Source organism: Melopsittacus undulatus, chromosome 8, assembly GCF_012275295.1.
Source record: "Melopsittacus undulatus isolate bMelUnd1 chromosome 8, bMelUnd1.mat.Z, whole genome shotgun sequence".
NCBI classification, from domain to species: domain Eukaryota; kingdom Metazoa; phylum Chordata; class Aves; order Psittaciformes; family Psittaculidae; genus Melopsittacus; species Melopsittacus undulatus.
In genome coordinates, this window is record NC_047534.1 from 27,231,993 (window position 1) to 27,303,466 (window position 71,474).

The 71,474-nt window shown below is 42.1% G+C and overlaps 3 protein-coding genes across 4 annotated transcripts; 1 reads left to right on the forward strand and 2 right to left on the reverse strand.

Moving 5' to 3' along the window:
- The first annotated feature begins 11,346 nt into the window (after positions 1–11,346).
- Positions 11,347–28,165, forward strand: CCND1 (cyclin D1). The gene is made up of 5 exons (XM_005150558.4): positions 11,347–11,805; positions 13,397–13,612; positions 14,242–14,401; positions 19,283–19,431; positions 24,748–28,165. The coding sequence occupies exons 1-5, from the start codon at positions 11,608–11,610 to the stop codon at positions 24,901–24,903; spliced, it is 879 nt and encodes a 292-aa protein (XP_005150615.1). The 5' UTR covers positions 11,347–11,607; the 3' UTR covers positions 24,904–28,165.
- Positions 28,166–37,625: 9,460 nt separating this feature from the next.
- LTO1 (LTO1 maturation factor of ABCE1) lies at positions 37,626–43,423 on the reverse strand. 2 transcript variants are annotated; one of them, XM_031050313.2, is made up of 5 exons: positions 43,295–43,423; positions 41,815–41,920; positions 40,704–40,774; positions 39,635–39,752; positions 37,626–38,791 (listed from the first exon to the last, which is right to left on the reverse strand). In XM_031050313.2, exons 1-5 carry the CDS (start codon positions 43,351–43,353, stop codon positions 38,669–38,671), a joined length of 477 nt encoding a protein of 158 aa, XP_030906173.1. In that variant the 5' UTR covers positions 43,354–43,423; the 3' UTR covers positions 37,626–38,668. The 2 variants fall into 2 exon arrangements, with proteins under 2 accessions (XP_030906173.1, XP_005150614.1); XM_005150557.4 differs by having other exon boundaries at positions 37,626–39,278.
- A 6,060-nt stretch (positions 43,424–49,483) lies between these two features.
- Positions 49,484–53,345, reverse strand: FGF19 (fibroblast growth factor 19). Its single transcript, XM_034065674.1, has 3 exons — positions 53,123–53,345; positions 52,939–53,042; positions 49,484–49,816 (listed from the first exon to the last, which is right to left on the reverse strand). Exons 1-3 carry the CDS (start codon positions 53,343–53,345, stop codon positions 49,484–49,486), a joined length of 660 nt encoding a protein of 219 aa, XP_033921565.1.
- Between the last annotated feature and the right edge of the window lie 18,129 nt (positions 53,346–71,474).

Below are 71,474 nucleotides of genomic sequence, written 5' to 3' on the forward strand. Positions count from 1 at the left end.
TTGAGGATCTGGCTTTCCTAGTAAGAAGATGCACTGGAACATACGAGACCTGTGTCTGACTGGCTTTTCCAGCCAGCTTCACTGAACTGAGGACTGGAAGTGCAATGAGTGTGTGGATTCCTGAGACCTCCAGGAAAATTAATCCAACGTAGAGGATGGTAACTCTCTGATATAAAAACACATATTTTCACCTACATTTTTGCTTCCACTGAAATTGTTTCAACTACGGAAGCATCAGCAAGGAATTGTATGACCTTACTTCCCCTGAGGTTGGAACTGTAAGGGGAAATCAATGCAAGACCTTTTATAATGGTTGGAGTTGATAATCTTAAAGGTCTTTTCCAACCTAAATGATTCTATGATTCTATAAAATCACACCAGCAGAGCCATGGTCAGGAGATAACAAAGGAAAAACACATCAAAGTCCCTGTTCTTTGGCACTTACGAACTTAATTAAAGGGTAATGTAATCAAGCTGGTGATTAATCATAAACTTTTTATCAATGGAGAATTATAGATTTTCCTGCCAAAGCCTCCAGCTCACATTTTACTATCACTCGGGCTTCAGCAAGGACATGCACTCAATCCTTCCACATTTGCCCAACATGTGTCTGAAACAGCTTCGTGGGAGCCTGTGGAATTATACCAAGATAAAATCAGCCCCAGGACATAATCACAAGGTATGAGGATCCTTCCTTAAACTCCTGATACCTACAGAGAGTCAAATAAATGGATCTGAATGCATATTCCTATTGGGTGATAAGAAATTTTTATGGCACAAGTAGTGCGTTGCTTTGTAGATAAACTGCATGTTGCTTAAGGGTATTACATTTATAATCCCTCAGGCAAGGGTGTGCATTATCCTTGTTTCCAACAGTATAGGGTTGCAAGAAAGACATCAGGAGGAAAAGCCATACCTTATCCTGCTGGACAATGCTGTTACTAAAACAGGAGGGAAATGGAGGGGTACTAGTTTGCCACAGCTAGCAGGGATAAAAAAGCTAAGAGTTTACATACTCAGATTCCTCTGAAAGGAAAGTTACAGCCTAGGAACAGAATTCCTATAGGATTCCTCACACCACTGCAACAAACCCACCAGAAAGCTAAGACAGACTGCATGTGAACATAAACAAAGTCAGAACTTTGCAGAAAATAAAGCCTTGGGGGTAGGGAAATACCTCCAACTTCAAGTATATGCTGTTCTAAGAGGGTCTCTTTGTAATAAACTCCCATACTGTGGTGCTAAACCTTAATGGTCTGCAAAAGTTATTATGGGATGTTTTTAGCAGTCAATTTCATTCTGACAGGAGTTTATGATGTGTATTCAGGAGAATACTGTTAAGCTAATCATATTTATACCAAATCTTTGTAATATAATAGCTTCAAACATTGTGAGCAAGGCACAACTTGACTTTTCATGAAAGTCAGAAAGACAAAACTTTTAATGATGTTATTTTCCTATTGCTTCCCCGAGTCCATCTGTTAGAGCTGCTAAAGATCAAGGGCAATTATTTCTTTTTTCTACGTGCTGAACAGTGGAAAAGATACTTGGCTTCCCAGGTTCTAATTCTGCAATTTTTTTTTTTTATTTTCCAGGGACAGTCTCTTCAGGCAGTATCAATTTGTCATTTTCTTTTCAAGACATGCCTGGTGTAAGTCATGTCTGAAATAGAATTCCTTATTTGTGCTACTGGTGACAGCTTAAATTATAAAAAGGAATTTCATAGTTTAGGTTTCTCATGTTAACATTATTTTCCTTCCTGCATTTCATTCAGTTTTGGTAGCAGAAGGAGCCTTATTAGAGTCACTTTTTCCTTCTATTCATTAAAACTGATTCTACTCTGTTTGCCTTTGATGAGCAGTTAGAAGAAAAGGAAATAAAAATACAGGTGGTAAATTCTCTGAAACTCACAAACTGCATATACTTAAAGAAAAACTGAATGTGCATTGTAAAGTTGTCCAGAGTGGCCCTTTAAGCTGGAAAAAGGGGCAGATTTTTTTAAACTTTCCCAGAGAATAGCAGTGACCTTGGAGATCAGATAACCCATGGTATACAGGAGTTCAAATATGTCATCGAGACTTTATTTGATGTTCCTTAGCCTACTTGCTCTGAGCAGGCTAATTGCACCACTCCCCAAAAACCCTCTCAACAGGACTGTACAACCAGAACCAATGTCAGCAAAGCAGAGGTATACGGGAGGTAAAAGGATAAATGAGATACTGTTTAGAAGGCTGGATTTTTGCTGAGTGACTCAAATCTGATGGGTATGATATATTAAAACTAATGGAAACATTTGATTAAAAATACACTAGATCTTTGAACAGAGTCTTATTACAAAGACGTCACAGGAAGGAAGCCAAGTGCTTAGCTACAGCACAAATGACCATGATGGAAACCCACAGGCCCCAGTCGTTCTGCTTCCACGGAAAGCTTGAGAGAAGGATACCTGGGCTCCTCAAACTTATGCTGCCTCTAAATGTTTGCACTGAGAGACCAAAATCTGTTATTACCACCCTTAAAAATAGTCATCTTCTCTCCAAGCCCATGACTTCCTGGTGCATGTCCAAGAAGCCTTAACCTTCCCAAGGAATCACCTTCCTTTGTGTCAGGTTCTCTGAAAAGCCTTCAACCTGTATGGTTTTATTCCAGAAATGTATCAGTGAGTTTGCCAGTAGACAGTGTGGTCCTTCTGCTTGTAGCAAAAATTTGACAGATGGCCAAAGAGAAGTGGTGAAGCCCCAGTCTCTCTGTGGCTGGCTTCAGTGAGGCTGAGAGGTCATCAATCATACTGGTGTGCCTACAGGATCTTCTGCATCCCATCATAAGGGGTGAACAGCACCCTGCCTCTTCTCACTTGCTTTGTAGCCAGCTTGATTTTGGCGATGTATTTGCTTTGCTTTTCCCCTACCCTTAGTTATCACTGAAAGCCCATAAGCTCAAGAAGTGCATTCCAGTCAGCATGAGAACTGCTCCCTTCAATTCTTTCTCTAACAGGCTGTAGCTTGGGAAACCAAATTGGGATTGCATGTACAAAAACCCACTTCAGTGTATCTCCATTGATTTTTAGTATTAACTAAGGCTTTTACTTGCATTTTTATGACAGAGAAATACTTTTTAAAGTTTTTGAGGAACTAGCAGTTGGTGTCAACAGACTGCATTTGTTTTACTCCAGCATAAGCCACTTCAGGGAAGCAAACCAGGAGAATCATAGAATCACAGAATAGTTAGGGTTGGAAAGGACCTTATGATCATCCAGTTCCACCCCCCTGCCATGGGCAGGGACACCTCACACTAGACCACGTCACCCAAAACTCCATCCAACCTAGCCCTGAACACTTCCAGTAATGGAGCATTTATCACTTCTCTGGGCAACCTGTTCCAGTGCCTCACTACCCTCACAGGGAAGAACTTCCTTGTATCTATCCTGAACTTACCCTGTTTAAGAAGACTAACCACTTTCAGCAACATCTACTGTCTAGACTAGTTTAGCTTTAACTTTAAACTGTACCCTTAGGCTCCAGTTCAGCAATATATTTAAACATATTTAATTTTTAAGCATATGAGTAATTCAGTGTACTTATTTAAATTTTGGTACACTTAAGTCTTTTCCTGAATCAGCTTCTAAACTGTTCACAATCTGGCTTCATTTCCACCGATGCATATCATTGTGCTACATTATTTGATTACTCCAGAAGTAGGAAAAATATTCTTGGTATTCCTTGAGAAAGTTTTCCTGCCTTTATACTAGCATTTTGCTGGGATTCAGATTCTTTAACCAGCCTGAATTCAAAGCCAAAGCTGGGATTTTATGAAATACTTTGGTTGTGAACAAAATATGCTCAAACTATGCATAGGTTTTAAGAGGAGAGATAATATGGAGGCATAGGTTTATCATGCGTTTCAAGCAGAAACTGTGCTATTCCCCTTTTCCAGATCCTCCCTTTCCCAGCATGGTGTTCTGGGAAATACTTGTGCATTTCAAGACACACTCACACTATGATACCCAGGCATGTGACACCAGCTTGTGCCTGGTGGAGACTTCTGCGTGTATTTTGGGTTGGAAAGGAGCATTAAGATTTATCTTTTCTTCAGGTGAAGTGTTAGATCTGCATGCCACACCATTTTGGCAGTTCAGTTTGTCTGTCGGATGAGCTCATCTAACTTTACTGTGTTCATCCAGACATCGTGTTCCAAGTACGGAATCCCATGGCAGCATCCTCTGAAATTATAGCTGCATGAGAAAGACCTTCCTAGTTAAGCAAATGGAGGTTTTACACTTGTTGACTGAGCCTTACCATTTCCTGAATGACCGGGGATCCTACCAACAGGCAACAGCAGACTACACACTTGGGTAAAGCCACTTCAGTCCCAAGCTGGGAATCAAGAAGTGATAAAGGAAAAAGTGAATTTAGAATGGAATGACATCATATTTTCAATTTTGATTGTTCTTGTTCTTAACTTTAAAAGTGGACACTGATACTGCAACAAGCTGTAGGCTCTCTATAGGCCAAGCTAATGTTAAGACCACAGAAAAAGGGAAACAAAGCATCTCTGATGCAGCTGTTAATCAAAACTGACATTCATGTTTCATTTTGACTTTCTTACTTTAATTCCTCTGAAATGCAATACACATTCAGAAAGATGATTTCTCTTTTTAGTTTTTTGATTTCCCCAAGAAGCATCCAGTTCAAGCAGTTTAAGGTTGTAAATCTGACCAATTTAGAAAAAGACCTGAACACAAATGAAACTCAGCCAACAAAAGAAATTCAATTGAGTTAAATAGGAGGCTATTAGCATACCTTACATTTTCTTATTTCACTAGCTGTAGCTCCTGTGGAGAGTGAGTCAGGTAAGAATTAACCAGAGGGGACAAAACAGCTACTGCTGATGTTATGCACTATTCCAGACACAGCAAAAAGAATATAGAATAAATAGTATACAAAGGTGTAACTCTAGGATTATGCATTTCCCTAAGGAGATGCTATTCATTTTAAATCAAATTGAGATGCACTGCACCTAAGTAAAAACATACTATTTGCCACAAGCAGTTCAAATTAGGTATAAATATTTCTGAAGAGTTCATAAGACTATAACCTCATCTTTCAAGGTTTTTCGTTCTTCACTTCCTTTATTGATTTTTGGAAACAAGTAGATTAGATTCCCCAAAGCTTGTCACACTGCATCGGTATTTATATTTTTGCCCATCTGGTGTAACTGCTCCAGATTCAAAATGGTAGCACCCTGGATTCACTCATTTGGCACAAACATAAAAGTGCATATACACATAGGGCAAAAAGGAATAGAAAACCCAGACAATATAAGTTTATTTGATTGTAGTCATTAGTGCTATACATTACAGGTTCAATCCTGCTCCCTTTGATGTCGATGGTAATACTCCCATTGAATTCATGTGCTCTGAAAAATGCCTGAGTTTTGCAAATTTATCATTTTATCATCTATGCTTCAGGTAAAAATCATAATCCAGTGGTTTAGACTTGGTTTTGAGCCAAATGATTTCTATAAAAAGTTCAAGGAAAACATACTTGTCCTTCAGAGAAATGCCAATCCACTTGGCAACCAAGCAGTAAAACAGTGGCAGTTTTCAAAATTGTCTGAGGGATGCAAACATCTTACAGGTGACTACAGCAATCTCAGCTTCCAGGGTCTCACTGCAGCAAACAGCAAGGCCTCTTATTGGGGTCATGATGGTGCCCACCTGCTTAGGAAGAGTTGGGAAAGTCATTTGGAGAACACCAGAAGCAAAGGATTATTCATGCTCCTGAACAGCAGCTCTTTCAGTGAAGCATCCTAAATCCTAATCATTTACATTATCTAGTCCACCAGTTTTAAGTGAAGCAGGTTTCTTTCTCTCCTCCTCCTCACCTTCTCTCAGGCCCTTGTGGAGAAACTTGCATAGTGAGATATGTTAGGCAGTAAGAGGCAAATTATTCTGGTCATCATGATTGTTCAACTGAATGTATTCTCAACAGCAATGTTCAAGTTCTAAAACAAGGCAGATGAGCCTCCCAAAAATATGACTTCACGTTAAGTCAACAGGAAGAGAACACGGAAACAATTTAGGTGGGTATCAGATGTTGAGAGGACATTGATTTTGAAAGCCTCTCCCTCTGTCGCAAGTTAACATACCAAGAAATAGGACTCTGAAGGAAGCAAGGAGATCACAGGGTAGCCAAGCACCTGACTTACTGAAGGAATGACCCCTAGGACTGCCACTGGCTTAAACTAGACTTAAGAAGCACTGAGCACCCCCAAAAATCTGGCCCCAGAGGTTATTTGTACTGCTTGACCTTGGGAGCATGTTGCAAAGATGCAGTGAACAGATTTACCATTTTGAGACAGGTGGAGTGGAGAAGGCAGTGGACTAAAACCAGTGTGTGGCTGGATAAACTCGGACCTGGGTTTGGGCGAGCTGAAGAACAGGTGGTGGAAATGGTGATCAAAAATGTGCCCAATTCTTACTTGTATTTGGACCATAGAGTCCGAAAATATGCTTCTATCCTCACAGCTTTTTACTACAAAGAAAAGAACACAGGCACACATGTTGATCTCTGGAGCCAGTGTGTTTAGCCAGGAAATGAATCTGCCCCATGGGGCTACCCCACAAGCCCAGCCTAACTGATAGCCTAGATCATGACTAGTAATGCTAGTAGAGGGAGATAAATGAAATGGAAAAAGACAACACTCAAGACATTCCTGAAATAGCTTTTCTGCAATGTATGTCATACATACTGATTTACTGGTACAGGATTTATGCAAGGTACTCCACAAAATTTACTTAGGGCTTTGACACTAAGGAATAACTCACTGTAGGGATCCTTCCAGAAAACTCTCTATTCGCTGGCCCCAAGCACATCAGCGATCTGCGCCATCGACGGCTGCTGACTTCAGTGGGAGCAGAACTGAACCTCTAAGTCATCACAAAACATCTCCCTGTGTTGTCTGGTTTACAACACTGGTGAAGAGAGAGATTAAAAATACTAACACGGTGCTTCCAAAACTACTATCAATAGCTAATTCAGTGACAGACTTCTAACGGTATTTATAATGTGCCTTTAACTCGCCTTGCAATACTATGAAGAGGAAGTGTCAGTTTGGGAAACGGAAGAAATGTTTCTTTTCTACCTTGTAAATCGAGTTTAAATGCTCTATGTGGCTAAGATGTGCTTTTTCATAGGTCGCAAATCTGTATCAAATACTGGTGTCTACGCTGCTCATTTTCATGCTTTATGTATTACCAAACCATGCTGTCAACAAAGGCTTCTGGGTTAACAGTGCATAGCAAAACAGAAACTGTAGCTGCTGGTTATAAAATCAAAATATTTTCCACTGAAACATTTTCACTTTGAGAATTTTGATGTATAAAGACATTGACTATTCACCTTGATACTGTCTGTCAGGCTTCCTTTGGTTCCTCTCCTTCCACCTGCTTGTTTCTAGCACGGCTGAAGATGAGAACTCCCTTGATGAAGAAACAAAACCAGCCCTTGTTTCCTTCCATTTTCTTCCCCTGTCCTTAGCCTATTTGCCTCCCTTCTCCACTTTCTTACCTCCACTGTCAAGGCTCAACACGGTCTAATGTCCATCAGGTCAGGAAGGTGGCTGCAGTCTGTCCCTGCCTGTCCTGTCCCACAGTGATACCTTGTCAACTCAGGACACACCAGCCCTGGCTCTGCAACAGGCTTATCCCCCCTTCACATTCCCAGGCCCACACCTCTGCCCCTCTGTAGTTATGTTTCCCCCCTCCAATCTTTCCTGAGCTCTGCTCCTTCACCTCCCTCCCTGCACAGGCAAATGGCAGCTGCACACAGGCCCCACATGACAACCACCATTTTGACTGCTGTCATGGTCAGAACTGGCTGGAAACCAGGGCACTGCTCCACAGCCCTGACACTCCTCTACGCGGACCCACTTCTCCAGCAGCACTGTAGAGCTGTTCATCCATCATCAGTCATTCGCCCAAGGGAGGAAGCCAGGGGACCTCTCCAGACACATCCAGACGCAAGGGGAAAACATGATGGAGGCCACACCACCACAGTTGTTCTCCTCAGCTAGGCTCTCATCTCCTCACTACTTCTGCCCTGCCAGAGCACCTCACATCTAATGGACACTGCGCTCCTCTCATCCCCAGTCCTTCGTGCAAGATTGGTTGGAAAAGACCTTTAAGATAACCAAGTCCAACTGTACCCCAGCACTGCCAAGGACACCACTAAACCATGGCACTAAGGGCCTCATCTACACGGTTTGTGAACACTGAGGGACAGGGACTCCACAACCGCCCTGGGCAGCCTGTTCCAATGCCTGAACACCCTCTCGGGGAAGAAATCTTTCCTATTCTCCAGTCTAAACCTCCCCTGGCTCAGCTTGAGGCCGTTTCCTCGTGTTCTGTCCCTTGTTGCTAGGGAGCAGAGAGCAGCCACCTCCTGGCTCCATCCTCCTTTCAGGCAGTTGTAGAGAGTGATAAGGTACCACCTGAGCCTTCTCTTCTCCAGACTAAACCCCCCCAGGTCCCTCAGCTGTTCCGCATCACACTTGTGCTCCAGGCCCTGCACCAGCTCCGTTGCCCTTCTCTGGTGCAGCTCCAGCACCTCAATGCCTCTCTTGTAGTGAGGGGCCCAGAAATGAACACAGGATTCGAGATGCAGCCTCACCAGTGCCCTGTACAGGGGAACAATCACTGCCCTGGTCCCACTGGCCACACTGGAGCTAAGAGAGGCCAGGATGCCGTTGGCTTTCCCGGCTGCCTGGGCACAGGGAGGCTCCCGCTTGCCCCTGTTGCGCGGCTCTTCGTAGCATTACGGCTGCCGGGCGGAGGCGGCACGCGAGGAATGCGCGCTCCCGCGGCGAGTACCGCGCGCGCCCGGTGGTGCGGGGTGACGTCATGAGAAGAAGCCGGTCGCGGGCGCCGCGGGGAGCGGGGAGGAGGGCGAGCAGGAAGGAAGCGCTGTCGGAAGCCTCCGGGGCTGGAGCGGCGGTGGCGGCTGCAGCTCAGTCCCGGGAGCGCGGCCGGCAGCGGGGCAGGAGGCGGCACGCCGTTCAGCGATCACCCGTGGGGCGGGCGGAAAGGGAGCGGAGCATGCACCCCCGAGTGCTGAGCCGGTAATGGGCGGCTCAGGCAGGGGACCCAGCAGGTGCGGGGCCGCCATCGCGGCAAGGTCATGGCCGGCCCAAGGGCTGCGGCGGCTGTGGCCAGACCCCTTGTGTGTCAGTGGGATCGGGCGAGCCCTGCGCCGAGATCTGCCCCGTCCGCCTGGTAACAGCCGGGCTCCGCCATTGGCTCCTGCGAAAGGCCGCTTCCTGCAGCCGCGCCGCCCCTGCAGTCCGCCGGGGGCTTCCCGGGCCAGCGCCGCTCCCCGCCGCCGGCACCGCCCGCTGCAGCCGAGCGCGACGCCGGGGGTCTTTATGAATGAAACGCCAGCCTCCTGCTGGAGGGCACCCGCGGCCCAGCTGCCCCCCCAGCCGGGAGGGCAAGGATACTCTGTGGGTCTGCGAGAGGGGATTCAGAGCTCCTGGTCTGCCCGGGCAGCTCGGCAACGTGGCCGCGAGCACACGTTGGCAGACAAAACGCTGTCATGCAGTGGAGTGGGACTGGCACCCCCGAACCAGCTGCTCCCCAGAGAGGTGCTGGGGGTCAATTTGGGGAAGTTCATTAAACAAGATCCCTGGTCTGGCCAAATGCCAGGACTGCAGGGTTGTGGCGTGTTTCTTCATTAAAAATTAAAACCTTCCTGGCCAGCTGAAGTGGTGAGGACAGCAGTGTGTGTCCTTGTGTGTCAAGCAGAAGGACACAGGCAGCGGATCGAGAAACCATCCAGATTTGCATGAGGGCAACCAAGATCCTCCAGCCTGTGATGTCCTCCTGACAGAGGAAGACAAAATGGAGACAAATGGTCAAGCGAGCGGGTAAACTAGGAGAGATGAGCATGTGTGTCACACAAAGAAATTATGTACACAGCTGTGATCCCTTTGGCATTGCTTTTGCCACAGGTCATGCAGGAGAGATGCTGGAAGTGTTCAAGTCCAGGTTGGATGGGGCTTGGAGCAACCCGGTCTAGTGGAAGGTATCTCTGCCAGTGGCAGGGGGTTGGAACTGGATGAGCTTTAAGGTCCCTTCCAACCCAAACCATTCTGTGACTCTGTAATGACTCCATGGCATGTCCACTATGTCATGTCACAGCCTCCCTGTCCAGGAGACACTTCCAATTCTACTTTGAGTGCCCACATGATGCTGAAGCACGGAGGCCAAGGTGAAACCAAGTGCTTGGGTCTGGAGGGGCAGGCTGGCAGTGGATACCCCAGGCTGTGGCCTTCCACCTCAGTGTAGGGCAAATTGTTTCTCCCATGCCTTGGTGCATTGACTTCAGCTCCAGTATCCCCCCGCAGGCCCCTGTCAGACCCTTGGAAAGTGAAGAGTTCGGAAGAGACTCATTTCACTGGAAACAAGGCAAAGCAAAGTGTTTCCAGGTATGGGCAGCTCCAGTGGGGAACAGGAGTTATTTAAGGCTGGGTGCTGCTGCTGCAAGTCACGCGTGGACACGCTGTTGGATGAGGCTCCAGCAGGCTCCAGTAGCTGCTGGCAGCTCCCTCCCTCCTTCCCTCCCTGGCTCATCTCCCTTCAGGGGCTGGAGGAAGCTCTGGCCACCATTTTGGTGCTCTGCTGAGGCCTTTTCTCTGAGCAGTGGTAGGGGCTGGGTGCTGTGTGTGGCCTGGTGGGATCAGCAGGTGCCCCATCCCTTGCCACCTCTGTGTGTACCTCTTCTGCAGGATAAAACCTTTAAAGTGAAAGAAAAGACTTTAAAAAATAAGGAAGATAAGAAAAAGCACCATTTTGATGGGGAGGGGGAGACCCCAATCATTCATTTACAGTTCTGGCATGCAGCAAAACCATCCAGGCTGGGAAAAAATAGGGGCTGAGGAAATGCGAGCAAGCTTTTTTCCCTTGAGATCAACTGCTAAGGCTGGGAGTTAAGGTTAGGAGCGGGCAGGTACGTGTCAGTGACAATAATAAATATAACAATAATAGGCTATAAGGGAGAGGGTGTTGCCCGGCTCCCCCTGCCTGGTGCCCCCAGTAACATCCTAAGCGGGTCGCCTTGTATCCACATCCCTGCGTGCCTGTGTGTGGCCTGGCCCCATTCATCATCTGGCTCCCGCTGCAGAACCCGCTCCGGTTTTAAAGTTATGCATGATACACTGAAGAGACAATTTGGGTTTCCCCCACCTCTCCCTCGCCCTTGAAGCGAGGAAGCCCTCACCTCATTTGCATCGAACCCTGCTCGCTGTAAGCGAAGCAAAGGGGGAGGACTTGAAGCCCATGGGATGGCTTTAGGGCTCTGCCCCTTGCTTTTGGCTCTCTCTCTTTCTCATTCTCTCCCGTGCTTTGATCTCTGCTTAACAACAGTAACGTCACGGGGACTATACTGGAGAGTTTTGTTGGAAGTTAGAAAGTTTTGCAGCCTCCAGAGGGCTGTAGCGGCAGTAGCAGAAGCAGCATCCAAGGGAACTCCTGGAAGGGGAAGAGAAGAGCGAGCGAGGAGCGCCTGCCTCAGCCCTGCTGCAGAGAGCTGACTCGGGACGACGGAGGCGGCCATGGAACATCAGCTGCTGTGCTGCGAGGTGGAGACCATCCGACGAGCCTACCACGATGCCAACCTCCTCAATGACAGGGTGCTGCAGACGATGCTGAAGGCGGAGGAAACCTGCTCGCCCTCCGTCTCATACTTCAAGTGCGTGCAGAAAGAAATCTTGCCATATATGAGGAAAATAGTTGCCACTTGGATGTTGGAGGTTTGTATCTTGCGGGGATTTCCCCTTGCAAGCTTCGGCACCCAGATGAATTAAACCAGAGACCTGCTCCCCATCTCCTTACCTTCACCCCCATAACCATTAATTCTCCCCCCCCCCCCCCCCCCATTAGTTCCCTGGCTTCAGAGCCGCCGCTATTGCCTGTTCTTTATCCCTGCCGCGGAGGGGCGGCGGACGTCCCCCCCAACTCCACGGTACAGCTGGTCGGGAGTCGAGGGTGCCCCGGGACCTTTTCCAGCCGTCGGGGAGAGGCAGTCCCGGCGTGGGGAATCGCCGGGAGCGGCCGAGCCGGCGGCACCCCCGGCCTTGGTGCCCCCGGGGGAACTTTTGCCAGCTCCTTTTATTGGGGGGAGGGGGGGGATATATTTTATTTTAAATTAATATCCTTGTACACGTATGCAGGCGGCTGCCCGTGCCAGTATTATGCGCCATCTTTGTTCTTTTATTTGCAAAGCAAAAGTGTTTATTAATCGAACCCCCCCCCAACCCTCACCCCGAAGAAAGTCCCGGGGGAGACCGAGCCGAGGGTGGGAGCTGCGGGGGACAGCGGGTACAAGGGACCCCGCTGGGGCTGCGGTCAACGGGACCGGCCGGAGGGGTCCGGCGGTGCTTTGGGGGGAGCTGCAGGGTGAAAGTTTCTTTGTTCAGCACGAAGAGCTGCTGGGAAGCTGCAGTCACCCCTCAAAGACACGCTTGTGCCGCGGCGTCCAGGCTGCAGGGTCGCCGGGGAAAAGCGAGTTGGAAAGGACCCCGTCCTATGGTGCGAGGCCCCCGGGGGGTGTCCCTTCGGGAGCCCTAGGAGCTGGGCTACATTTTCGTGCCTTTTCGGAAGCTCTGCGAACCCGGGATCTATTTTTAATTAATTTTTGAAAGCGCAGCACCCTGCCTTTGAGCTGGGAAATGTAGCGCCCGACTGTGCTGCAGGGCGAGGGAGGGAGGCGGTGAGTTTCACTTCGGGGGGGCTTCGTGGAGCCCCCCAGCAGCACCCCTTCCCCGGGGCTCGGTAAAGGACCCCTGCCGCTTCATTTTCATCTTGTTTTGAGAGCTCGAATTATTTTTTAAATATTTTAAAATATTTTTTGAAAAGATGACGTCTGGGGAAATGAGGCTGGACGCCACCTTTGTGTCTCGACCGGAGAGGGGGGAAATCGGCAGCACAGCGGCAAAGCAGATGACAATAATAAAAGCGAAATAAGTAAATCCTGGGGAACAAGGCCCGGCTCTGCACCCCACTCCCAGGAGAGGAGGATCGCGTTTTCCTCCGCTTTTTCTTCCCGTTTTCAAACTGGGCTGGAAAGATGGGGACAGACCTTCCCCTCTTCGACACCCCCCTCCCTTTTTTAATACCACGAATCGCCTGCGAATTTCTAACACCGCATTTCTCCCTAGTTTGTGACTCGTGACCTTCATTTTCTTTGGTGCCTCTGTTTCCCTCTTTACCCGTTTTTCCCCAGCTGCATTTCCCCCCTAGCCTCCTTCTACCTTGCCCTGCAAAGCCTGGGGGGTGAGGGGAGGGGAAGCCTGTTTCGCCTCTAGTGAATTATTCGTAAACGATTTTTCTCTCTCCTTCCAGGTTTGTGAGGAGCAGAAGTGCGAAGAGGAAGTTTTCCCCTTGGCTATGAATTATTTGGACAGATTTTTGTCGTTTGAACCCCTCAAGAAAAGTCGGTTGCAATTGCTCGGAGCTACCTGCATGTTTGTGGCTTCAAAAATGAAGGAAACTATTCCTCTGACCGCGGAAAAACTGTGCATTTATACAGATAACTCCATCAGGCCTGACGAATTACTGGTAATTTCAAGTTTAATCATCTCAGGAAAGGAAAAAAAAAAAGGGAATAATAAACAAAAACACGTAAAAAACCCCAAATTGAACTCGCCGATTGAGAACCCCGTGCCCCCGGAAAGGGTGGTCTCCCTGCAACGGGGCTGACGCCGGCGGGCGGGAGCCGCTTCCCGCTCCCTCCGAAGCTGTAGCCCTGTAAAGGGCGCGGGGCCAGGCCCGGGATGTGGATGTGGATGAGGCCCGGGATCGGGATGGTGAGCGGACCGGGGATCGGGACCGTCCCGGCGCTCCCCGGCCGCGGCCCCCGGACGGCCGCGGCTGGGCGGAGCGCGGGCGCCCCCTGGCGACGCAGCGTTGGCGCAGTGGCAGGAGCGTCCCGGTGCCCTCACCAGCGCCTGCGCCCCCTGCCCGAACGGGGGCTCCCCACAATGGGCTCCCCTCAGTCCCGCCGTAGTTCGTCGTTCCCCCAACCATTCCGCTGTCTCCCAGCTGCCGGGGAAGCTGGCTCGGCCGAGAGCCGGGGCCCAGCCGCGAGTAGTGCTCGGCCGGGTGCATGTGAGCAGAGCTAACCACGTTTTCCCCTCTTCTCCTTCCTCTTATTCCCCCCCCCTCATCCCTCCTTCTTTTCTTTGCAGCAAATGGAGCTGCTTCTGGTGAATAAGCTGAAATGGAATCTGGCTGCAATGACCCCCCACGATTTCATTGAACATTTCCTTACTAAAATGCCTCTCGCAGAGGACACCAAGCAGATCATCCGTAAACATGCTCAGACTTTTGTGGCTCTGTGCGCTACAGGTATGAGCCCTGCAAGTTAAGCAAACCATGTTGCTTTCCCCAACATGCACCCTACCTTGTACAGCTTGTACAACTTCCCGTAGCTGTGACCTAAAGTGAGCTGTGGGGAGGTAGTTTAAGCCCCGATTATTGCTCTTTGCTTGTAGAAGGTGGATTACTTTGCAGAGGTAAGTTTGCTTTGGAGAAGATACTTCTGAGCACAGTGCATGTTGCTATTGAGGTGGGAGGAGTCGTGTCCCCCCTGCCCGCCTTTGTGGCTTAGCTGCGGAGTTGTGGCAAGATTTCTTTGCCTCTGTACGTGGGAGCTGCACAGGGAATTCTTCCCCACGTAGGTTTATTCTTAAGATGAAGTTTTAAAAACAGGGAGATTTTATGCTTGTGAATAGCTCTACATGGGGGGAGGGGGGGGTTAAAACTTCCTTCTTCAGGCTGCCTCTTAGCCCTCCCATCCTCCTCCTTGGTGGCTGGTGGGTTGGAGGAAGGCCATGAAGCACTAAGGCTTTGCTGGCACAGCACTGAGCCACTGCCATCTGCACCCCACTGACCAAGTGCTGCACTGAAGCCATGTGCAGGCCTCCAGAGATGCTGAGTAGGGAGGTATCCACACCTGATAACCTCGGAGGGATCTGTGTCATGGCATGGCTTAATGTCACGTAGTTTTATTTTCCAGAGGTGGATTTGGTATATAAAAAAAGATGGAAGAAAGATTGCAGGCACTCAGAAGAAAAGTTTTTATTGCACAGAATCGGCTCTACTGCAGCACCTAAAGATAGAACGATCGAGTTATAAAAGAGAAAACATAAATACTGGCATTGCTCTTCATCTTGGGGCTAACACCAGCCCAGTGTGCAGTCTGTAAGTTAAGATTGCTTGGAGTAATACTTGGTGTTGGGAGCACCACAGCCTTCAGAGAGCTTCACAATAACAGCAATGGCATTTTGGGAATATCAGACCTAACTCTGTGCCAGATCCCACCCAAAGCTTCCTCTGCTGTTAGCTAAAAAGAGCAGCTACCCGGACTCCCCTTTGGCTATGGGGATGTTTAACCTAGGTTGTTCTGTTGGCAATGACAGGGATGAAAACAAGAGTAGTTCAAAGGTTGGAGACTTGCTAAGAGTCCAGTACTTTGATCTACTGTCGGTGTTGTTACGTTTCTTTTAGGAAGCACATCCAGAGCCTTTATTTAACACTGCTACACACCACAGCTGGAGAATGGATCAGTAAATGAGAACCATGTTCTGGGAGTTTTATGTAGCTTCTTTAACAACCCCACTGTGCTGAGCTCACCAGAACTGGGGCCCTCTTCAGGTCCCTACGGAAGCTGGGATATTGCTTGGGGAAAAAGCACTCAGGAAGGCTGCCACTAGGCTCTGTGTTTTTATTGTCCTTTCTGGATGTCAGGATTTTCTTGCACCTTTTGCTTTCCTCGTGGCTTCTTTGTTGGCTAGTGAAGATCACACGTGGCTTAAGTAGCACCTGGACTTTGCTTTGGCTGTTACTGGGTTGTGTTGTATTTCCCCTTGCCAAAATGAACCTAGATGGACTGCAAACTGCCTGGATGCTGTGGGGCCCGATCCAAAGTCCACTAGAAACACAGACACTCACTTAAGTGCCCTCAGGGGGCAAGTACAGTATATACTTTGCATGAAGTTCAGCCTATGTCCTCTGCTGTAAATGAGAGGGTCTCCTAAGAAGAGCTGGCAAAATAATGCTTGCTTAGAAAATGAAAGTCGGCTTCACAAGGTGAAGGCTATGGAACTGTTGCTAGATGTGCATATATGTGTTTGCTCCAGAAAGAGAAGGTTATGCTGCAAGGTGAAGTTACAGGGGAATTCCTTCTAAGCTCCTTCTTCAGTTGTCTGGCTGGTAGAATTGGATTTGTTTGATTTGGTTTAGTTGTAAAAAACAAAAAAGGAAAAAATTCCATTTTCACCAAAGGATGTCTTTGTGCTGTGGTAGGTTTGGGCGAAAAAGCAAAGGGAAGAATAAGAAAAAAAATTACCAGGGGTTGTTTGAAGTTAACACATAATTGAGCTTAATGAATGGGGCTTTGGCATGGCCAAGCAAGGCAGGGAGAGCTCAAAAGGAAGCAGGCCTCTTTTGGCCCAAGTTAAGACCAGTGTTGAGGGAGAACTGCAGCTCTATACAAGCATAACAATGAATAGCAACAAATTTTGGAGCTTCAGCATTTCATTATGTTCCTCTGATTATCAAAACATACCAGGTTCCTTTTATACTACTATTGCTATTATTATTGTTGTTGTTGCTTTCCTCCTCTGGTATGGAGAAAGAAAGATCCCCCCTTGGAAACGAACGTGTTACAATTCCCCTATTCTCCGGCCTTAATAAAATTGGAAGTCTCAAGGTATGTGACCAGTTGGAACCTGTTGCATCTTGCAGCAAGTGATTTATGTTCGCAGTTTTGATTTGCCTCAATGAAAAGATTTTCATTCATAGCCCCCAGCTCTCCAGACGGATGGAATTGCTGCTCCATTTAAAAAGGAAAAGGGGTGACTCGCCTTGTTAGGAATTTTTTTTAAAGCGCTGCAGCGCCTATGTGCCTGCTTTGTCCTCCCTTCAGGGTGGCTGGCATTCTTCTCTCTCCTCCCCCTCCTCTCTCTCTCCCTCTCTCTCTTTTTAACAACGCTGAAGTTGTTTATTCTTTTTGGATGAAGTCTCAGATAGGCTACTGGGGATGTGTGCTTCAATTGATGGGGCCCCCTACCCCATTGTGGCTGTGTCAGGTCTAATTCATCTCACCGAAGCCCCCTTGTTCCTGAGCGCTCAATAGCACAAGATGAGGCGATGAAGGCTGACAATGATGCCACACTCTTCACTTGGGGGCATCCAATTACAGGCGAGAGGGGCCCCCTGATTAATATGCTGAAATTAGTGGCCTCTGCCACAAATAATTCCTTGTTGAGTTGCAACAAAAAGGCAGTCCATTCTGCTTGTCTGGAGTGGTTATAGGGACAGACACAAACTGGTCATTTAAACTTCATTATCACTTTTCCACCTTGGAAAGGATGAGGGTGTGACTGTGAATTCATGTTCTTGTTTACTGATCCATTTAAAAGAAGGATGCAAATATTAATTCCAAACAGGATCCTGTCAGGACAGACTTGTTAAACGCACCCATTTTGGTCATGTTCTGTTTGTGGAACTCACTAAATGTTGCGAACACGCTGCAACCCTACTACCCATATGAGCAGCCCAAGCTTAGCAGAATTCATGCTCACCTACTGAAATTCCTTATGTCTGACGCCTACCTGCAACTGTGTATTGTATTTCAGTGATGGGACTGGCTTTGCAATGGGTGTAGTGTCAGTAAGTAGTCTGGACTACTTAGATTTTTGGGAGTGACGGAAGGTTGCTAGAAGATGGATCTATTTAGTATCTGCCCAGCAATGGACAGATTAGGAAAAGGGGATAAATTAAATCCATTTCAAGCATAAATGAGGCTATTCCAGATGAAGTTTGCCTTTCTGCTGGCAGGGCATCTCATAAGTTTGGCGACAGTTCATCATACCAGTTTAATTTTGAAGGTTTGCAGTGTGCGGGGTAAAATGCCCCTTTGAAGGTAGGTATTGGTCAGGGCTACAATGGAGTATCAGAGGTATCTGAGTAGTTTCAGAAAGGAGACTTTAACAGAGTTCCAGAGTCTGTAGTTTCACGGGTAAAACATGTACACAGGAATTATTTTATCATAATAAAGGAGATGCATGATTTAATACTTAAACTGTTCCACTGAGCCCTGTAAGCTGCCTGTTCCTTTGATTTCATTCAAGGGTTTGACAGACGGTTTATATTTTTTCAACCCAGAGGAAGCTGTATCCTGATAAAAGCTGAAGGAATGTGTCTCAGGTTCTGGCGTACAATGTGGCATTTCCTTCCTCAAAATTAGACGTTTACTTGTGCTACTTGCTTCCTTTGTTTCTGATTCTCCTCCAAGGTGTGCGCTGCCCTGGATCAAATCCACTCATGTTCATCAGAAAAAGTCTTGGCATTAAAATGCGAATTACTCTTACTAAAAAAAAAATCAACCAACACAAAACTAACAAAGCAAAACAAAAACCCAAATGAAAAACATGCTAAATGGCAGAGATAGCCCCTTAAGGAATCATGGGAGTGGCTTTGTGGAGAGACCTACAGCAATGCAGTCTGGAAGGGGGCCCAGCCTCTTGTCAGCATGGTGTCACATCAGAATGTAACTGATTGTCCGCCAATTCTTGGGACCCCCATCACTTAGTTATGCCACATTTACATTAAATCCCTGTTGCCAGGATGGATGGCAGCCACTGACAAGAGACTAGCTCGAGACAAAGCATTTTGAAGATGAAACCTTAAATATGGATTATCTGCTTCCTGACAGGGTTAAGCAGTCTTTCTGTTCCTTTTTGTGTATGTTGTTCATTAAAGCTATATTCCTTTGACTGTCAGTGCAAAGGCCCTTTAAAAGGGCCGAGCACTTACTAGAGTTCACCTAGGATCCCATCATGCACAAATGCAAACAGGTTTTCTTGGATGTCTAGTGCCACTGACCATAGTGGCGTTATTAACATGAGCAAAGTTTTTTAACGTTTGAAGAACAGGGGCCCTGCTTATGATACAAGACCCTCTGAGTGATGAATGGCCTCCATCCTTCCTCAGTGCTAGGAAGGGCTATTCGCTGAAGTACAGTTGCTCCTGTGGATAAGTGTTTACAGGTTTGGACCTGTAACAGTTTAGAGTGGGAGGCACCTTTCTGCTCCCAGTTTTCCTTACCTTCTTGGATGCAATACCTGGCAGCTGAAGCCCTGCTGGTAGCAGGGTGTATGTGTATGGGCAGGCTTCTAAAGCAATCATTTCAGTCTTTTTTTTTTCTCTCCTTTCTTCATACAGATATTAAATTTATTTCAAACCCACCTTCCATGATTGCAGCTGGCAGTGTGGTAGCAGCTGTGCAAGGCCTGCATCTGGGGAACACTAACACTTTCCTCTCCTATCAATGTCTCACACACTTCCTATCACAAGTTATCAAATGTGATCCGGTAAGTAATTCTTCCTCTCGGTTGATCTCCTGCCTTAGAGTTTAAGAATGAATATAGTAGCTGATCTGACATAAATCTTGATCAAAGTCAAGATTGTTGAACACGTTCTCTCGTGTCCATCCTAGTTATTTAGCTGTCATTTATAGCCATTAATAATCTGTGATTATGCTGCTGTGGTTCACTGATAGGAATGCCACATCCAGTTCAGATGTTTGTAAGAGAGGTGTAAAGGACAAAGCAAAGGAAAAACTGTATGTATTTAGGACATTGCAGAGGCTGGGTTTGGGTGCAGGTAATTAAACCAGGAGTCTGTGTAAAACAAAACTTTGAAAGCAAGACCAGAAGAAATAGTGAGACCTCGAGGTATCTCTGACCTTATCTTTGACAATTCTTGAAGCCTTTTATTGTGCCAAGTGGTGTGAAAATGCCTTTCCTGAAAGATTTCTAATGATCTAATTTGGTTTATTACGTGCTAGACCTGCACAGTAGCTGGCATTGAATTCCTTTTTCAAAACAAATGCTTGTCCCAGGACTTTCTGACAAGGTAGATGGTCCTCACAGGACTCTCATTTTGCCCTGCAGCTTCCAGGAGATGCACATCAGTAACTAGTGAGCAATAAACCTTTCATGAGTGAATGGTCCAGGAAGGGAGCCTACAAGGAAGACCTAAAGTCAATGATCCATGTCATAATGGTGTGTGAAGCTGGGGCAGAGTTGAGCTTTGTTTTGTAACAATGCGGAAGACCAATAAATAGATGCTTTAAAAAGGTTCTTGTGAGGTCTCCCAAGCACTGGACAATGAGTCAAAGACAAGTCTGTGGCTAGCAGCAGAATCCTTGAGATGCTCTTTGATTATTTTACAAGTTAATAATCTAAATGCATAGAGAACTTGTACTAGTCCAGACACTTTCTAAATTAGATTTGTGTAACTGCTGACAGAAATGAGTGATTTCTGGAAAGATGAATAATAATTAATGACTCACAAAAGAATATTTAACTTTTGATAGTGTGAAACAGTTGCTGACAAACATGATTTCTCAGCATATAATTTTGTTCACTTTAACAGTGCCTCGGTATTGAGGGTGTTATTTTTGCCATTTATCTTACTACAGCTAAAGTAATACGGATGCAGTGCTGAAATGTTAAATACTATAAGAACTGCAAATGCTGCAATAAAATGTTGCTCTGTTTGGTATTATATGTGTAATGCATAATGCTTCTAGTCAGTTTGTAGATATTTCAGTGTATGGTTGGCTACTGTCCAGCACCAGATACCTGAAGCAGGTACTGAGGAAAAATGCTAGGCTCGCTATCTGTTGTGACAATATCAATTCATATAACTTTATTTAATCATTCCTGACACAGAGCACTGAAGTAGATTCTCTCACATCTTGGAGAAAAACAGCGTGTCCTTATGTGACTTGACTTAGTTGATAACAGAGCTCTTTTAAAAGAAAACAAAGTATTTTTAGCAAGAAAGGAGTTTGTTTTTTTTTTTCTTCCATTGTCCACTCATTGCAAGGCCACAATCTGCATAACCTGAACTTAAATTTAACGGCATAAAAAGGAAGTAACTCCCCTCCATCTTTCATTGCTAAATGTGTTACAGCAGCTGGAGTTAGAAGTGTTTTTATAGATTGCTACAGAAAATAAGCATCATTAAAAGATATGTATATATCACTGTGCTTGTAACTGAATAAGGGAGCAGCTTCTTTAACTACCATGGCTTTGGATAGAGAAATCTGCTTGGTTTCATACAGAGCATGAGTCGCCTGAATAGAGAATTTTCCATAAAATGTGCCTGTGTAATCCATGGTATCAAATGCTAGTCCCATTATCTTACTTCACTGGCATGTAGATGAAGTTTGTTACTTCATTGTGATGGTTCTTCTTGTGCAAACGAAGAGGCTTTATATTGAATTGTCTTGAAGTATTAAGAGCATGCACTATAAGATGGCTAACATTCTCTCTGATTATGTGTTAGCTAGAGCAGCTGGTCTGTTGGATTTCAGGTTGTGAAATTACACTTTTTTTACCTTTAGTTTCAAAGACAGCAGAATGTAAAATAAAATGAGTATCACCTGATTGGAATTCCTTTATGGTTCATGTTTATGTTGGTAGGAGTCCAGTTTCCCATTTTGCCTTTGATCAGGAGTAATTAGAAGTCAGATAATCACAATTAGAAGTCTTGGGCTGTCTTCCATCATTCTATTCTTGACCCCATCATCCAAAGAGATTAAATTTTACCTGACATTCATTTCCAGGCCAGAAATTTTCCAAACTAGATTAGATTGGGTTTCCATGCTGTCTGTCAGTACACTGGAATTTGTCTCCTGCCTGACCCTACTCAAAAGGCCACCTTCAACCATGTGCTTGTTTCCAGAGTGAGTCAGGGAGTAACAAAAGATTCCTAAGCAGTTGTTGTTTGTTTCCTTTACTATCTGGCCCTGGAGTCTGATCATGGCTTCTGTGCGTTAAAGGTATTTGAGTACATCAGTTAAGTCTCTTTTATTTTTCACAGAGTTTAATTAATCCAGGAAGGGTTTATGACCTTGCACAAACTGTGGGCATTGAGAATTTGGGTAGCGAAGTAGAAAAGTTGGTGGGAGAAGTTATTGGAGTAATGCACAAGGTTTGGATTTGCTTTCGAGTGTTCGAAGTACTGAGAATGCAAAAAAGCTTTGGTGAGGTTGTTCACAAGGAATTTTATATTTTTCTGCTAGTTCTAATACATTTCTGTAGTCAAATTGTTCATCATAGAATCATAGAATGGTTAGGGTTGGAAAGTACTGTAAGATCATCTAGTCATCTGAGTAAGAAATGAACAGGAATGCCTAAACCATAAAATACTGTTAATTCAGCTGTAGCTTAAAACGTGGTCTCTTCATAACAATTGCAGAGATTATAATTTAAAAAAATACATTTCCAACATGCTGTACTCTAAGAATCTCACAGCAAAAAAAAAAGTTGGTAAAAAAATACCTTTAATTTACACAGTCTTGAGTAATTACCCACGACTGGAATCCAGAGGGAGAATAATTTCTGGAAATGCTTTTGAATGGTTTTAGTTTTCAGAGTTCAACCATGCTATATACAAATGGTTAAGGTTAAAAAAACAAACCCAACCAAAGACAAAACCCCACCAAACAATCCATGCCCCCTTCCCTATGTATTGCTCTGAAAATATAAATTGTCTTTCAATTTGGAACACTGAACATGCCACCTTGTTAAAACAGAATTACCCTCCAAAGTGCCTCGATCTGTAAACCCCAGAATACCTAAACCTGTACTCCTGTACTATGTAATGCATCTAATCCCAAGTGTGACTGAGGTATGTGGTACAGGACATGCAAGGAGGAGCCTTACAGTTAGGATTGATCTGTCATACCTTGAGAAGGGGTGAAAGGACTTCATAGGCATCTTATTGTGAAGGCCAGAGGTATGTAGGAGCCAAAGGCATGATGACTAGGATATGAGGCGTTTCTTTTTGTCATTTAAAACGCTGTGTGTCTCTGTCAAGAGGAAATATTACACTAGGGTTTAAACTAGAAAAGGTCATAGGTTATGTGTTTTCAGTGAGCTGTAACTGATGGTCTGATCTGCTTAGACGTAGGATTAACCTCCCTCTCTCAGAAAGGACTTGCAGAGAATTGTTCGCTTGGGTTTCTAATCTTATTTTACCCCAAATGCCATGTCCCCTTATTGGTGGCAGGGGAGATTTTTGTGGTAGTGGAATCAGTGAAAAGCTGGTAGATCACACAAGAAGCCTCTGAATGAAGGCAGAATTGAAACTGGGAAATAAAGAAAACAGCAGGCAGGTCACCCTCTCAGGAAAACAACATTCATTCTCAGTCATGCACATCCTAACGCTTTTGATGGCAATTTATCATGGAAGACCGGGTTCACTGCAAGGGCTAACACAAGTCATGGGTTAAAGCAGAAAAGGCAATCCTGAAAGGAAACTTCAGAGTCCTTAATACACAGAGCTAAATTTGTTGGGAAAAAGCTTAGGATGTTTGTTACAAGGATAGGAGTAAACAGCACACTGAAGGCATTCTGGCAAAATGTCTTACGATTGTTTTGCCTATTTAAGGCACCATTTCCATGTCATTGCAATGGACATACACAGCTCTGAAGAATGCAACCAGAACTTGCAGAAGGTTGCGATAGGTTGAGCTAACAGGCCTTCTCCAATTGTAACTGCTGTGGATTGATATAGATTTGGGTATAAATACTCATGGTATTATTTAATGCCTGGGGGAAGTAACTTTTTCCCACCTTAGTGCTTGTCTTGGTGCTTTATGCTTTTAATTCACACTGATGTCTGTGTGAGTGGAGAGGGCCTTGGGCCCTTCCAAACACTAATTCTGTTCAGAGAAAATGCTTGTGAAGCAAGGGAAGGAGATCTCACCCTGGCTGAGATTTCAAGGTGAATGCAGTAGCAAACTGAAAGCTTGGCAGCACTCTGTAATGTATGTGTTTAGTGATGCTTCTGATAAATCTCCCTAGCTTGGGGTCAAACAGTACAGGATGTTTTTCTGTGCAGATGCTTCCTGAGTTAGAAATCATGTCGCTAACTTGAGCTGCCCACTGCTGGACACAGCAGCAGCTGGCAGGCAACTTTGGTGGGCATGTATATCTAAATACATGTATATCTTAGCACTTCTAGGTAAGAACTTTGTATTATCAGAACTCAGCCTGGAAAATTGTTTATGACCATTACTTCTAGTAGACTGTACTGCAGAAATGTTTCTGTGGCCCAGCTCCACCTCCAGCTTAGTTTCATGTCTTTGCAGTGCTACCCATTTAATTTTGATTGATTCACACTGCTGTCCAGTCAGACTGTTCTCCTTTTTTCAAAAGGTGTATAAACCAGGGAGGTAAAAGATACTATGAATGGGCCTTTACAGGACCGCTCTGTTAGCAGCGCTGGCACAGTCCTGCCTGGGTTAGTTACTAACATGTGTCACTAGTGGAGCATGCAAAACACTCAGCTGTAGATCAGTGGTTGACACTAACAACAGAAGGGCAGAAGACCATGTATAGAGATGCTCACCTAGGCCATTAAAAATAAGAGAGGGCAAGAGTTAGTTGATGAAGTAAACATCCAGGCTGGCATCCTGCATTTTCTGATGAGGTAGCTTGTCCAGTCCTTTTGCTAATCTTGATCTTCCCAAACTCCTTTCAGTCTGCTGCCCTCCCAGATAACTTGGTTATATTTCTCTTGCTTTTTCAAGGAACGGTATTTGTTCTGTGATCTGACTGTTTTTCTAAAGGACTCTGGATCTTTTTCTGCTTCCATTTAATCTTCTGTAGGATTGTTTACGAGCCTGCCAAGAACAGATTGAGTCCCTCCTTGAATCCAGTCTGCGTCAGGCACAGCAGCACAACGTATCTTCAGAAACAAAGACTGTAGAGGATGAAGCAGACCTTTCCTGCACACCTACTGATGTGCGAGATGTGAACATTTAAGAGGACTTCTAAAGGGTTTGCTTGTCCAGGAAAAGCAGACAAAGAAAGGGCATCTGAGAAGGAATCAGCATCAGGACCTACCCCCCAGAAACCCTTTTCTCCAGGACATTTTTATACCAGAAGGGAAAACCAGTCTTGTTATATTTTTTTTCTTGCTCTGTCTCCCATCTGTGACTTCAAACAAACAAATAAACAAAAAATACCCCAAAAACTGTCTTAAAAAAAAGAAAAAAATAGTATTTGCATTACCCACAGGGGTTTGTGCTACAAAAATAGAGGATTTTATACAATAATAATCAACTAGTTTTTATATTAAAGTGTTCTTGTCTGTATGTTGTAAAAATAGGCATTAACACACAAAATGTCTCCAGGGGAGGTATTAGATTTGATTTCTTACATATAAAACAAACCAGCCAACCATTTTTAAAGTAGAAGAGGGTTGTTTTTTTCTTCTCTGATAGTAAATGAAATACTCTTTTTTTTCCTTTAAAAAACATAGCTTTAACGCAGTTCTAGGCTTTTCTGTATCTTGCTTGCTTATGCATTTAGTCACTTTATAATTCATTTATAAATGTTTATTTCCTTAGGTTGTTTTTTTTTTATCATCCTCTTCACCTTATAAATGGTTAACATAACCCATAAGTTAGTATATGTTAGTATGCAGCATTATTGTATGTTAATCTTTTTTTTTTGTGCCTGTGGATTGCCTGTGCATAAGGCATTTGTGGGGTTCCAGCTTAGCATTGTTGGAAAAGGCCAATGTACTACTCATACAGTACTCTATTATAAAGAGAAACTGAAATGGTGACATAATATATTCTATTTTTGTAATCTTCCTATTTTTGTAATTACCTGTGTAAAAATGCTGGTCTGACCCCACAGATATTTGGCCTAATGATGGTCAGGTTCAATCCACAGTTAGTCTTTTATTTTGTTGTTGTTTGTTTGTAATATTCTAAAACCATTCCATTCAAAGCACTTTCAGTCCATTAGATATAGGAAATTCTTTTATTGTGTGGGAAATATTTTTTTTCTTTTTTAATGGAATGGTTTGGAAATATATAAGTGCTTGTTCGCAAACTTGGAATTGCAAAGCAAGTGCATTTAACTATGGTGTTAGAGGAGAGGTGATATTTTTTTTCTGAAGGTTATGTTCCAGTAAGAGAAATTGCATTCACAAATTGCCAGAAGATATCTTCCTATCCTTTTCTATAGAAAAGTTGAAGTTTAGAATCCTTTGGTGCCAACTCATCTTTATAAAATTAGGGGGCCTTAAAGGTTCACATATAGGACGCATAGTTTTAAGGACTGTCACTAGATGTTTTACAACTGAAGGTTTTTAAACACTAAAATATATAATTTATAGTTAAGGCTAAAAAAAAGAATATTTATTGCAGAGGATGTTCATTAAGGCCAGTATGATTTGTAAATTAATGCAATTGCCCCTTTTTGTTTTTGAAAGAAAGAATCTTTCTCCCCTTGACCTTGCAGTTTTAACAGAACTTATTTAAAGAAGAAAGGACATGCTTCAAAGGGCAAACCCAAAACAAAGCGGTCTGCTCGGCCCCTTCCTATCCATGTTCAAAAGCAATCTAACCACGCAACAAAACGCCATAGTCAAGAGATATGAGAATTGGAGTACTTGAAAGAAGGTTTTTATTCCAGTATATGCGCCCCTTTTGTTTTGTTTTTATTTAGCTACAAATAGAAAATTTGCACATCTTGGCTATGTATCATTTTATTATTATTTTAGAAAGTAGCTGAAGGGATGTGGACATAGCTGTTGAAGTTGATGCTCGAGGAGAATGTGATGGTGAAATGTATGTGAGAAAACTGCCGCTAAGGTGTTGATTGTAAAAAACAAAAACCCGACAAAATGACAAAAAAAAGGACAAAAAAAAGGAAAAAGCATTAAAAAAAAAAAAGGAGTGGATGCTCCATTTTTATTGAGCTGCTATGGATAAATTCCCAGCATGGTTTGAAAAAAGAAAAATTAACATTGCTTTTCTGTATCTTTGTCATTGTGTTTTGCTGCTATTTTGTGGATCAGTTTGGTTTTTTTTTTGTTATACAATGTCATATACTGCCATGTTATAGGTTTTAATTTTCTCATAGAAAATTATATTATTGACATCACTTTTTTTGGTAGATTTTTTTATGTGATCAATTTTTACTTAATGTGATTACTGCTCTATTCCAAAAAAGGTTCCTGTTTCACAATACCTCATCTTCAGTTAACCATGTCTAGACCAGGTTTTAATGTTTGTACACAGTGCCTCATAGTTCTACTGCAGAAGGAAATGCATCGAATGGGTCTCGCGATTTGCAACTAGGTTGCGTTAACTTAAAACCAGCAGACATTTCAGAACATCAAGTAATGTCATGTTGTTGTAATGCATTTTATAAAGCTGGATTCTTTTTGTCTGATCTGGGGTTTATTATAGTAGTTTGAAGCTGTGTTATTAGCCACATTGATATATGAAAGGTGCATTATAATATAACTCTTGTATGCCACCTGATGTGGTTTCCCAGCGGTTGGAACGCATCATTTGGTATGATAGGTTATCTTCTGGAACTCTAAGTATTGTGTGTTTAATCTGTTATGATATACTGTTTTTTTTTTTAATTTTTTTTTATTATAGCATAATGCTAACTTAAAAAGCCTGTAAATCTCATAAATAAGCCAGCTAACAGAGTTGTATGCTGAAGAATAATCTAGCTGTTGCCTGTATGCTGCTAAACCAAAACAGAATTAGAACTCATTCTGAGGCAAATGCAGTTAAGATCCTACACAGTGCATAAATAAAGCATTGCAATGCTACTAGCAGTCGCAGGACCCAGGAGGACTGGATACATTCTGTCCAAATTTCAGGAACATTTCTAACTGCTTACCTCATGAAACACTTCTGTTTGTGGCATCTCTGTGTCTCTGAACCAAACATGATTATTGAGTTAGTGCTTGTTGGTTATAGTTATGTGTTACACTGAGTGGCAGTGTGTACTGCAGACTTCTTTAATAAAATATTGTATGTACTAAAAGACCAAATCCAGATTAAGTGGGTTCATGCGCCAACAGAGATGCTTTATTTGTCACATTATTATAACAATCTGTAGTAAGCAAGCAATTCAGATTTGTACATTTTTATATTGTACTTATTGGCATCACTGGTCTGAAATGCACATTTTCACCAACAGACCTGTAACAGAGAAGTTCCAGCAAAAAAAAACCCTAAAATCTAGAAATAAAATTGGTAAAACCCAATGTCTGCTTCTGTCTTTTTTATTTTTATTATTTTACTTTTACACTGCTTTCATTAATGCTGAAAGGCAGTAACCACCTGATGCAGTGAGTAAGCCACATGACATTTTCTGGTTTTGACTCTATGCTTTAATAGTTGCAATGCTGAAAACCTTTTGTTGTTGTTTTAGGAAACCACAGGGGGTTTTGGCAACGGGTAGGTGACTACTTGTCACAGTGATGTGTGTTTTAAAAGCAGCAAAGTAGTTTTTTGCTGAAGACTTTATTTTAAACATAAAGTAAAATACCATTTGGTGGTTCTTGTCACTAAAAGGTAAAATAGAGTAGGTACAGGATAATACAAATACTTATCTGTATTTATTTATCAGCATAAGATTTTGTGTCTTAGATCCCTTTATACAAGATTGCAGCAGTGAGGTTAACCTGCCTTTTCCATCCTTTCTCATTCACAGCTTTTGTATCTTGATATTTTATCACTAAGATAACAAGGAATAATCCTGAAAATGTAAAACCCTACTAAAATACATAAGAAATGAACCTAGAAGGGCAGAAATTACGTATAAAATCATAGAATCAACCAGGTTGGAAAGACCTTTAAGATCAAGTCCAACCATTCCCCCAGCACTGCCAAGTCCATCACTAAACCATGTCACTGAGGGCCTCGTCTACACAATGAAAAATAACCCGTCTCTATTCACATTCCAAAATACCACTGAAAACTGGAGATGAACATTATCAATTATTACCAAAGCAGGACACATCAGAAACAGCTTATTCTTAGCAGAGATGGTCAGGCTTCTAACCTATGCATTTGACTTTTACCCCGCATTTCTACCTTAAAAACCACCAAAAAAAAAAAATCTATGTAAAGCATCAAATGTGTGTCCTAAGAAAAATTAGTAATCTAGTATATGCCTCCTGAGTTTCCCACTGACTAAACTTCACATTTTTTGCAGTAAGTACAGAAAAGAAAAAAATGAAACTCCTGATCTAACACCTAATGTTAATCACAGCCCAGCGCAAAATAAGTCTCAGTGCAGTTACCAGCAGAGGAGAAGCCACCTGCATCAGAACAATCCCAGCTGAGCTTGTATTAGATTGACAGTTCCCAGCCATTTCAGACACAAACCTGAACTATGCGGCCTATTGTGAAATCACAGATTGGGTAAGTAAAGTAATATCAGTAAGTAGTGGGAGCTGCTTTTTTCCATTCTGAAGGGGTAAGGTGCCTCAATATGTGCAAGTTATACTGGTAGGCCACTGAGGAAGATCTGTATAGCACTGAAAGATGATCTGAACTGGATTAGAAGTAATTTTAAATGCATATCACAGCAAAGCTTGAACTGGACCTGTCAAAACCAGCTAATTTTTTTTTCCCCTACAGAACCTTTATCAGTTTTCTGCAAAATTTCAGCCTATTTCAAAGAAGCTAAAAAAGTCTCACTTTTGTATCACTGATGGCTAACTCTTCTGATTTTAAATGCTTGAAAATTGAGGGTTTTGTCCATTTAGGATAAAAACATTTTGCTGATAAAAACCAATATGATTCAGTGAGATATTTAAACCTGTATTTTGCTGAACATATTAAATGGGTCTTGCTTTATCCATTTTATAAACTCCATTAAAGCAACTGAAGTGTTCTGTGAGTTCAGAAGGTTTAAGCCCACATAGTCAGCTCTGTTATTTACATTTTCTGTGTCACAAACATCATCTCTAAATGCAATTACTAAATTTGAATGTTGGGTGAACTATGCCAGTTTCACTCACATTGCAAAGGGCAGGAAGACAAGAATGCAGCAAAAAAACCAACTTGCTATAGGCTGTAAAAATATATGCATGTTCAGCTAGGCTATACTGTAGCTTATTAAAGGGAAAACTACTGTCTTTTCTTACATCAGATTGAGATGTGTGCATAGAAAAACCTCAGTAAGTCCTCCTCAAAACCTTCTCAATTCCATTGCTGAATTCCAACAAGCTTGGACCTTTTTGAACACTTCAATTCACATACTCTTTATTAAAAGAATAAACAAGATCTGTTAAATGTAAAAACTTGGAATCCGTTTACATTCAAGTGTATCTGGCATTTTAAGTGATAGAAAACTCTAGAAGATGGAGGAGAAAGTGAAGCTTTGAGTTATTATTTCAAAGAAGTCATAGGAATGACCCAGGCATGTGGGTTAGATACTCTGATAAAGATTCCTGGCTATGTCATTGAAAAGCTGCAATGGGACAAAAGCAGTAAAACTGCAAATGATGACATTTTAATTAATTCCTGCCACCATCATTTTATGGGAAATGTATCTCTTTAGACAAACATGGTATTTTTATGATCCCACAAATGTAACTGATAATAGGAATTGTATTGGCATGGCAAACATGGATTTCTATATGGCTTTTGATTGAGTTCCACCCAATATTCCAATCAATGATAAAAAAGGGACAGCAAATTAGTCAACCAGACTGCACTCATAATGTGAGACTTGCTAGACTTTTCATTTTGTTCTTTAAGGTCAAGAAGCACCAATTTAGGAGAAAGGCACAAGTTAACTTTTTGTTTCGTTAATGTGATAGCCATTTAAGAGGGAAAATGGAAACGGGTTCTTGATGATCCTATCAGCATCTGCAGAACCCTACTTAGATCTGTCATACTTTTATGCCTGCATGAAGACCATGTATTAAAATGTCTCATATTTCAGAGAAGTTACTGAGGATTCACAGCCATCATTTTCTTGAGGGCTCTTACGTAAAGAGCAGGAATTACTAACAGAAATATGCTTACAGCAAAGGAGGAATAAGGAACATGGGCAGCATATCTTCACTCTGCAAGGGCCCTGTTGATGCAGGAGCACCACTCACAGTGTATGGCAAACTGATCTGCTCCTGGGGTACATACCACCACTTCTACTAAACTCCTGAAGATGTTTTTAATGTGGTCTTCAAAGCATCCATTCCTTCACAGAACAGCCCCAAGCTTTTAGGGAGCAGTCACTACCAAGCACACACAAAGGTTAAAGCAGCTTTTTACTTGTCTCGAATTGCCTCTCTGGACACAGGAAGCTGTGTTTAGTAGCTGCTAGATGTCTTCCCTCTAACACAGAATTAAAAAAAAAATCCATCTGTGTGGTTTTCATCTCTCAATTTAATTACAGCTTATGTTACTTTTCTTATTTATAATAATATCATTGAAGAGCTACAATTAGTGTTTCTTTCAGATTAAAATAAAAACCCCATGTAGTGATCCATCTCAAAAGCAGACTACCAGTCTGTCCTCTCCCATGCTAGTGGCCAGTCACAGTACAATCTTCCCTGCCAACATGTCTGTCAAGCGGTGAAGCTTATCTAAAAGCCAAAGGCTGCCTAGTCAAGTGAGACCTTGACTACATCTGCTCAACTCTGCCTAATGTGGCATGAACTGGGAAACAAAGAAGCAAAATAAGAAACTCATTAGGGCAACTGTTGCTTAATTCACACTTCATAACACATTTGGGGTGGGTGAACACAGGGCAATAGGAACCTCCTCCCCACCAGTAACACCAGTAACTGGCCTTGGATATGGAAACAGAGAGCACAGTCTGGGACTGCTTGTAAATATATGAAGTAGTAATTGGTTAAAAGGGTGCTACCCTCAGTGCTGGAGAGAGCTCTGGGTACAGATCTCTAATCATAGAATCACAGAATCAACTGGGTCGGAAAAGACCTTTAAGATCATCAACTCCAACTGTTCCCCCAACACTGTCAAGGCCACCACTAAACCAATGTCACTAATCAAAGCAACAACACACGCACAGGACAGGACCTGACATGCCAACTAGTTGGAGGAAGAGTCCTCATCCCAGTTCCTGGGATGAAGGTCTAGGGCTTTGACTTGCTAATTTAGTGTGTGGATTACAGAATGTAAATTGGTATCCACTGACCATTTCCAACCTGCTAAGTTAATCAATTTTAGATTATATGTTGCCAAGTGGTGTGGTTTTGTTGCTCCATTCATCCCACCCGAGCACGCTCTGACACTTGTCTTAATCCACCATCAAGCTATATTCCCTTAAAAGCCTGGTCTCCTATGACAGCTGACATGCAAACCACCATAAGGATGTTATCTGTAACAAACACCAGTCTTCAAGGAGCTGGGTTGAGATGGGGAAGTTATTTAACAAGGATAGCTAAACTACCCCTAGAGCATTACGACAATGCACTTGAGCCAGCACTGAACAAGTGACCCAATGTCCCACGTCACTACTCTGATGACAAACTGTCTGAAATGGACAACTGCGCTTTTTGATTATTTATTTCTCCTTTTATTAGATTTTATCACTATAGTTTGTTTGAATACAGGGTATTATTTTTGTAAGAGGTTTTTTGCTCTTGGAACACCTGTAGGCCATAGTTCTTTACATCTGGCTGCTTTAAATATGAAAACAAGATCTTCAGCAAATGTATACTGTTACGTATAGCCATGTTCTTTTTATATGCACAGGAATAACATCATCCCAAGATTCCCAGAAGGCATCAGCAATTATTTACTCAAAAGTAAACATTATTTCTTGCAAACATAACACATTTATTTCATAGTTTTGACTCAGTGGCTGTTTCTGTCATTCACTATGACCACTTCGTTCCTTTGAGACAATAAATCTACCAGCTATTTATTAATTCAGGTTTCCCTTTTTATGGAGGCCCTTGGACTGCAAAGGGTTGGGAAGGTTTCTTTCCTATGGACAATACCATTCCAATATAAGTGAAAGCCTTCACCTTTCTTCACTTGTGCATGATAGTACTCAACAGAGGTGCAGAGTCAAACAAATATATGCAAAGCCTCGTGTTTGTGGCAACACAAAGGTGCTCTCATCCTCAAAACAACCTTGTAATCTACCTAAACACAGCCCTCCTTGTAAACCTGCTTAAAGTGCCTTCAGAGATCTCCTTCCACTTCTCCTATGTTTCTGCTGAAGGAGAATTTCAGGCAAATCACAAGCCAAAGCTCCTTGAACAGTCTTCTCCACATTTTTCCCTAACACAATTTGTTTCTCAGGACTTGAGAAATTAAGATGCTACTGGATTTTTGTGAACTTGTCCTCATTTCACTGTATAAAAGAACTTAAAAGAGCAAGACATACAACATCATGAACAAGATCCTCATCTCAACATGGTGGTTCTAACAAGGTACCTATGGTGAAGCAGGTTTATGAACTCCTAAATTATGCTCAAATCATTCTCCATCTTAGTCAGGTGTTCTGGATATGACACATAAAATGGTGCCCAAAGCCATGCAATTTTAGGTTTACAGTGCACTTGACTAACTGCACCATGACCAAGGTTTCCTCAAGAAGCAAATACACTAGAGATGTAACCTCCAGCTCCTTTCAAAGTGACATTTCATTCTATCAGTTTTTAGTTTCAAATAATAATTTGGGGTTTTACTTGGATTTCAGAAACCGTCAAGTGCTTATTAACAATAACCTCTGTATGCGTGAAAGGCAAAAGGGGTCTCAAAACTTCAGTGTCTGCACATACATTGAAGAAAAAAAAAAAGCAGCCAGTTTAGAGAACAATGTAGGCATGTGTTTTTAAACTACTGTTCATGAAGTCTGGTCAGGACTGTGTGACACAGTATACAGTGTTTTGTCATCCAAGGAATGTCTTTGATCAAGAGTTTATGCAAGAAGGAAAAAAAAGCCATGAAACCCTAATCCGTTCCCACAGTCCAGTAAACATGAGCTGGACAAACAGCGGACAATAGAAGTAAAGCTTGCTGCTGGAACAATAGCTCCAACTAAAAAAATTAAAGGATTGCTGACTCATAGTTCCTACTATCAAGAAAGATACCATGCAATGTTGTTCAGAATCCCAAAGATGCTAAATCTTAAGAATTGTTATTACTATTATGTTGAGATAAAGCAGCAAAATATGCTGCTAAACAATATAAAAAAAAAGAAAGTGACAAATACTGATGTTGATTCCATCTAGTGCACAGCTGGGATGAGAGACCGAATAATCAATGTTTCTGCCTAAGCATTTTGCTAAAATAAACACTAATTTTATTATACGCAAACTTCAATTAAATCCATTCAGTCAGTGTGCCATTATTTCAGATGCACCCATCCAAATTCGGCATAACTACATCAATCCTTCTAACTTTTTTAAGACAAAGGTATATCCTGTTTCTTATTCAGAAATCTGTAGGCAATTTTGCCATGCCAAAACCAGGTACACAGAGTACTGTATTACTGGCCAATTACATGCAGTTACGGAATATAATAACTAAAAAGAACAATTAATAATACTAGAACAATTAAAAAATTGTATAGCAAGTCACTTGAGAATCAACTGGCACTTACTATAGCTGATTTTATTTTACCTTTGAAGGGGGACTTATTAGTTTGTCTTAACAAGACTTCCAAAGTCTCTAATGTTGGCTATGTTTTGGATAATCTTAGTGACTATGATTCCTTCCACACAGTATTACATCATTGATAGAACTATCTGTGTTTTCAGAAGTTGCAAAGTACTTGAATCTTAGGACGAAAAAAGCTGCAAGTATGTAATGATTACACTTGGGGAATAAACACTCCTGTGATTAATGCAGGAACATGCACATTGTGATGCCAAAGATTCAAGCTCTCTACAAATGACCTGGGTATTTAACAGCATTGTACATTGGCTATATCTGTACGTTGGCTAATACTATCCCTGTTACCATAGGGATATTCTTTCTGCTGCGTTAAGGTAGGTTTAATTTTAGCACAGATATTACCCCACTGCATAGTGTAGTCTAGACAATCCCAAAGAATCCAAGAGCTCCAAGATCTCTTCTTGTCTCTGCTACAGAAACCATTACTTTTCAAGTCTGAGTGCATGGATTTATATATTTAGAAAACTGCTTTCAAAATGGAGCACAAAGCTTTGTTACTATTAACAGCAACAGGGAGTGAGCTGCTTCTAGAACTCCGAACACTGGGACACACTGAAACACTTCAGTACCAGATTGCTCTGCCTGGCCTTTATATGCTATATTAGACACCAAAATACGCAACTGGAAAATTGCTGAACTCATTTCACATCTCCCAGACCTCCATTTTTTCTAGTGATACACACATTTGTGTGGTAATGTGTGCTGTCATAACTTTAGCCATTAAAAAAAAAAACAACCACAAAAACCGACTCTAGCAGACTAAAATGAGAATCGTGGTTACTTGCCAAAATATGAAAGCTGAATTTTTTCAGGCTGTAATTAGATAGAACCCATTACCATAAGCTGCAAAGGGCAGTATTCAAAAGGCACTAACATTCATGCTGAGTAGTACCAAGAATATAAAGACTCATAACAGGAGAAATATTGAAACTTCTGTTTCAAACCGAAGCCTTTCTCTGTAAGATGAGGACGAGATACAACATCACACACACATTGCTCTGCCTGCCTGATCCAGCTTTGTTATAACCTTCTCTGAAGTGTCCTGCACAAAATACCATCAGAAATCAACATTCTAATCTAGAAGGACTTCAGATAATTCTAATATTCCAGCAGATTTCAAACTATATCCATCAGATCATTAGGCACACCAACACCAGCACTTTGTCAATAAATACGTAGTGCTTCCCACTGCTGTGATTGCAGAAACTGTTTAAGAAAGCAATTACTCAGAGAAGTCTTATCTTTATCTTGCCACCACCTTTAGCTCCAGAAAATGACATTCTTTAATATCATCAGCATTCCCTTTCCGCATGCAACACTGCTGAGTAACTACAAGACATTATAAAAAAACTCAAACACAAATGTTCAAACAAGCCACCCGCTTTCATTTGAGAGTGAAACTAGAAAAGAATCCAAGATTACTAAATCAGATCTTGAAACAGAAGGCTGTATCTAATAAAATACACAGCTTTGTCAGACTTCTGACAGATGGATCTCCTGCTCTTCCAATATAAGAAGTTGTATTTACAGTCAAAGCACAAATAAGCATTCATAGACACATCATAGGGCTCCAACTCTCTCTTCCATCTCCTGAAAAAGCCAAAACCTACATAAATTTTAGAAGAAATCTACTGAAAAATTTAACCTCTTAATTTTATCTCAACAGAATCTATTTAAAAATAAAAATAAAAAAGTGCTTTCTAGAACTTCTAAGTACACGGATCAAAACATGTACTATACTCGTCAAAAATAACTCTGCTTACCCAGAGTATTTAAACCAACCTATATTTTTCTTTCTCTAAATGGCATTTATCCATAATGCTAGCAATATGAGTTGGCACAGGTTCTATGTGCCTACTAGAACACACGTTATTTCATACCTCAACAGCAATTCTTTGGGGCTGCAATGACTTAAGTACCCCGGCAGTAATCAGTTTTGTACCCATCTTTTAATACAATTCTGTATTTCCCACTTTCAGATGAGAAAATTATGACCATGAAGAAACAAAACAAGCTAGAACACAGCCAAGGCAAGAAATGTTCAATGTTTCAAACATTCCTGCCTACTACTGAGCAGTATCTAGAGGTGGTAAACACAGTGACAGGTATTTAAGTCTTAGCAACTTTTAGAACATTTTAACTGTTTTTAACAGGTCAAGTACTTCTGCACAATTCCAAACCTGTTTGATGATTCAGCACAAAGCAACAATCCCCTATGTCCTAGTATTATAATCTACAAGACTGCACTGTTTCCCTTTTCCACGCAGTCTTTAAATCAATACTTAAGCTGCACAGCTGAGCACTCAAACCAGGAAAAGTCTGAATGACTGTGGTCCACAGAAGCTTTATTCAGCTTCTCTGTGCACAGATCTTCTGATAGGGTCTTTAATTACTTAAAGTAATTAAAGTAATTACTTAAAATAATTAAAGATTCCAGCAGAGTCCCCAGCACTCAAGACATGATGGATAAGAAGGCTGTGGAACTACCAAAGCCATTTGTAAGAATTTGTTTCATTTGTTACAGATTTTAGGAAGATGTTGACATAACAGGACAGAAATGATATCACAAGCTTCTATCTCACAAAACTGAATGGTGGGTTTTGAAATTCTGATGGATTATTTTTATTTCCCCATTAGCATTCTAGTTGGCTTAAGCACATCCCTTTCACAGGTGTTTGCTAACTCTACTGTTCATCATTTTCTAGGTGAGCGGTCTGAGAAACACAGGCAAAAAATACCAACATGCAAAAAAGCTCAGTACTCAGCCACTCTTGATATTGGCAAGAAGCACATTCTGAAGTATTTAACTACTCAAAATGCAACATTAGTTGGAATGAGACACAGTAGACACTTGACATTGGTTAAGGCAAATCAACAGTCTTGACATGACCTGGGCTTTAGCTCCTTAGTTGTAAATAAGGTATAAAAATACCCTTTCAGCATGCTATGAAGACTCCACTGCTACAGCTTGGACACCACAGAAAAACGCACAATTGGTTGCAGAAGTGTTTGAAAAATTGGCACCAAAGAAAGTACACAACTACATAACCAACATAAATTTTAACCATACCTCCTTTAATAAACACCTTCAGGCCCATACAAGACATGAAACACAAGATACTCATTCATAATACAGACTTGTGGAAGAAGAGACTCCATCAGTATAGATACACATACGGAGCCAAATTAAAGACCTCAGAGGCAACCCTAAACCTGGTTCATCCCAGTTTGAAATCCTGGTTGCTACAATCTTTATAGTTAAATATGGGTATCTAAATACATATTTAGATAATAATTTATTCTAATAATTTGCTATAAATAAAATTAAATGAGAGATTCCATCAAACCCATTTTCAAAGGAACTGTCATTGATTGCTTGGTTATTAAGAAAAGTCACTAAGGAAATGGCTTACATACTCAGGCAACAGACAAAAAAGAACAGATTGTTTTGACGTAAGTTGACACAAATGCACACAACTCCCTTCTTACATTCAGCAGAATTATCACTGGAGTCCAAAATCAAAAACTTTTAGCAGAATGCATGTGCTTTACGTCCCAGATGTGACAGTGACCATCTAAAAATTCAAGTTATTTTCTTGTATAATAAAAAAGCTGTATGAGTAAACCAGAGCTGAAGTCCAGATGGCACATAGCAGAGCTGGTCAAGGATATAGCTATACTGAAACATTTCCTTCACCTGAGATACTTTACCCTGCATACAGTTTCTGACAGCCATGGGACTCAAATCTGTCTTTACAAACCTACACTATGCTGCGAAGACTTAGCCAGCATAAGTTACAACTGATGAAAGGTCTTCTAGAACTCATCATATCTTGCAAATGGTATGCAAAGGCATCCAGCAACCTAAAGTATCATTCAAGCAAAATAATTGACTCTGCTTCCCTTTAACACAGTTGAATAAATTTAGCTGACAGCATCTTTTTTTTTTTTTTTAAGACTAACAAGTACATATTCAAGACTGGAAAATAAAAAGCTTTCCCTTGATAAAAGGTACTAATATATACAGAAAATCAGTATCAGCTCTTCTATAGCCATGTTTCTCTCACTGATCATTTATATTGCTTACTGTTTGGGTTTTAGGGGGTTTGGTAGGGTTTTTTCATGCTCTGAGCTGCAGCTACTTTATGAGCAGGTATCTTAATTTTTCTCCTTCCCATTCTGACTTCCCTTGTTGTTCTATCCTTTACTCCCAATGATTCCTACAACAAAGTTTACAGACAACTGATTATATCTTACTTCACCTACAGTATCTACACATTGTGTAAACTGCATGATCTGCATACACAGATTTTTAACTAACATACACTCTTTAAACAAGGAAACATTGCAAATGTGTACATTTTCCTTTTGAGGAATTAAATCTTTCAGTGCAAGGCTAGTTAAATATTTCTATTTAACAATGTTTCAGTGCTCTCAGGTAAAACTTGGAGATAATAAATGTTAAGTGACATATAAGTACTCTGGCAAGTTTAATGATTTTCCCTTTTCCCTTTAATACCTAGCACTCCTGCGCTACTGTGATTTCATTTAAAGTAAGAGTAGATAAACACTTCTCCAGTTAATTGTTCCTTTAATGTTTCTTCTTTGGTCATCCACATTTACTTTCATCTGTTATATTCAAAATGTTAGGGAAGAGCTTTCAGTACTGATTCTAAAATCAGACTGAACATTTAGCATTGTACAAACCTAAAAAAGAATACATAAAAGTGTTTCAGAGAGTCTTTTTTCCAAGAAGAATGTTCAACAAAATTCCCAGTTTCTCCATTTCTCTTCTTCTGGTCCCACTTGTAATTCATTGTCAAATAATATTTACAACTTTTCCCTTTAAAACATATTTTTTTTAATTTTGCATTTGCTATCAGTTTGAGAATTTTCAGCTACCAAGTATCTTCACTTAATTCACTTCAAGTGTTTTACTATGACTGCAAAAGGAGAACAAGAATTGTTCTGTGCTAATACTGTGGTTTTGAGCAGGCTTAGAGACTAAAAATTTCCAGAAATTAATACCACTGTTCTAAAAATAACAACTTAATCCTACAAACCTGTTTAAATTTTCCTCTGATTTTTCCCAGATCTTCTTGCAGCTTATCATAAGTAGGGTCTTCATATGGGAATTTTTGAATCATCCTTATTAAGGAATTCAGAGCCCTTATCTTTTTGCTATAAAAGATGAAAACAGAAAATACAATGAGCCTACTGCATAAAATCTTCCAATCTATCAATATGAAAATTATACCAATACTTTTATATAATTCAGTGTGTAGGACCCAGCCCTCCATCCTTCTTCAGCTTCCCCCATTTAGCTCACTGAGAGTGTGTATTTGATAGATATTTAAGCCATAAAATTCAGCTGTAGCACAACTAACAAAATCAAATTTTCCCTTTTACCTTAACTGCTAAAAGTTGAGAAATATTCAAGAATCTTCAGAAATATTGATTAGGTAACAGAGCAAACTAAGGAAAACAATAAAAAAGCTCACTAGAACACATCAAAACAGCTGACATACGGTTGCAATTCTGTCAGATAAACTAATCAACACTGGATAGGAAAAATATACAAAGAAAAGAATGAAAGTAATACAAAAATGTAGGTTGAAAGCGACAGCTGAAGCTATCTTGTCCACCTTCTACAGAAGCTGGCCCAACTTCAAAGCTAGATAAGGCTGCTCAGGGCTATCTCCAAGCAGATTCTGAAAAGCTACAAAGATGGGGCTTCTAGAGTCTCTGGACAACTTGTCCCAGTGCTCAGTTGCTTGCACTGGAAAGGGCCTTCTCCTTATGCCCCATGGGAGCTTGTTTCAAATGGTGAAAGCTGCCTATTGTCCTTTTACTGTACAATTCTGCAAGGAACATGCCTCCACCTCACCTAGAATTTCCCCTTCTGTGGTACCACTAGGTATCTCTCGTCTTCTTTTCTGCAGGCTGACGAAACCAAGGTCCCTTATCCTCTTTTCAATATCACATGCTCCAGCATATTATACCACCCTAGGGCCCTCTGCCCACCTTTCTTCTAGTTTTTCAAGATTTGTTTTGTACTGAGGAAAAAGCAAAGCTGGACACCATAATCTGAAACAGTATTAAAGAACAGTAATTCTTTTTTTTTAACCTTACCTGTTCCTTTCATCTGCGCATTTCTGGAGCAGACACTGCCATGTCAGTGCAAACCCAAGGTAGTAGCCAATCTGAATGTCAGGAGGGAAAATATACATATGCAGTATAAACAGTGTATACATATATAATATATATAGTCAAACAGAAATAAAGCACTACATTGTATCCCTTTCTTCAGGAAACAAATCACTGGATACACTGGATTCCTGTTTCTATGCTAGGAAGGTCAATAAATTAGGGTGGAATAAATGAAGGCTACTTGTATTACAGACACTGAAAACTTTTTGTAAGGATCTGTTCAGTGACAAAGGATAATAAATTATAAACTTGGTAGTGTTCAATAATCCCTGGCAGTGTTCAGGGCCAGGCTGGATAGGGCTTGGAGCAACCTGGTCTAGTGAAAGGTGCCTCTGCCTATAGCAGGGGGTTGGAACTGGGTGAGCTTGAGGATCCCTTCCAAACCAAACCAGTCTGTGATTCTGTGAAACCTGGACATACAAGACAAGTTAAGGTCGTTCACCAGCACTCTCCAGTCCTTTCATTTCTAGGAAGGCTTACCAATTCAGTGTGTGTGCCAACACACAGGACTAACTCCCATGTTCTAAACAATATCAGTGCCTCAACCAGTCAACTCTCTTACTATTAGAAATAACAAAAAGTGTAACAGAGCCACCAGAACTGTCCCTTGATTGCTCTCCATCCAACATGTCATGTTTTTTCCTAATGCTGAGCCACAGGAGACAGTACAGGAGCACCTGCAGCTATAGTTTTGTGTTACAGAAATAATTGTACAGTCCATCCTAAGTTTCTTCTGAGCAAGCTTGTTTGAATTTGTTTCTTCTTTATCCTCCCTCTCAAAACAAAATATAATAAAAATCCCATCTAGAAAATAAGCTCAAAAAACAAACTCACCTATTTAACTGTTCAGATCAAAACACCACCTTCAGACTAGCTTTATGATGTCTCTTGGACACATACGAAGCATGTGACATAGCAGGTGTCAGGCTACCAAAACATGGCATTTTGTCTAACAGTTTCTGCAGTACAGTAATTTTCTAATGACAAAAACATTGTGATTCTCATTGGAACTCTGAAGTATTTTCCCATTTACCTCAGACCCTATCTTAGCACCATGGAGTGATCCGTATCTCCTTCCCTCAACAACTCCAACGTGACTGCCTTCAGCATACCCCTCCTGATACCCTTCACCATGAAACCTGTGAAGAAAGAAGGACAACTTTTTTATCAGCCACTTTCATATCAAATTCAACCTGCACACAAGCAACTCCCAGGAATAAAACCATGCAAAAAAAAAAAAAAACCTCCAACAAACAAACAAACAAAACCAAAAGAAAAAAAAACAAAACCACCTCCAAAATGCAACTACCCATATTCAGATAGATAGTATTGGTTAAATTAAGATTCAATTACACATTCTGTGGTCTTTCCAAACATGTTTATAACAATTTGCCGAGAACAATTAATTCCACAATGCAGATCAACACTTTCACCAAAATAACACTGCAAACTAAAAGATCTCAACTCTGGTTCAAGTTTCCACATGGTGGAAGAGCCCAGATTCTGCAGGTTGGTCAGTCACCAACAGCAAAGAGGAGAATTTTGGCCTAGGAATGCAGGTAGTGGGGATATGATGGCACTGAAATGCCACACACCTGTGGGGAACTCAGCTTCTACCCCTTGGCACTGAACGGGCTCCACATGCAAATGCAGAACCAGGGGGCTGGTTGGACTTGATGATCATTAAGGTCTTTTCCAACAGTTGATTCTGTGATTTTAATTTCCCCCACTCTTCTCCTTCCTCACCCCCTCCCTGGACTCATTATGAAATCACAGAATCAACCAGGATGGAAGGCAACTTTAAGATCACCAAGTCCAACTGTTCCCCAGCACTGCCAAGAGCACCACTAAACCATGGCACTGATTGCCTCATCTAAACAGTTTGTGAATTGTGGGTTCGTGGGATGGTGACTCCACCATTGCCCTGGCCAGCTTGTTCTAATGCCTTAACACCCTCTCAGGAAAGAAACTGTTCCTAATAGCCAGTCTAAATCTCTCCTAGCACAGATTGAGGCCGTTTCCTCTTGTCTTAACACTTGTTCTTGGGAGATGAGAGCAGCCACGTCCTGGCTCCAGCCTCCTCTCACCTAACTGTAGAGAGCAATAAAGGCTTCCCTAAGCCTTCTCCAGACTAAATCCCCCAGTTCCCTCAGCCGTTCCTCATCACACTTGAAGGGCTCCAGGCCCTTCACCACCTCCGTTGCCCTCCTCTGGGCCCGCTCCAGCACCTCAATGCCTCTCTTGCAGTGAGGAGCCCAGAACCGAACACAGGATTCGAGATGCAGCCTCACCAGTACCGAGCTAAAGCCCTTACCTCAATCCTTTTACTGCCCTGCACCCCTTATTTTTCTTCCCTCAACTCCTGCCGCCGGCTGCAGACGTTCAGGACTAGGCCCAGGCCTAACCTCGGGGGTCTCCTCCCTTCCTCCCGCTCCGCCGACCGTTACCCACAGCAGCTCCGCCAGATCCCCAACGTCCCTAGGCCCCAGCCAGGGCAACCCGACCCACCGCACCTCTCCTCGGCCATCACAATCTCCTCAAACATGTCGTGGCCCACCATCACAGCCGCCATTACACCACCACCCACCGCAGCCTCTGGGCATGCCGGGAAACGACGGCGAGCCGCAAGCGAGACCGCTGCTCCAGTGCGCAGGCGTATGCGCATACCCCCCCTCCCCCCCCCCCTCGGCTCGGTGAAGACAGGGGGCGTGGTCTGAACATGCCCTGACCACGCCTCCTTGAGTCTGGTCCCGCTTCAGTAAACGGCGGCGCGGCAGCAGGGGGCGCCCGAGCGCCACCGCAGAGTCAGGGGCGGGGTGTGGCTGGTACTGGAGGGGTTACGCTTCCATCTACCGCTCCGGCTCCGGCACAAGCCGGTATGGCGTTGCTCTGAGTGGTTCTGAGCTTGAAGTCGTGTATTTTCGATGTATATATCCCAAAATGCATATCTTTTTGATGTAAATACCTAAATCAAGCTTCAGCATGCTTTCCAGATGGCTTTGTTACACGTATTTGGTGTTCTGGATCCACACTGGTAACAGGAAGAGTTCATGCTCATTTAGAAGCATATATTTTCATGTTAACTCACTGTTGTATTGCATCCTTCAGTGAAAATGTGGCTATAGGCACACCGAAGCCAATCTCAGTGAGGGTACAGCAGGTCTGTTACTTTCCAAACCAAGCACAGGAGAGAAGAGGGTTTGAAAACACAACTTTAAAATCCAGAGGAGGGTCTAAAGAGAAAAACTATATTAGAGTGAAAGTAAAGTCGTGCTACTAAAGATTTAGCTAACTAGATACAACAATCACAGAATCCCAGACTGGTTTGGGTTGAAGTTCATCCAGTTCCAACCCGCTTATCAATCCCGGTCCATTAAAAATGCTCCACCACAGCAGGCTGTCCTGATTTATCTTGCGTGACTGTAGTGAGCTGGCCAATGTGTTTTCTGCATAATTTAAAGTGTAGATATCACTATCTCTCACATAAAAACACTGAAAGTTTGTTAGGTGTGAATACCAACCTGCTTTACAACCACACAATCACAAAGATATACTGTTCAATGAGGTCACTGGGAATATCAGGTGTCCCAAAGGTTTCCTCTAAACTAATAGCTACAGCTTAAATTTTCCTTTGGATGTTAATGAAAAAAAAAAGAAAGGAGTTCTTTGATCTCAGTAGACCATGGCATTGATAGAAAATGCTGAAAATATGCCTTATGCTGCCCAAGAGGAAGGTTGGTTTCCATAACAATTTTGAGGAAAGAAAGTATAGATCTTTCATTTCTTGTTCTCTATTCCTATACAAAGTACTCTGCTAGGGTAGAAAGAGTAGTCCTAAATTTTCCACGAACATTGTTTCAGTACTTTGAGCTGAGGTAAAGTTGATATTAGGGCTCTTGAATAAAGGATTTATAGCTTTTTACACTTCTCCAATGTGGAAATGGAGATGCCCAGAATCTACTTTCCTACAGTCTTCCCACTATTCTCACACCTTGTATTTGCACATCATAGCTTCTAACTGAGACTTCACAAGGGGACAGTTGACACCTGACCTTTAAAAACCTTTTAAGGCTGTAAAAATGTACTGTTGCAAATGAAAGCACTGCAATTGTTCTGCTGACTTTGAGAACTGATGATCAGCTGGGAGGTATATGGTGAAAGGTGGAGGTGGTGTTTACATTCCCACAGAACCAAAGGCAGTGGTGTGTCGAGGTTTTGCACACCAAGTTCCTGATCAAGTCAGGTGCCTGAGAGTAGGGAAAGCATTTTCCTGTAATCCTTCCACCTCAAGCTATGACCTTGCTAGATTTTATAAGCAAAGCAGCCAGGTTTGATCAGAACTTGGATGAAAAATCTCCAAGGAAAACTAAAGTGCTCCAGGAAGCAGTGTGGGTAATTTAGCTCCTGGCATCTTCCCTCTGTCTGAATAAATATTGAACCAACCTCTAACTATGCTGTTGCAGTAAGAAATGTGCTTCTGGGAGAAGATGCAAATCCAGAGTTGTCAGCAAACAGAGTCACTGGAGAGCTCAAGATGCTGTTTAGAAATGTAAGGTCACTCATCTTTGTGCTCTTGAGCAATATTCATGAACAACGATGTTACATCTACTGAAAAGGTCTCTCTCTGGTTAAATTAAACAGTTTACCCTCTATTTGCTGTGTTTCCCAACAAAACTGTTTGGTTTCTGTTTAGCAGAAAATTAAAAGTGAATCTTTGTTGACCAGACATTAAAAGTACATCTATATTTTGTTTTCTGATTTTTACTTCTTAAAAAAAAAAAACAACAAAAAAGTCTTGAAAGGTATCTAATATTCAGAGACAATATAGTGTCTGATCAAAACTGGGAATGAAAACCAGAAACTGGTATGTCCCAGGCCTGAAAACTTCCGGAATTAACCAGCTTGCGTGTGGCTGGATGGCTGCATACAAAGAGTTGTGGTCAATGGCTCAGTGTCTGGCTGGAGACCAGTAACGAGTGGTGTCCCTCAGGGATCAGTGTTGGGACCAGTCTGGTTTAACATCTTTGTCACTGACATGGACAGTGGGATTGAGTGTGCCCTCAGCAAGTTTGCCGATGCCACCAAGCTGTGTGGTTCAGTTGATACGCTGGAGGGAAGGAATGCCATCCTGAGGGACCTTGACACACTTGTGAGGTGGGCTGATGCCAACCTCATGAAGTTTAACCATGACAAGTGCAAGGTCCTACACCTGGGTCGGAGCAATCCCAGGCACAGCTACAGGTTGGGCAGAGAAGAGATTCAGAGGAGCCCTGCAGAGAAGGACTTGGGGGTGTTGGTCAATGAGAAAATGAACATGAGCTGGCTGCAGTGTGCACTCACAGCCCAGAAAGCCAACCGTATCCTGGGCTGCATCAAAAGGAGCGTGACCAGCAGGCCGAAGGAGGTGATCCTGCCCCTCTGCTCTGCTCTAATGAGACCTCACTTGGAGTATTGTGTGCAGTTCTGGTGTCCTCAACATAAAAAGGACATGGAACTGTTAGAACAAGTCCAGAGGAGGGCCACGAGGATGATCAGGGGACTGGAGCACCTCCCACATGAAGACAGGCTGAGAAAGTTGGGGCTGTTCAGCCTGGAGAAGAGAAGGCTGCATGGAGACCTCATAGCAGCCTTCCAGTATCTGAAGGGGAACTATAGGGATGGTGGGGAAGGACTCTTCATTAGGGACTGTAGTGGTAGGGCAAGGGGTAACATGTTAAACAGGGAAGTTTAGATTGGATATAAGGAAGTTTTTCCCTGTGAGGGTGGTGAGGCACTGGAATGGGTTGCCCTAGGAAGCTGTAAATGCTCCACCCTTGGTTGTGTTCAGGGCCATGTTGAACAGAGCCTTGGGTGACATGGTTTAGTGTGAGGTGTCCCTTTCCATGGCAGAGGGTTGGAACTTGATGATCCTAAGGTCCTTTCCAACCCCAACTATTATATATGATTCTAACTTGAAAATCAGGACTACCTCTCCCAGTACAAGAGGAGCAGGAACCCTCCAAATGTGTGGCAGTGGCTTAGCTGAAAGGAGATTAGGAAACACCGCAGGAGGTGTTTTCCAGCCAAGTTATCTGCAATTCCTGTGACTCACAGAATTTCCAAACAGAAAGCAACATCTTTTTCGGGCAAAAACCTCATTTTTCTCCCTGGCTGAGTGTGGTTCCCATTTGTAAAAGGAAGCAACCTTCCATGTACAGGATTTTTTGCATTTTGCAGGTGAATTTTGCACAGCTGAAGAGAAATCAGAGAAAATATGCCTGATAGGGAATTTTTCCATCTCCCCAAGGAGTAACCTCCTGTGAGCAGCTGAGTCTCTAGTGCTATTTTCTGTGTCAGGCACCTCGAAGGCTGTGTGAATGGTATGGCAGGGTTTAATGACATAAATGGAATATGAAAGGGATATTTTATAGAATAGATGGAAATCCACAGTTGAGGATGTCTACAGGCAGTGTGCACCTGCCTCAATCTACAACTACCTGAAAGGAGATTGTAGTGAGGTGGGTGTTGGTCTCTTCTCTGAAGTGACAAGTGATAGGATGAGAGGAAACAGCCTCAAGCTGTGCCAGGAGAGGTTTAGACTGGATATTAGGAAAAAAATCCTTCACTAAAAGAGTGGTCAGGCATTGGAACAGGATGCCCAGGGCAGTGGTGGAGTTAGAATCCCAGGAGGTGTTTAAAAGATGTGCAGGGACATGTGTTTTTTTTTTGTCGTGAACTTGCCAGTGTTAGGTTAACAGTTGGACTAATGATCTTAAGGGTCTTTTCCAACCTAAATGATTCGATGGGTCTATGCTATGATTGAATTAGGAAGAATAGAAGGACTGACACACTTAAAGCTGAACTCATTTGTTGTATCAAGAGAATAATAGATTAGAACTAAATGGAGTGACCTTCATATATCTCAAGGTCAAAAATTAACAAGCTGTTTCCAAAAGCCTCCTGTAACAGACCTACTTTTCTTAGACTTGCTGTATCACATGGAGCTCGTAAGTAACTGGCAGCAGGCAGACAGGCTTGAATTCCAGCCTTAGCATTCACTGCCTAACTTTGGGAAAACCCCTTTGTCTCTCCTATTCTTGTCTGTTGTGGCTCAACTATGCCACCTTCACAGGGACTCCTCCTTCACATGGAATGGAGCCAGATGTCACAGTTTCCTAAAGCTTCTTCAAGCCTCTAGACTAAAGGAGTGACAAGAGACTCAACTAGGTTTCTGTGTTAAAGATGATTTTATTGCAAGTGTACACATGACACTACTGATGATGCACAGAAATTTAAAGGGCTATTGTTCGCTAAAATTGCATTACAAAACTCCACAAAATCTGTTACAACTAAAAAACCCACCTTCAGGAGTATATAAATAGAATTTTGAGCATAAATAATAGTAACAAAATAAACAGATGTATGTATTCAATAAATTAATTATAAATATTGCATTGGCAATGAAGTGCTAGGTCAGATGAACACCAGTATTTCCAGTCGAGCTTGGTTTTCTTTTTATAGAAATCTCTATTATAAATGAACCTTTGGAAACAAGTAGAATCCCTGAACCCTTGTTTCACATTGTTTTTTGTTTCTTTTTTTTTTTTTTGTTTGGTTATTCCTTTGTCAAGTCATTTGAACAGAAGAACAGAACTGAAGACATCAGACATCCATGTTAGGTGCTCCTTATTCCTTCTTGCAAGAAGAGCGACCTGGCTGACGCAGTTCTGCGGCATTGAATTCACTTAAACTTGTCTCACCACTCATTCCCAAGGCTGCAGAATCAAGCCTGGAAGGGACTTGAAAGAATTGCTAATGGATAAAGGTTAAACACGAAAACCTATGTTGCAATTGATTTGACCTATACATCATCCATTTTCAGTCTTTCTCTCCATTTGCTAATGACATACATGCTTATATACAACGGGGCCTTAATTAAACATTCTAATTTGAATGGCTCATTCCCTATCTGATGAACATACATGCTAGTTCTGTGCACTATTCCAGACACACAATGAATTCTCACTAATGTTAATGAGAACTCTTTGCTGTATGATGCTGATGCTACAATGAACATAAATTAGCCTATAAAGGAAATCAAAGATCCAGTTTTCCAATGTACCCCTTAGAAATAAGGGAAAGAAGAATCTTTTTCCCTTTCTTCCCTTATTTCCTAAGGGAAGAAAAAGCATAATATACAAGCAAAATCATTTTTTTCAGTGGTATGCTTTCAATAGAAAGTTTTCCCAGCATGTTGTCAGCAGCTTCTCAAGAAACAGCATTAAGTCTAGTTCACGCAACTGCATTTGCTAGGTTTTCTTTAATCCTGTTTTGTTCTATATGTTTGTCTTTAAGGCCTCCAAAGAGGAAAAGATTTTCTCCTATGAGCTATAGAAATATCAGGTGAACATATGTAGTAATGAAGTTGATGTAGAAAAACACTAGCTATTTTGTCATCACCACAGTAATGGAGGGACTTTGACAAAGCTGATGAGCTTTTCTTATTTTATCCTTATTTTCCAGGTAAAACTATGGCTAGGCAATTCTTTAGACTATAGAATAGCCTCTGGCACTCATCTCTTGCAGATACCACACATTGCAAGGAAAAGGCTGTCTCCATACTGAAATATACAAAAAAGTTTGACATATCACTACATAAAAAGCTAAAAACCCAGCAGTATTCTGTGTTATTTCTTTAAAAACACGTGTATGTGTGATCAGAGTCATTTCTGAAAGCTGGGGCTCTTCACTGGTAACAGTTTGGAGGTGATACCAAAGGGGTCCATGCTGTCTGTTTCCAGAGGTGAAGAATACAATTCTGGTTCAAAGGCCTGGCTGTAATCACCATATTCACCAAAGTCTGTTGATTCCACAGGCACAGTGTTGATCATAGGTAAAAAGTGAGACAGTGGAAGGAAATCTTTCCCTTTGAACTGCTGTCTTTGCTTGGCACTACTCAAAGACACTGATATTCCATATTTTTTCGATCTATATATATTGTAGCCATCTGGACGAATCTCCTCTTCAAAGGAACAATCCTCTGTGGAATACCTGAGCTGAACAGCAAGGAGTAATGAGAGTTACAAATGCACCCACCGGACTCATTGCATTCAACCACAACATAAACCTTTGATGCAACCAGCCCTTCTCCCTCTGTTGTCAGTAAGGGTGTCCTTTTGGCCTGTCACGGGTACCCCAGTTTGGGGCACCTTGCAGACCCCACTGCCAGATCCATGCTGGTGAACTCTCCACTGCCTCTCTGCCTGGCTGCTGCAGGGATGCAGGTGGGACCCATTGCGCTGGTGACAGTGATGGGCCACAGCCACCAAGATGAAGTGCCCTGAGATGATCAGGCAGTTGGACTAGACAGTTGTAGGTCCCTTCCAACTGAAATCATTCCACTCTACTCAAGCTCCCTACGTTGCACACAACATGCATTTTGAGTTATGAGGCCATTAAAAGACCTGATCCCACACTCCTGAAGTTAATACATGTCCATCACACTAAATAAGCTTTGAATCCTAGGTGTGGACTTCTTCACAGCTATGACACTTACCCTGCCCTGAGCACAGGGAAAAAGAGTCTCAGATGACAGCACTCATTTAGATAAAGTGTCCTTAGTGGCTGACAGTACTTAACTGCAGTCATGAGACCTAACCCAACAATCCCCAGGTATAAACCTCCAGACTCTGTTAGGGCCTGTGTAAGGGCTGTCAAAGACAGCACCTATACAAACAAACATGTCCAATCAGTACAGATTTGAAGGGTACAATTCAGATTCAGTCTGTGTGTAACTAAAAATGTAATTGCCTTTCTATTCAGCATTTATTGAAATTACAAAAGACCAGTTAATGCAGTATTATATTCTCATTACACCTTAGAACTATCAAATAAATCCAAGAAGTTGTTAAGATTTTGTATAGAAAAAGACATTTTCTTAGGTATGAATTTGTAGAGAATTACACTTGTGACGTTCTGTATAGATAGTACCTTAGGAATTTGTGTCAGACCTTTCCAGGTCCTTACACAAGCATTGTGTTCCTTACAACTCTGGTACTATTCCAGGCTCAGCCACCACAGGTGGTTGAACTTGTGGTCAGTCAATAAAAGTCAATTGCTGATTGTGTCTCAGTCTGCAGTGATAAAAGTGTCCTTACATGAATGCTCTGCGTGTCTGCATAGAGAACATACTTGTTGCTCTTCAGCCCTTGTCAAACACCCTCAGTAACATGTAGTGCAATTAAGTGCATGCATTTGGTTATTTTTTAAAAATAGTTTTCAAATGCATCAAGTAATTCTAAGAAGGCATTTTCTTGAAATAAAATTACGAATATTTATCCTTCTACACACACTGTATCTCAGAAAAACATGTGCATATGATACAAATCTATGAATTGTTGAACAATTAGCTGTCTTTATGAGAGCTCAGTCTCCCTAATGAGGATGATGAAATAAAGAAGCTTCTTGAGCAAGTGCACTTTTCAAATAGCAGTTATTGATTGTGCTCCCCATGCCTCAACTGTATCATTCACTTTTCATATCACTGGAATCGACTCTAGCATTATTTTTTAAATGCAACTACCAAATGCACTTTAACTATTTCCACATTATGTTTTTTTTCTTTTCTTTTTTTTTTTTCCACAGGAGGAGTTTACAGCATGTCAGTATCTTCAGATTTCCCTCAAAACTACTAGCTGCAGCACATTGCACATTGAAAAACAACTCTAGTAATCACTTTTCAAGTGTTATAAAAGGAGCATGTTGCAGGAGTGAAAAAGGCTGCTCATTTTGATCCCCAGACACCGTATTTACCTTAGTAGCAGCGAGGTGACAGCATGTGTCCACAACATATAAATGTGATGGCATGGTTACATGCCATTGCATTTTGAGGAAAAAAAAAACCAAACCAAAACCCCTGCGATTAATACTCTACACCACCAAACACAGTCTCAGTCAAGACATACTTCAAAACAGTGTTAGACAAAAGCTGGTTTTAATTCTGGGACTCCTGAAGTCCAGCTGGCAGCTCCCATGGGAGCAGATTCCAGGCTCTGCTTTGTTTTCATTGATCATTTTGCTTTGGATATACATTAAAACATTAAGCTAATAATTGACCTGCCATATCATCTGAACCTCTGCACCTTATCACTGTATTGATTGATCCTAGCCCAGAAAAGCAAGAAAATTCAGGAAGAAAGGCTTAGTTCTATGTTATATATGCATTCAAAACCATCACTATACCAGTACCACTTATTAAAGATGCTGGGGGTTTTGAGAATGTGCCAGAGAACTCAAAGCAGAATCAAACTGTATCTTTACTATGGCACAGTATGAAGCCATTGCTCTGTGAAAATCAGGCTTCCATAGAGCATTTAAATACAGACTGAATGTGAATCTTAGCCTTCAAATCCTAGAGCTGGCAACTTCTCCTTGTGGCTTAAAAACCAGAAAACAAAAAAGTTTGTATCGCTGATGAGGACTAGCTAATGCGTTGACATACTCAGGCGAAAAGAGTGATCTAACATCAGCAGATCCCTCAGCTCTTCAATCTCTCGGAGTCTCTCAGGTGTGCTGTTAATCACAGCAAAGGAGAGTCCTTTCACTCGAAATCCCGCCTCCACTTGGTATTACCTAAGAGATGGCAACTACATCTGGGATGTGTGAGCCTGCAGCCAGCTGGCTGCATCTCATTTCCACATGAGTAATCTTGGGATTTTGCTTTTGGTTTTCGTTTTGCAGAATGACTGACCTGAACTATGAGAAGTTGTTCAGATTCTATGGTGTGACTTAGTCTACTGCAAGAGGAACGCAGCCACTTTTTGGAATTTAAACACAGTTTTGTCCTGATCTCTATTTCCAGTCTATTTTGGCAGGAGGCATGCAGTACAGACTTTGTTTTCTAACTGGTATTTTCTTGCTGCCTTCTAACAATCCTCACGGCGCTATCAGTGACAAGAACCACGGGTCCTATAGAAAAAAGGGAAGCGGGGGGGACGACCTGTAAGTTTTGTTAACCCGTTTTACTAACCGCACAATAAGAAAAACACGTCAGCCCTTTGGTCTCGATTGCCGTTTCAAGCGCGGCGACAGAGATAGAAATCTCCCTCGAGGAAGGCGAACCCCGGACAGAGCCGCCGGGAACCGGGGATTGGGTCCGGGGTGGGAATCGCAAGCTCACCTGCCCGTGCAGCCGCCCCGCCTCGTCCATGCAGAGGTAACGGGAGCTTCGCACGCCCTTGATGGCCACGGTACGCACGGCCACTGCACGGATCTCCAGCAGACCTGCGGGGCAGAGGGAAGAGCGGCGTCAGCTGCGCGGCCCCGTCCCGTCCCGCTCCGGTGACACCGCTACCGGTACTCACTCTGCGGGCTCTGGCTACCGGCGGCATCTACCCGGCCATCGCCTCCGATCCGCAGGAAGCAGCTGAAGAGCCCGTGCTTGCTGGCGGTGTAAAGGTGCCGCAGCCGGATCGGTTCCCCCCAGCCGTAGTTAACATGCGGGCCGGCGTCGGGCAGCGGCAGCGGCACCGCGGCGACAGCAGCGGCGAGACCCAGCAGCGCGAGGGCGGCGGGGCGCGGCCCCATGCCGCGGCCGGGGAGCGCGAAAAAGCGCGATGCTGCGCGGAGCGGCAAGGGGCGGCGCGGCTGGAAGCGTCGCTACCTTGCACTGCCTGCGCCTCGGGGATGAAGCGTGGGTGAAGCCAGCCCCCCGGCCTTTTATAGCTCTCCGTTATCAGCCCGATCGATTCGGCTGCATCCAGCTCCGATACAGAACCCATTTCACAGAGGGAATTGGTCGGATAGGTCACTCCCCCCGAAAACATTGATCGGATGACATCATTTCGCAGAGGACACCCTAAAGTCGCTCCTTCCTCATCCGTACCTCCAAGATTTCCACCCACTTCGAGCCTCCAGCAGCGCCTCTCTCTGCCTTGAGGGGACGGGATGGGACAGGACGGGACCTGATGGAACGGGGCGGAGGACACTGTCGGTCCCGCTGGGAAGCAGACCGGGGATGTGCGTGTGTAAATCCAGACCCATGTGCATATCCGACCCGGGGAGCAGGGGAGGCTGCTCTCGCCCTTCTCCCCTTAGTTCCTTGCCCTCGTTTATTTCCCTTTTTAGAAATTCGCCTTCAGGAAATGCTTTTTAAACCTCGGGTCACCTCCCAGGGCAGGGACTGTGGATGCGCGGCACCACCGGTCCTCGTTACGCGCAGACGGTGGAGCATCCGGTACGGCCTGGTGTGGCACAGCGCCTCTGAGCGGGCCGCCACTGCTTCCCGGGCTTTATTGACGCCCGGTCATCCCCGGCTGTGTCACTAGATGGAGCCTGATACCTAGGTTGCGGGCATGGCCTGGACCCCGAGGAGCTGCTGCCCGGGGGCTCTACACCTCCTCTCCGAAAGGGCTGCTCAGATCAGGGGTGGAGTCATCGCCCCTCGAAGTGTTCACAAACCATGTAGACGAGGCCCTTAGTACCATGGGTTAGTGGTGGCCTTGGCAGTGCTGGGGAATGACTGGACTCTGTGGGCTTAAAGGTCTTTTCCAACCTGGTTGATTCTGTGATTCCATGATTCTATGTTTCCTGCTCCTGTACATTAAGGTTAGGGAGGAGGGAAGTGTGTAGGAAAGCTGCATTGCTGGCAGGCAGCATCAATTGATCTATCCGATGTTTTTTACTGGTCTGTGAGCAGACTTTTTCCATACAGGTTCCCCTCCAGGATGTCGCTCAGCAATGGAAAAAATCAGATACGCACATTTTGGCTTGCTCCATGCTTTTTGCGTCTCAGTGGGATTGCTTCTGACTTTTCTGCTGCCATCCAAACTGAGCATTAAAGAGATTTTCTCAGATCTCAATAAATAATAATTCATAAAGAAAAATCCCTCCTCCATAGTACATATTAAATACCCCATTGACCCCAGCAACATTTCTGAATCAGCAGTTTCAGTCAGTTTCCACAGACTGTTCTTATATTTTGCTACCTTTTACTTCCATCTTTTTGTGGGTACACACACATCTCCTTCCTGTAAACACTCACAGAAATAATTTTTCTTTCTGAGCGATCTTAGCTCAGTGAGGCTGTGACAAGGTCACCCCAAAATAAAGAGTCCTGGAGGCTGATGGTCTTCACTTGTATAAATGCTTACACTTACCATGTGGAGCTTATGGTGGTGAAGTTAATGATATCAATCAACCAGAGCTTGAATTATCAGGGTCTTGCACCACAAGATGCATCCTGGAGCGAGGCATTGTATGTCACCAACCATTTCAAAAGCAAATACTGATTTTTATTTCCTTTCTGGGGTTTTTTTGGTCAGCTTGGGACACCGAAAAAGGAGCCTTCTCTGCATGGTTGTAATTAATAAAGATCAGGAGCACTTCACTTTTGGGTGTCTCATGCTGCGTCCTCCAACTCTGGCCCTTCAAACATTGCAGAAGCTCACAATATTATAAATGCAGTAAATAATATGAAGGCATCCAAGACCCTTTTTTTTTTCTCCTGTGCAGAATTCTGAAGTCTTATTACATGGCTGCTACAAAGGCAGTTCACTGCCCTGCAACCCTGGGCCCCACAGCAGTTGTGCATGTAACTTATCCTGGCTACATATGCATTCTTCAAGATTTTGAGCACCCACCACCCACAGAGGTTATGCTCTGAAATGAATCTGAAAGGTCTTTTTAGCTCATTTTGTGGTGTATCTCAGTGAATATATGCTATTTTATGATTGATCTTTCTGCTATACTATACTGTGACTAATATTCACCATCATACATATTAATTTTTTCTATGATTGTATAATTTTCTTCCACAAGAAGACAAATATCTTTCTACCAGTAAGGAATTGATGCTTGCAACTTGTTTATTCATTTGGGCAGCATTATTACTCCTTTGTGAAGGTCAAAAATAGAGTCAGAAAAGGCAAACCATTTGCACAAAGTGATAGTTAAAATCAATGAAAAAGCTGGCTATATGTGAGAATTTCCTGACAATTGATGGAGAGATACTGGAAGTTGCATTCATTGTTGCTGTTGCTGATATTATGTGGGCTGATGTTTAAAGGTTCATATCAAATCAAACCAAAATGAAAATTTGAATGACCTCTCTTGTTATAGGAAGCTTTCAACCTAAATCACTTGTCCAATTTCCTTTGCAGTTAGTGACAGAGGTAAGTGCCTCCAAGTACCTATCTGGACTGGATAGTACCAATCCTATCTCAAAAGAGCTGTTTAAGAGATATGGGTTAAATAATCTCTGGAGGTATGTATTTCTTTAGCTGGCTCTGGGAAAAAAGCCTAGATTATTAACTCAGATTAAGTACCTTTTCCTTATCTAGGATAACTGAGCTAACGAATCTCACTGTTTTCAAGATACAAGAGTTGCGACATATGATTTTCATTTTAGTTCCTTTCTGTGTCAGTGAACTTTCTCAGGTTTTTTAATCTTTTTATCAAAGTTTGATAGAAAGACGCATGTCTTGGCATGTTCCTACAAATGTATTTGCAGAACAAAAGTATATAGGGTAAATCACACCATCATTTCCAGAGCTGGACCTCTTCCCTCTATAAACAGAGCCTGCAACAAGGAAACCTGGTAATGTAGGACTTCTTGCTTTTGTGAAGATGGGAAGAAGGGAGAAGGTTTATAGAACAAAAATACCTCCTGACTAAACAGTACACAACTGCAAAAGCATTTTCACCTGTTGTAATGAATCATTTATTTTCACTGCATTTTTCAATGTCCCAGCATAATTTCTGCAGAACAGGAACATCAACTTTCTGTTACACTGAACTGGATGTGTTTTGGATAAACATAAGTACCTATATTTAAAAGTCAAAGATCCAGAGACCTTGGAACATGCCAAGAAGATAACAGAGGGCTTGTGCCTCACTGAGCAATAACATCCCAGGAACTAGCAGAAACGAAACTAAGGAAGTTGCCACAAAAAGAATCAGAAATAAGGCATAAAGCCACCCATGAGAAGAAGATGGTCATATGTTACCTTGTGGTGGAGATCAAAGACAAAATTACATGGGTAAGTCACTCAAGGCTGAATGAGGGTCAAAATGTGATGAACTGGATGTGCTCAGGATGAAGCAACATCTGCTCAATAGTAGAATAACTTCAGAATATCATGGTGAAAACTTTCTACTATATAAGTCACTGCAGTAAGAGGAAAATAGTACAGAAACTTTAAAGGTATTCTGCATCTTTGGGGTGTCCTGCAGATTTAGGAGTATGTATAACATGAATGTGATCCAATAGTGATTTTGAGGAGAGGTTTGTGTTTCCTCCTCTTCTCTGAAGTCAGAAGTGGCAGAATTACAGATGCTGTAAATACCCTGAGGGAAGCAAGGTCCCAAGCAGAGATGGAGATGGAGTCCTTTAGTTTCTGATTTCTGCTGTAGTTCCTGCATGTAATACCAGAAGTGACGGCAAAAAGAAAGCCTTTCTTTTTCCTGTGGCAGAGGGCCAGCAGAACTGTCCAATCCTTTCTTTTGCTTTTGGTAAGGAAGAGTATGTCAGGCAAATGAGGGAAGGCAGAAGTGAAGACACAGTACACTGTGATATGCAGTTATTTGAGCACAAGGTTGTTCTATAAAGAGCCTTATCAGCACAGCACTAGTTAAAAATCCTGCCTAAGAAGGAGAGGTTACTCCACCATATGTCAAGGACTGCTCTGTTTCCCAGCTGCTTCTGCAATCCAAGAGGCATAAAGGTGACAATATTTCTCCCTGGGCTGTGAATGAGTGCAGAATTGAGATTCCACAGCTCCCGCTGCGTGCACCCACTGACAGGATGTCATACAACAGGACAAACATTCACAGAGGCTTTCCACAGCTATCACAAGTGTAATAGTCCTCAGTGAATTTGTAGGATCCAAATACATTGGATACTTGAAGATTTTTCAAATGATCAGCTTCCGGATAGGTTGATCCTCTTCTCAAACTGCTCTGCTAAAGAAGATCAATGCACTGGTGAGATCATTGCTACTGTAATTTGTAGTTGCATGTGTAATTACTGGTTCTTTCTAATGAACACAGCCAGCCAACTAATTTCAAATATCTCTCACCATCCTGTTGTCTAATGCTTTCTTAACTATAGCTATCAGTTAATGCATTCCCAAGAGCAATACTTAGCCTGGAATTGACTTGCAGCTTTCATGGTCAAATGATACCTTCTGATTAAGTCTACTTTAAAGCTCACAAGAGTCCTGTCAGTTTCAAAAGGCCTAAATGCATTTTTTTCCTCACTGGAAGTTATTTCATTCTTCGGACATACTTGATCAACACCATCTTTTCTGTGTGCTAGAAAATACTTTGTCATCCTGGTATAGAAGAAGCTTATTGGTTTTCTGGGAAGGTATTTGGTACAATAGCTCTGCAGCACCTTGTTTATACTAAACCAACAGAAGCTGGGGTTTTTTTCCCATTACTTTCTGAGCAAAACTGCATCCTGCAGCAGAAATTAATAATTGCAAGTTTCTTTGCCAGTAGCTTTCATTTTCGAGTTTGACATAGGGAGTAATGCCCCTGGACTTTGTTTCTGCAATGTGCTCGTGAAAACCATGAGGAAAGCTTCTTCAGGCAGGAGTCATTCTAGATCACCAGCATCTGAGTCAAAAGTGATATCCGTGGAGCATTTACCACTACTCTTTTCTTGTCAGTCATTAAATAATCTCGCCTTTATGACAAGTTCCAACTCCGCTAGAAATATTTAGCCTTTAATAGACAAGAGAATGGGCCAATAGAAGAAGATGATATACCACAAGAAGAAGGAAATAGACATGCTATCAGAGTTCTGCTTCAGATGCACAAGAGCGATTACTCAGAGCTGTGGTCCTGTTCAAATACATCCAAAGCACTGGAAAGCCAGAATTAATCAGGTGATTCAGTCTGATATAGCGACAGTTCCCAAAAATCAGTCCTAAAGGTCACAGTAGGAAGCTGAGATGCACAAGAACTTCAGCAATGAGACCAATACAAGCACATTAAACCAAACCTGACCCTGGAGCAATTTAGCTGAGTTATATCTGGGATTATTTTTTTCCATAAAGGTCTAACTTCATGTCATTGGAGGTGTAAAGCTGTTTCCTTGGTTAGCAAGAACACTGAGTGCTCACAAGTGGTGATTTTTTTGGAAGTCAGAAGGAGGGGAATGAAAGGGGTTTAGCTATGCCTGTCTGTTTGGTGGTGCACTGAATTACCCATTCTCTTGAAGTCAGGCTTCCTATGTATCTGGGGACATGATTATAACTCTGCTTAAATGCAAATGTTTTCTCAAAAGCACCTATGATAATAAACCTCTTTTGTTTTATAATCTTTACCACAGAGTCTTTTAGTCATAAAGATATTAATAAATTATATCACTCATAGTATTTGGTAGGCTTATGGACATCTAAAAGGTATTTTAACTAGAATCAGTCAGGCTTGGCTAAGAACTTATGGGAGAACTGCTGCAGCTTACATGATGTTAAGGATCAGACTACCCTATAGTTGTCCCTAATGTCCCATAAAGGTAAGATGCCTTTGGGATGTTCATCTGAGGCTTTACAATACATAGAATTTACACACTGCATCTCTGTCAGGAGGGTGATCCCATACAACTGAGTGATAGTGGAGAAAACATATATATACACGTATAAGCAGTTGTATTAACAAAGAACTTGATTTTTTCATAGCTGCTGTCAGCTCGAACTGCTTATTGTGCTTGCCTTTGTGCTTTCTTGAGGAAGGTCTGAACTGCCTCAGAGTGAGAGACCTCCATTCTTTGTTTGCTGTTAAATAAAGTGTACTAAAAGGTGTGGGAGGTTTCTAGTCCAGATATGGTTTGATGAAGCTGGCACTGCTTTTTATCTATGAGAATCCTATGTTTGCCAATATATATGTAAGATCTGCAGATACTTGGCACAGCAAGTCCCTTGGAGGACAGAGGTGGAGAAGTGCCTGGCTTCAAATTGTCCCTATATGGGTTAGCTCCAGAGTACTCAGTCCTGCTAAGACCGTAGGATGTGAAAGGTAAGAATTATACCTGTCTAGGGAACTTCTACTTATATTCCACTGTAGTTGTGCTGTCTGGTTTTAGTGTTTCTTTTGGTTTTTGGCTCTTTTTTGTGGGTTTTTTTTTTTGTTTGTTTCTTAATCTGTTCTTCAAACACTTGACCAAGTTCAGAAAAAAGGAGTCCGAGGTATATGCTGAGCAACTACAATTTGCTGTGTTGTGGAGCAAAAGGGGGAGAAAGGGAGTTGAGGAAGCCAGTTAAGACTCACAGTTTTCTTTCTCCCTATTATTTCATACTACACTCTGCTGCTTATCATTACTAGGAACTGCAAGTCACCAGCAGAGCTGTATAAACTGTTAGAGAGAGGTAAATGGCTAGTAAATGCAGGTGAACACTGTGTCAAAGTGTCAGTTCAGTCCACAAGCACTTACTGTCATCACTTTTGATTATTACGATATTGCAGGAAGGACTCTTACTGAAATGATTAAGCCCTTTATGAAACATTCAGAACAAATGTTAACTTGAAAAAGTACAAAGGTTTGTCATGGTATCATTTAAGGCTGTTAAGAATATTTTGGTGACAGCCTCACATATGCTCACCTTCTGGAAGGCAAAATGATTCTGCTACATTAGCAAAAGTCTGCCTTCCACTCCAGCCCATATTCAGGGTCTAAAACCATTGGTAAATATCATAGAAGAAATGAAATTATAGTGCAACAATTCCAAAATCTGTTTAGTAGATGGAGTTACTTCACCTGGATTTTGGAAAGTGTGATAGTATCTTGCCTCTATCTTCAAGACACCCAAACTCAATGCTTAATATAGGTGACAGTCATGTAGAAAGGTTTCACAGTGGCTTTGCTCAAGAGGCAAGAAATTAAGGTTATTAATAATTGTTATTCCTCTTGGAGGTCATAGGAAATAATTTTCTGCTGAAAGAAGCCTATACCACAGCAGTGGAGTAGCTGCAGTTGGGAAACTCAGTAACTTACTTTGATGGTCCATACTGAAGCTTCTTAACTAGTCACATCTGCTACCATGAAACATGGCTGTGAGACATTTGGGGTCAAGAATTGAAGAGCAAAAGTTACTGAAGCATCCTGCCACTGCAGCTCAAAATGATCTTTACTTGACAAAGCAGAAGTAACATGGGATCTAAAAGAATGGTATTCAGATAGCTAGTCCATCCAAAACATTTCATTTTGATTGATGCTAATCAGCCATAATTTCCTAGTTTAATGGCCAATTAAAAGGCCATTTGAAAGTAAGAGAAGCCGAACAAATCAGCCTGGAAAGAGCCTGGATGGTCTTTAGAACATAATTCTAGTTTACTTAGGTTTTGCACATCTGACTAGTGAGAAAATGAGTGGGTAATGGATGTCTTACTCCAAAACTAATTCAGATTCATTAAATAACTGGTTTCAGCATAAGATAAAATATGAGGAATCACTGAAAAGTGAAATGAAACACCTGCAATTAAAACAAGAGATTTATCTATGTAAAGATGACAGCAAATATGAAATGGAATGTAAAATCCCCCACTATCTGGCTACTGACTATGTACATAGCTTGATGTAAGAAGCAGAATAAAACTCAGTATTTCCTTTATGTGTATTTACAACTGTAACTGGACATATAACTGTCAGAATTATTCTGATTTACCATCTTTAAACCACAAATTTTATTATGTTAAATGCTTTTATGATTCTATGCTAACTGAAGATTTTATGTTAAATCTTCAAATTCTTTGATTTTCCTAACATGAAATATTACAGGCCAGAAATGAGAGCCTCATTCCCATCTCTCTTGCTGTAGCCTCACTCTGCAGAAGAGCTGCCATTGCTGGGCAACAGACACCCATTTTTCTTTCTCTTAACTAAGAGGTCACATATTGCCATCAGTATGATTTGGATTCAGTTAGGGAGATGTGTCTCTGTGTAACATTGTAGAAGGAACTAGCCAATATAAATGAAATAAAAAGCTACAGAACTGTAAATGGACCCTATAAAAATCCTTCTCATTTATTGCTCCAGAGGCAACAGCAATCATCTCATTCTCAAGAGACAGTAGTCCCCAGATTTACTTTATCCTCAAACACACATATAGACAGCAATGGCAACATTTGCACCATCATCACTGGCAAAGAGCAGTGATACAAAACCCCTCACACTAACTGCCTGACTTACATTTTCCTTTAGTTATGATGCCTAGTCACGACTGTGCACTGAAACAGATCTTATTATTTGGTTGGTGTGGTGGTTCACTGTGAATGGTTTGTATTTCAGGCTGACCATGCAGTACTGATTATTAATAAGAAGTTATTGTTCAGAAAAATATTTTTAATAATTGGTTAAGGAAAGGAACTAGGGCCCAATTCTGCCTTCCATAGCAAAATTCATTTACTTCAGTGGCAACAGTCAGGCATTTGGCAACAATTCTTGGTAGTAAATAATTAGAGTATCAATCAATATTTATCATTTAGGCCTGTTAAGTCCTCATGAGAATGAAGGCTCTGTTTTGCCTCATATTATAGGTGTGTGCACAAATAAGCAACAATGACACATTCTCCCTAGCGTAATGCTGCAGGATGGGTGGATTTTGTAGTTTCCCATCCTGTATATTTATTCCTTGAGAGTTTAGCTCATGTTACAGATGGGAACATGCATGGTTACATTTTCTCCAATTTTAGATCAATGAGCCACACAGCAAAGAGCACTGAGTTGGCAGGTCCCCCGCATTCATGTGAATTAAATGAAAGGAAGCTCAGTTCTTGGCTCCAGTTTTCTGTCACTCCATTGTCATTCAACAAAACGGACCAAAGAGAAAAGCAATCAATCCAACTCCCAAAGCCTCAGTCTCCAGCTGCCATCAGCTCTGAGCTCCCTCCACTGATCTTATCTGCTACAGAGTGATTGAAAGTAATTTGTTTTGGTTGAAAGTAATTTGTTTTGGAGAGTAATTAGATTATCTCTTGGGGGGCTTCCTACCTGGTGACCCAGTGTTTCTCCTTGCCTTGCTGCTCATTAACATCAATTACTATAGAAACACTCTTCAAAGGCAGGCTTGCACTGCTTTTTTTTTTCTTAACTATTAAGAAATATGCTTCTCATCCCTACTAGGAGGTTATAAACCTTCTAATATCAAACAATTATTTGCGGGTCAGACACATATGATCCTCGTGGGCCTTAAGCCTTCCAGTTGCCATCCAGTGTGAAATGGTTAGTAATTGTGAAATGAGCTAGATCTTTCTATAACAGTGTATATTGATGTGGATCTAACAGTCTCAAGCAAACAGCTACATAATATTTGCGAGCAGCTGTCAACACTGGACACATATTCCACACTTGCAGAGGTACTGTGACAGCAAACAAAATACATCTCTGCCAGGGGAAAGTACAGAGAGGTTCAGAAGTTCATGCTTTGACTCTTGTACCCAGAATCAACTCTTTTTAACTGAGACAATGAATATGGTTATGTATATGACCCAGCACTGATAGGCATCATGATAACACCAGTATCTATTTTTTTTTTGTAATCATGTGAGCTCTAAATGAGTCACTACCAGACTGTGATATTTAGTGTTGGTGATTGCATCATTACTACTATGCCGTCCTACAGAATATCATGGAATAAACAAGAGCCACAATGATCCATCTTTAGAACCACATTTCTTTTTTTCAGACATACCAAATCTGAACAATAAATTTCCCCTGTTATCCATTAATTTTCCCTTGTTACATCTCTTTGTGCTGCTCAGGCAGTAGAAAGGGGTTATAGAGGGAGCAGAAATTACCTGTAAAAGTAAGGTTCAGCTGGTGGGCCTTTCCTGGTTGTGTAGAGGTGGCAGTGTCATTGAAAGTTGCAGGCTGGCCCTGAGGATGCAGGATGAGTTGGGATTGACTACGGGAAATCTGTGGGAGAAATATAGAATAATAGAATAAGTTGGATTGGAAAGAACCTTATGATCATCAAGTTCCAGTCCTCTGCCACAGGCAGGGACACCTCACACTAGACCAAGTCACCCAAAGCTCTCTCCAGCCTGCCCTTGAACACTGCCAGGGATGGAGCATTCACCACTTCTGTGGGCCACCTGTTCCAGTGCCTCACTGCCTTCACAAGTAGAACTTCTTCCTTATATCTCACCTGAACTTCCTCTAAACTTTAACCCATTACCCCTTGTCCTATCACTACAGTCTCTAATGAAGAGTCCCTCTCCAGCATTCTTTTAGGTCCCCTTCAGATACTGGAGCATGGTAAAAATGTTTTTGTTCTACAGCTGTTCATGGCTATCTGATCCATAAGGAGAGGAATACAAGTCAACACAGCCCAAGGAAGTCCGATGGAAGGGAATCATCAACAATGTCTGCAGTCATCAGACCCCAACCTAGTAGGTGATACTGGCTCTCAGGATTTGAACATGTTCTACAAGTCCTTTAAACTTCTGTCCTGAAGAGTTGTTAAATGCTAACATCTGAAGTAAATAACCACCTTTTTCTTTTTTTGTTTGTTTCATTTGTCTTGTGTGAGTAATTAGGTCATTACATCTGAAAGTGATTGTTTTATGCATGCCAAGAGCGAATAATGAAGACCTTTGATGAATCCAGCAACCAGCATGTAAATGTGGGGAAGGAATGCAGAGGCAAATGAATGACCTTTCTGAAATGGAATTTCTCCCTGTGCCACCATTTTTATCCACATTAAAGTCAGTTAAGGTGTTTATTTTTTCCTGTTGTGTATTTTATAGTTGATTCTTCAATGCTTCCTTTTCCTAATAAGATCCACGTTGTCTGAAGTGTTTGCAACATTCTTCAAATATGCTACTGTGGGCCTGTTTATGAGCCAGCCAGCTGCTGCTTTTATGGAGCTAAACATTTCTTCACATAGTTTTCAAGGAGTGCTTTGAATATAAATATTTTACCAGTTTGTGTTTATATAATTTTGATATTAATTCACAGTTATGGATGGTCTTTAGCCACCTCCCCAGCCTCTAAAACTGAAGTTAAATGAAAGTGAAAAAATAAAGTATATCAGTCATGATGGTGTTAGTTAAAAAAATAAGACAAGAGCCTGCAGGGACAGGACAAGGGGGAATGGCTTTAACCTGACAGAAGGGAGATTGAGATGAGATTTTGGGAAGAAGTACTTCCCTGTGAGGGTGGTGAGGTGCTGGCAGAGGTTGCCCAGAGAAGCTGTGGCTGCCCCATCCCTGGCAGTGTTCAAGGCCAAGTTGGATAGGGCTTGGAGCAACCTGGTCTAGTGGAAGGGGTCCCTGACTGTGGCAGGAGAATGGAACTAGATGAGCTTTGTGGTCCCTTCCAACCCAAACCTGTCTGGGATTCTATGACTGAGCAAGCAATGGAAGATAAATAACCTTTTATTTCTCAGGACTGATTCTCACAGGAAAGGGTGAATCAACTACTTCCACTTAGCTGGTCGTGTGAGTGAGTATGAAATGTTACTCCACAGCCTGATAAGAGCAGATAGACTGTGTCACTCACATTATAAATCAAACTGAGTAAAGCAAAGAAAGTGGAAATATCATAAAGAGGCTGGCAATGATTTTGCTTTGCAGGTCTTTGAGCCCAGGGTGGGAGGAGAGGTGTTTATGCCTATCAGCATCTTTGCCACCATGCTCTGATGCCATTGCAAGGCTACTTTGCAGAGGGAAGGTGACCTGACCCTTGCATTGTAGCCAGGGACGCTGTAATCCTGTCTCAGGTCTGCTGGCTTCTAGTAGGAAATAAAATTCAGTCCTTCAGCAGTACAGCTGCCTTCGTGGTAAGGGAGAGGAGAATTCTTATCTGACCTGTGTACTGCAGGTGTACTGCTAGTATCTGTGTACACTACCTTCTGTTAACTGGCTATGGTGATTTAAGAAAATGGGTTCAAACCACTGATTTACTTGTTGTTTTCGTGTGCAGCATGTCAGTGAAAAAGGGGTTTGTTAATGGCAGTGTTTTAGCAAAGTCAGAATCAATATTTTTAAGGAAAACTGATTTACCTCCTTGCTGAGCTTCAGTTTGCTTTTGGAGAAAGTTGTATCAGAGCATGTGAGCTGAATTCTCTCTTGATATAACTAAATCTCTATATGTGCTCCAGGAAGCCTCCTGACATGCTGTTAACTGCTAACGGCTGCTCAGTCTGTGGGACCAGATTAGATCTTGCCTGGAAATACCCTCTTGAACTGTGCCCAGTGTTCATGCTGGGTCCACAGCACCTAGGGATAATTATGGGACAATTTATGGTGCTCATACTATCTTTTGTTTTCTTGAATAAACACTTGTTTCTTTATTTTTCCCTGTTCATGACAGACAACAGGTCCAGCAATTCCAAATCTTAACATCTTATAATCTCTACTGTCACAGAATCATAGAATGATTTGAGTTGGAAGGGACCTTAAAGATCATCTGGTCCCAAGTCACTACCACATAATTCCAAATCTTGACATGACATATGACAAACTCTATTACTGATTTCAATGTTTTATTTTACATTTAAATACTTTGACTTTTATATCCCAACTCAGTGCTCTGTCAGTTTAGGCTAATGAGGTTATAAGTGTGAACCAAACTGTGGTGAATTCTTACAGCTGAGCTTTTGTATCAGTCAGTTGGCCTTCTATTGGTGTGGACTCATCTCTGTTTACAGGGTGATTTCTAGCTCTTTGTTCTGAGGTTTCTGAAGTGTAGGTCTAAGAAAATATGGAGATTATTATCATCAACTTCTTATTTACTTGTGGGAAAGCTACCAAGGTAGCTATGCAAAGCAGGCTTTTAGATTAAAAACAAAAAACAACAAACAACCCAAACCCCAAACAAACCATCAAAATGTGTTGGATCCAAAGGGATGAAATCTGTGGTAATATACTCTTGGGAAAATTGCAGTTTTCCCAGCCAGCAAACTGAAAATTGCAGTCATAATTGGGAAATGAAGCAGGTCACATATCTCAGGAATATTGTGGGCAGATGCTCCTGTTTGAACTGGCTTACAGTTTTGAGATTTCCTCTGGGACTATAGGAGAGAGAATCAGAGTTTAAAGAATGAACCTTTCATCTGAAATGCAATACAGCTAATTCCGAGCTTCATTTCTCATCCCTGGGATCATAGGACAAGATACTTCCTTAATGGTTTTGTGAAACCTCATGCGGGTTTTGCTAAGACTCATGTGGGTCTTAAATCTCCTGTCTACAGAAAATGTCTGCCTCTTCTTGATTCTCTGCTACAGTAATGTAAGAAAGGAAAAAATGGATAAAGTGGCAAAGAAGTAGCCATTCATATGATTTTATCCATGGAATCATAAACCGTTACAAACGTAATTGTCAAATAATTTTCTGTAAACACAATGGAGAAAAATTGTTCATTTGGATGGTTGATGAGGAATGCTTTAGAAACAGAACTCTGAGTCTTTTTTAAATGCACAGGTTACTCACCCAAGGCACAGAAATGCCAGGGTATGAAGTAGGGAGCCACTTGACCAGAAGCATAGGAAATACCATGCATGTGCACACCCTCATTGCAGAAAGCTCAACAATTTTTCTCTTTGAAGCAGGTACCAGCCACAATCCTAGACTCATAGAATCATAGAATAGTTTGGGTTAGAAGGGACCTTAAAGACCATGTAGTTCAACCCTCCTGCAATGAGCAGGGACATCTTCAACTAGATCAGGTTGCTCAGAACCATATCCAGCCTAGCCTAGAATGTCTCCAGAGATGTCCATCACCTCTCTGGGCGACCTGTGCTAGTGTTTTACCACCATTACTGTAAAGAATTTCTTCTTCACATCCAGCCTGAATATTAGAAAGTGTCTACTGGGAACTGTTTGTGTGAGCAATCATGGGTTATGTATATATTTATGAATAAAAGTAATGAGTTCTTTGTAGGCAATTTAACAAAGTCCCATTTGTCACTGTCATGACACATTCAAGCATCCTGAGCAAAGAGGTGAGAATTCTTAAGCTCCAGAAAGCAAAATAACCAAATTAAAAAATACCAAATGCAGTTGTGAAGGCTTTATCATCTCATGTTTCTCCTTATCTTGAGATCTGAACACTGGCCTTTTTCCAACATTTCCCGTTTATAACTACAGCCTTTTCCCACTTGCTGCTGCTATATAATCCTACTCAATCCCCCATATGAACAACAGGGCTGTGAGGGATTCTAGGGAGGTGAGCACCTCCTGGTAGAAGAAAATTAACTGCCAGCACCCTCTTTATTGGATTGACACAACAATCCTGTACTAGCTGGTTCATTAAAGGGATGTTGTAAGATAGTGATTACAGGGAGAGTTCAGCTGGTTTCCCTTTAAAATACATAAAGGTGGTGGTCAGGTAATGGTTTTGAATGTTCCTTTTGATGTCTGCAGGCTTTACACTTGCACATCTGGAAGCCTGCACACCTAGCTATAAACAGGCATCACAACTATGTTTCACAGCTGGCTGTACAAAAGATCAGCAAGGATGCACATCACTTACAAATGCCACTCTTTTCCTTTAGTTCGCTTGAAATTGTGTGTTGTTAACTAGTTGCTTGCTTTGGTGATTGTTTTATTCATTTTCTTTTTACTTGCCTTCAAAGAATAAGCAATCTGGCCCCACAGGCTTTGCTGTGTTGCCATAGGAATAGCTGGGGCCAGGGACCAGCATTTGTTCTTGGAAGCTGATTCAAGACCTGCTGCAGAGTGTGTGAAAGCTTTGCCATGGTGCCAAGTGCTCCCAGCCCAGCATGAAAGAGCTGAGGATATCATGTCAATCAAAGGAGATGTGGTGGGGTCAGTCTGGACATAAGTCTTACTAATGTCAGTCTCTCTAGCTTCATATTTAATTATCTTTTACTTCCAGATTCAGTGTCAGTCTGTTTAAGGAACGACAATATTCCATTATCATTAAAAAACTGCTTTATGGAGGCAATGTCTATGGAAAACTTCTCAGTGTTGGAGCTCAAAAGCATGCTCTTATCCAGACATAGGATTAACCATCATTACTTTTTTAAAGACACTGCCAAAAAATGCCACTGTATTTGAGATACTGTTTGATTTAGACAGTTGGCCATGTCTTCCCAGGGTAGTGCTGTATGGGGCATGCTGCCTGGTGCCAGCTACTTAATTAATGATTAAGCAGGTCTGTTGCTTTTGGATTGCTCTTTTAATAGTAAGAGGTTGCTAATTAGGGCATAAGACAGAGACTTTCCAAATTCACAGTTTCTCTGCTTTCCAGTTTGGTCTCATGTTGAGCTATTTGAGTTAGGGGTTGGATAAATCCAGAACCATAGTGTTTAACATCCTTCAATTATTTTGTTAACTGGAAGAGTGTGTCTGGACAGATTTGCAAGGACATAAGCAAATGTTGTCGTGGCTGAAATGAGTCAGATTGAAGATTAATTTATTCCAAGACAATGCCAGTTTGTAGTAGTTGGCTACAGATTTCTACAGTACAGCAAGATAAAAAGGACCATATAGAGTTATTCTTCTGTCTCTGGCAATAATTCGTTAGAGAGACTTTACAAAATGAAGGTTAAAATCTGGATCATTGTGCTTAACACCTTGTAATGACTCTATTTTTAGGGAATAGGAGCTCCAAGATTCTTAGCCCAGAGCAACCAGGGCAAGGAGACTTGTCCAAACCCACACAGTTGAGGTGTGACTTTCTTTGGTAGAATCTTTATGGTATCCTGCCCACTCTTTTGTCTCTGTCCTTGTGACTGCTAATAATTTTTCATTATGATTTTAAACAAGGTGCCCAGTGTTATTTTTTTCCTGATTTCTAGTTTTATTAGTCTTCCCTTGAGGCCTTTTGAAAGCAGGCATCATGTTTGTTATCTTTCCTTCTTCTGAGACTAAGGCTGGTACAAGTAGTAAGTTTCATATCCCAGTTAGCAGTTCAATGAGTCCATATCTGAGCTCATTGAAACTCTAATACCCTTTGGTAAAGAGCACTGTGGTTCATTACCCTGTTGTGTTTGCCCCAGGAGAGAAATAGAAAAAAAGTACAAGGGGTAGACATTTATGCTATTAAAACAGCATTTATAAGGAATTTTTGGACCAAACTGGGAAAATGTGTAGCAGCAATTCATCAGCTAATTTGTCTGTGGTACTCAGTTTGGTCTAAAACCTCCATCTAAATAATGATTTTACCACATCAATGACCACTCATGGAATTTTTGAATTTAAAGAAACACAGAAAGGAAGGAATTTAAGGTAGGAATTTTCCATGTTACTCTCTAATTTCTAAAAAGTGAAGAATAAGAAAGTGCTGTCTCTTCGACAAGACAGATTTTCAACCAGACAGTTGCTATCAAGTCCATTGGTCCTCTCTACCCTTCTCCTCCCCAGGAACACATTCCTGCAAAGCTTTAGTTGAAACGGCTTTGTTATTTTCAGTGTGCTCTGCCAGATTGCAGCCCATGCCATGACACAGCATTCCTCCTGCTTTGTTTGGGCTGCTACAGTTTGGAGCTGACATTTAGCAAAACTGCATTAATGCCTTCCTAAGACAAGAGTCCTTGTTGAATGTAGTTAGCTGAAGTTGCAAGTTTGAGGCACAGGCATGAGTAGGGCATGCAGCCACAAATCTCCAAAAGGAGTCCCCCCTTCCTTAGCATCATAGAATCATAGAACCAGCTGGGTTCGAAAAGATCTTTAAGATCGCCAAGTTCAACTGTTCCCCAGCACTGTCAATGCCACCACTAAACCATGGCACTGAGAGCCTCATCCATATGGTTTGTGAATACTTCCAGGGATGGTGACTCCACCACTGCCCTGGGCAGCCTGTTTCAATGCCTGATCACCCTCTCAGGGAAGAATTTGGTCCTAATTTCCAGTCTAACCCTCCCCTGGAACAGATTGAGGCCATTTCCTCTTGTCCTGTTACTTGTGAGCAGAGAGCAGCCACTTCCTGCCTCCATCCTCCTTTCAGGCGGTTGTAGGTAGTGATAAGGTCCCCCCTGAGCCCTCCCTTCTCCAGACTAAATCCCCCAGGTCCCTCAGACGTTCCCCATCACACTTGTGCTCCAGGCCCTTCACCAGCTCCATTGCCCTTCTCTGTGCCTGCTCCAGCACCTCAATGTCTCTATTGTAGTGAGGGGCCCAGAACTGCACACAGCTGTGGAGCTTGCCTTGGGCTTGGGTTGCATCTCTGAGACAGTCAAATAGAGGAAGATCATTCCTCCTTGGAGAACCAGAACTACAATTTACTTTGGCATCTCAGGGGCAGGCATGTGGGGAAGACTTTTCCAAACCCTATAAAGACATTCCTCATGTATTCATGAGAGGCTGAGTACACATTTTTTGGACTGAAAGAGATATTTGTATCTGGGGGGATGTGCTGAGCGTACTTCCCTTCCAGCATCTGATTTAGAGCTTGACTTCACTGCAGTCAATGTAAGTCTTCCTACTCACTTCAGTAGACCTGAACCAGGGATGCAATACAAAGTACATTGCAACTCATAAAGTATAAAACTATAAGTGTGTATTTGCTGCTTATTCAGTGTTGATACATCTTTACAGCAGCAGCAAATGCTTTTTTAAAGCAATCACAGTAAAAGTTTTCCACAGCAAACCTTCCACTCTGCCAAAGGAGGCAGCTTTTGCCAATAGAGGCTTACAGGTGTGGATAAGTGGATATCACTGGATTATCACTGGATAAGTGAACTAAATAGTAATTGTTTGTTTTCTGCTTAGCCAGTGTCTGTCATAGCCCTGCTAAGTAGCCAGAA

Bases quoted from the DNA above. Each gene is read 5' to 3' on its own strand.
- CCND1 (XM_005150558.4), top strand. From the start codon at position 11,608: ATGGAACATCAGCTGCTGTGCTGCGAGGTGGAGACCATCCGACGAGCC. The intron at 11,806-13,396 runs GTTTGTATCTTG...CTCTCCTTCCAG, and splicing joins TTGCCACTTGGATGTTGGAG to GTTTGTGAGGAGCAGAAGTG. The intron at 13,613-14,241 runs GTAATTTCAAGT...TTTTCTTTGCAG, and splicing joins TCAGGCCTGACGAATTACTG to CAAATGGAGCTGCTTCTGGT.
- LTO1 (XM_031050313.2), bottom strand. From the start codon at position 43,353: ATGGCGGCTGTGATGGTGGGCCACGACATGTTTGAGGAGATTGTGATG. The intron at 39,753-40,703 runs GTAAGGTTAAAA...CATCTTTTATAG, and splicing joins TGCGCAGATGAAAGGAACAG to CAAAAAGATAAGGGCTCTGA. The intron at 38,792-39,634 runs GTTTGTAGGATT...ACTTTGTTGTAG, and splicing joins TCAGAGGAAAATTTAAACAG to GAATCATTGGGAGTAAAGGA.
- FGF19 (XM_034065674.1), bottom strand. From the start codon at position 53,345: ATGGGGCCGCGCCCCGCCGCCCTCGCGCTGCTGGGTCTCGCCGCTGCT. The intron at 53,043-53,122 runs GTGAGTACCGGT...TCTGCCCCGCAG, and splicing joins CGGTAGCCAGAGCCCGCAGA to GTCTGCTGGAGATCCGTGCA. The intron at 49,817-52,938 runs GTGAGCTTGCGA...CTTGCTGTTCAG, and splicing joins CGGGGCGGCTGCACGGGCAG to CTCAGGTATTCCACAGAGGA.